The 60,948-nt window shown below is 43.4% G+C and overlaps 2 protein-coding genes and 1 long non-coding RNA gene across 3 annotated transcripts; 1 reads left to right on the top strand and 2 right to left on the bottom strand.

Annotated features, from left to right (window-relative positions):
• The first annotated feature begins 651 nt into the window (after positions 1 to 651).
• Positions 652 to 33,475, top strand: LOC106611046 (choline/ethanolamine transporter flvcr2a). The gene is made up of 11 exons (XM_014210875.3): positions 652 to 1,636; positions 16,658 to 16,799; positions 21,152 to 21,292; positions 22,975 to 23,042; positions 23,386 to 23,489; positions 26,908 to 27,018; positions 27,527 to 27,632; positions 28,758 to 28,869; positions 29,295 to 29,359; positions 30,469 to 30,581; positions 32,039 to 33,475. The coding sequence occupies exons 1-10, from the start codon at positions 1,040 to 1,042 to the stop codon at positions 30,541 to 30,543; spliced, it is 1,521 nt and encodes a 506-aa protein (XP_014066350.1). The 5' UTR covers positions 652 to 1,039; the 3' UTR covers positions 30,544 to 30,581; positions 32,039 to 33,475.
• On the bottom strand, positions 11,193 to 15,523 carry LOC145857967 (uncharacterized). Its single transcript, XR_014378678.1, has 2 exons — positions 15,092 to 15,523; positions 11,193 to 12,056 (listed from the first exon to the last, which is right to left on the bottom strand). It is a non-coding gene; the product is annotated as an uncharacterized LOC145857967 (long non-coding RNA).
• Positions 33,476 to 34,025: 550 nt separating the features above from the next.
• LOC106611097 (ergosterol biosynthetic protein 28 homolog) lies at positions 34,026 to 35,737 on the bottom strand. The gene is made up of 4 exons (XM_014210965.3): positions 35,601 to 35,737; positions 34,552 to 34,641; positions 34,329 to 34,447; positions 34,026 to 34,114 (listed from the first exon to the last, which is right to left on the bottom strand). Exons 1-4 carry the CDS (start codon positions 35,735 to 35,737, stop codon positions 34,026 to 34,028), a joined length of 435 nt encoding a protein of 144 aa, XP_014066440.3.
• Positions 35,738 to 60,948: the final 25,211 nt, after the last annotated feature.

Below are 60,948 nucleotides of genomic sequence, written 5' to 3'. Positions count from 1 at the left end.
CTTGCCCATTCACTAAATATACTGTTCATTAACTCTGACTGGCAGCCAATAGCTTAAGGATGCTGAGTACTAACGCTAGCTTATTATCATTAGCCAACCCTTATACTGAGGGAGACCAGCTAGTTAGCTACCACCAACCCTGCACAAACCTGTGGCTAACTCTGCTGCCTCTGCTGCACTTTGAATTTCTGCTGGTTTTGCCCTCTCCACCTCATTCACTGTTGCCTCAACCTGCTCGTCTTTTTGCCACTCCTTCGGAATACAATTTGAATATCCATAATTGCTCTGTGCTATGGTGCAGACTGATTGAGTGACAAACATTTTGCTGAGTGATGACATTGACATCTAACTGGTGCTGTAGGGGTGGGGGATCAAAAAACATGGCTTGATCAAAAACATCTGGGCTGAAGCCCTTCAAGCCCAGGCCTAATGACGCCACTGTAATCGTGTACAATGTTTGTTTGTTAATTCATTGTCATATTTAGCAAGAAACATGTTTGTAAGAAGCAATATGGGTCATTAAATGCTAATTATAATTTGTTCTCTCAGTCACGTCGCGTGCGGAAGTTTTCCTTGTCATTGGTTCAACTTCCATCAGGGTGGAGATAGCGTTTGGACATCACGTGGTGTTATAATAAGCCGATTGGAATTTCTCTCAGAGCAAAAGCACTATCACGGACCTATTCGGGACATTTTTATGTTATGAGAAACATAGGCTGTATGTATGATTCCCCATTTCAAGTTTTGGAACTTTGTATCATTATATAATAAGAGATGATATTTAACATTAGTCAACATTATACCCTGGTTTACTATTTGGCTTGCAGTTTTCTGCTTTTTAATAGCTAGTTAGAACATATTGCTCACCGAGCATTTTGACGTTGGTTGCACATTTAAAACGTTTAGATGTGTTGCGCGTTAGCCTACACTGCATGCTCATTTTGAATAATACATAGCCCTATGTGTTTAAGTTGCAGTTTCTGTAGACTAAACTTACAGTGCGCGCAGGTACCCAAGGGTACCCAAAAACTTTGTCATTATGGGCGACAACCCTGACTTTGATAACAAAGAAATGAAAGAGGAGAAAAATGGTCTGGATCTGAGGAAAACGAACCCTTCCAAATCCGTGGACTTGGAGGAACAAATTGAATGTACGAGCATCTCGAATGAGAACCAGGACAATAGGCCTTCAACTACCACGCGTTTATACAAAAGGAGATGGGTGATGATGTTCCTTTTCAGCTGTTACTCCCTGTGCAACGCATTTCAATGGATCCAATACGGAATAATCAACAATATCTTCATGAAATTCTACAATGTGGACTCTTTTACCATTGACTGGATGTCAATGGTCTATATGCTGACCTATATTCCCTTTATATGGCCTGTCTCCTGGCTTTTGGACAAAAAGGGACTGCGGCTCATAGCACTGATGGCCACCGCCATTAATTGTCTTGGGACATGGATCAAGGTGGCCAGCGTCAGGTCAAACTTATTTTGGGTGACGATGCTCGGACAGTTTGCAAGTTCCCTATCCCAGGTCTTCATCCTTGGGATGCCCTCCCGCCTGGCATCGGTTTGGTTTGGGTCCGAAGAGGTGTCGACCGCCTGTTCCATCGGCGTTTTTGGGAATCAGGTGAGTTTATCCCACCTCACGCAAAGGTACCCTATTAAGTTAAAAAGAGTTGCGATTGATTTTGTTTCTAATAGGCCTAAGATATTGATTGACTGATCAAAATAAAGAGTGCACATAAATGTGGTGTTTTGAAAAAGGTCGGTCTTAGAGCAGGAATAAGTTATTATTTGACATCTTAGATGATGAATGAATAATGAATAAGAACATTTCAATGTCTTAAACTGGACAGTTCATTGGCTCAGATGACATATAGGCCTACAGTATGGCATGTATGACCAATGGCCATCAAGAGAGTGTCCTTACTTTTTGTGGTATTTTAGATGGTAAAGTTGTTTAGAAGAATGATCATACATTGAAAGTGGTTAACATGTTATGATTTAGCCCAGAGCAATCCATATGCATTCACACATGGATCTAGGCTACTGTAATTCTGCAATGGACGCTTTGTTGAGCGTCGAGAGCATTTTGAGCATGCATCCTCTTTTAATATTAAAGTTCTGACACGGTGAACACAATCTGAAACGATCTACAACTTCTCTTACAGCGAGATTTGTCTTATTTCCTCCCTCAAAACACCCAATTAATCAAATTATAGATTGGGTAGTTGACCTCGAAATGCAGTAGGTAATATGTATAATTACACTTCTGCAATATGCCTGTTTTCAGTATCCAACTATGTTGAAGCCAAACCTTGAGCTGGAGGCCATTTGGGACTTACAATGCTGAGGCAAATGATGAAAGTCAAATCAATTTATTGGGGATTATGAAAGAATGTTCATAATACCTTTTGAGCTGCATATTATTCTCCTTTAGAGGTTAATATTGCTGGTCCTGTGGACTCACTAATCCAGGCTTATAGTGAGTTACATGCATAGTGACAAGCATGTCCTAAAAACTGATCTGAGATGATTTTCATAGGCAGCTTCACATCCACTGCTCCAATAAAGTAGCCTTCCAACCACCCACAGGCATTTTGTTCTTAGTGAGCCTCTTTGCTGGATTATCGCTTTTCAGAGCACACTTTTGTATGGATTTAAAAACAATGTCTGATTTAGCCTACTTTTATGACTAAATTAGCCCTGTGTTTAAGTGTTTGAGTTGATGGCAATGAAATACTAAACATGCTGTTTGAGCTTAGTTACCAGTATAGTTTTGTGCTGAAATAATAATATTAAATATGTATTTTTTTAGGTGTGTGTGTGTGTGTGTGTGTGTGTGTGTGTGTGTGTGTGTGTGTGTGTGTGTGTGTGTGTGTGTGTGTGTGTGTGTGTGTGTGTGTGTGTGTGTGTGTGTGTAATGTGCTGAGTAGGGTGGGGAGTTTTTCTCCTGCAAGTTCAACTCTACATCTTTCCAACCCCCTAGCTTCCTACCTATCCAATCAGTCTCCTTGGGATGTAGCCCTTTCTGTATGGATGATCGCTTTGAATATGTATACTTTATAAAAACAATTCAGCTCTCAGGTTTAAAATGTTTCAGACAGACACTGACATTACCGGTTATACCCTAATGCTAACCTGAAAATCGCAACATACAAATCTTGAAACTCCATGAGAAGACATCATGTCAAACCATTTCAACATTTTTCTGTGTAACCTTTTCTCAAATTGCAGCACATTTCAATATGTCATCACCATAACTGTCAAATACACAACATTGAGCATCTCTATAGCTGAATGATGGACAATCATTTTCAGAAGTATTTCTGTTATGTTTTCTAATACAACTCAATGGATCTTCCACGATTGGCTAGGTTTCTTGAGAATTCTGTAACTACAGCAATTTATGGAATTCAAAGAAAAAATGTAAAGGGAAATGACATGGTACAATTCCACCATCTTCTGCCAGTACAGTGTATGCAACTGTACAGTAGGCTACACTTAATCACACACTTAATGCATTAATGCAGCTACTTTTCTCCAGGTATGTTAAATCTTCGCTCTTTTAAAAATCCTTTATGTATGTCACGTCCTGACCATAGTAAGATGTTATTTTCTATGGTAGAGTAGGTCAGGGCGTGACAGGGGGTGTTTTGTGTTTTTCTATGTTTTGTAGTTCTATGTTTAGATTCTAGTTTTCTATTTCTATGTTGTTGTTTTTTGGGATGATCTCCAATTAGAGGCAGGTGGTCCTCGTTGTCTCTAATTGGAGATCATACTTAAGTAGGGTTTTTTTCCACCTGTGTTTGTGGGTAGTTGTCTTCTGTTTAGTTTTCTGTACCTGACAGAACTGTGCGCTTTCACTTTGTTATTTTTTCTTTAGTGTTCTGAGTTAAAATAAATATTCATCATGAGCAATCAACACGCTGCGCTTTGGTCCCCTCTCTACGACAGCCGTTACAGAACTACCCACCACGACTGGATCAAGCAGCGTGCCCGGGAGGAGATGGATTCCTGGTCTCTGGAGGAGTTGCGAGAGAGGATAGACTGGACTTGGGGGCAAGTATTGGAAAGATACAGAAGCCTGCCGGGGAAGCACGAGAGGCAGCCCCAATTTTTTTTTTGGCGGAGTCAGGGTTGAGACCTGAGCCAACTCCCCGTGCTTATCGTGGTGAGCATGTGCCTGCTCCTCGCACTCTCTCTCCAGTGTGCCTCCACAGCCAAGTACGTCCTGTGCCTGTTCCTCGCACTCTCCCTCCAGTGCGCCTCCACGGCCCAGTATACCCTGTGCCAGCTCTGCGCACCCGGTCTCCAGTGCGTCTCCCTAGTCCGGTGAGACCTATTCCAGCTCCATGGCACGAAGCCTCCAGTGATGATCCATGGCACGAAGCCTCCAGTGACGATCCATGGCACGAAGCCTCCAGTGACGATCCATGGCACGAAGCCTCCAGTGACGATCCATGGCACGAAGCCTCCAGTGACGATCCATGGCACGAAGCCTCCAGTGACGATCCATGGCACGAAGCCTCCAGTGACGATCCATGGCACGAAGCCTCCAGTGACGATCCATGGCACGAAGCCTCCAGTGACGATCCATGGCACGAAGCCTCCAGTGACGATCCATGGCACGAAGCCTCCAGTGATGATCCATGGCCCGGAGCCTGTAGGGATAATCCATGGTACAAAGCCTCCAGTGATGATCCATGGCGCGGGACCTGTAGTGATGATCCATGACACGGAGCCTCCAGCGACGCTCCCCGGCGGCACGGAGCCTCCAGCGACGCCTCCCAGTCTGGAGCCTCCTGAGATGGCTGTCTGCAGCCCGGAACCTCCGGCGGCGGTCTGCAGCACAGAGCCTCTGGCGATGATCTACAGTCCGGTTCCTCCTCCGACGGTCCGGGGGTACTGAAGCAGAGGGATCAGCGGGGGTTACGCCCCAAACTGGAGCCGCCGCCTCTGCTGGAGGATCCGCTGGAGGATAAGTTTATGTGGACTGCACTAGAGCCGCCATAGACAGGAGTTACCCACCCTACCCTCCCTTTTGTTTGTTTTTTGGGGGGGGTTGTTGTGTTTAGGTGCAGTCAGAGTCCGCACCTTTGGGGACTCTGACTTTGGGGACTCTGACTTACCATAGTAAGATGTTATTTTCTATGGTAGAGTAGGTCAGGGCGTGACGGGGGTGTTTTGTGTTTTTCTATGTCTTGTAGTTCTGTTTAGGTTCTAGTTTTCTATGTTTTTTTTGGGGGGGGGGGGGATCTCCAATTAGAGGCAGCTGGTCCTCGTTGTCTCTAATTGGAGATCATACTTAAGTAGGGTTTTTGTCCACCTGTGTTTGTGGGTAGTTGTCTTTTTAGTTTATGTACCTGACAGAACTGTGTGCTTTCGTTTTCTCTTTGTTATTTTTTCTTTAGTGTTCTGAGTTAAAATAAATATTAATCATGAGCAATCAACATGCTGCGCTTTGGTCCCCTCTCTACGACAGCCGTTACAATGTAATGTATCCACCGTGTATTTACAAGGAAATCTATCAAATATTTTATGAAACTAATAGGCTAGCCTATTATTGCTAAAAACAAAAATTAGACACTTCATACACTCCAGCGGGTGGTGAAGACATTCCAGGACATCACTGGTACCGTGCTCCCTCCCATCTAGCTACTCGAAACAGTGCCCGAGGAAGGCCCGCATCATCAAGGACCCCACTCACTCCAGCCATGAGCTGTTCTCTCCCTTACTGTCGGGCAGACGACATCGGAGCTTGAGGTCTGATACCAACAAGCTCAGAGACAGTTTCTATCTACAAGCCATCAGACTGCTGAACACTTGAACTGGATTGACCACCTGCACAGACTCTCCGCAACTTAGCACACATGCACTCACTCACGTGCACACCCACAGATATGCACTCATCCATGCACGCACACATACACGCACTCATACATTCATGCTAAACACACATCACAACTTGTAACGATTGTCGTGTGTGGAGGACCAAGACGCAACAGGGAAGTGTATACTCATCTTCTCTTTTTAATATTTAAGGAGAAACAAAATAAACACATACAATTAACAGAAACGACACTAACAGTTCTGTCAGGTGACAGGCACAAAACAGAATACAACTACCCACAATACAAACACACCCCTAATTATAGGACCTTCAATCAGAGGCAACGATAGACAGCTGCCTCCAACTGAAGGCCCCAACACCAATTAACTAAACATAGAAATACAAATGACTAGACAGAACATAGAAATAAACTAACATAGAACAATAACCAAAACCCTGGACTAATAAATCAAATACCCCTCTCTACATGGACACATACACACAACCACCCTGAACCACATAAAACAAATACCCCCTGCCACGTCCTGACCAAACTAAACACTAACAAATAACACCTTTACAGGTCAGAATGTGACACAACTGCTGCTACCAGACTCTTATTATGATTGCTAAACACTGTACAATTGTAATACTTGCCCCCAACCCCCCTCCAAAAATACGTGTAAATATTGGACTATAAATTGTGCCTTCCTGTATTATACTTCTGCAAAAAAATATATACACTACCATTCAAAAGTTTGAGGACACTTAAATGTCCTTGTTTTTGAAAGAAAAGCATTTTTTTTTGTCCATTACAATAACATCAAATTGATCAGAAATACAATGTAGACATTGTTAATGTTGTAAATGACTATTGTAGCTGGAAACGGCTGATTTTTAATGGAATATCTACATAGGCGTACAGAGGCCCATTATCAGCAACCATCACTCTTGTGTTCCAATGGCACGTTGTGTTAACTAATCCAAGTTTATAATTTTAAAAGGCTAATTGATCATTAGAAAACTCTTTTGCAATAATGTTAGTACAGCTGAAAACTGTTGTTCTGATTAAAGAAGAAATAAATCTGGCCTTCATTAGACTAGTTGAGTATCTGGAGCATCAGCATTTGTGGGTCCGATTACAGGTTAAAAATTGCCAGAAACAAAGAACTTTCTTCTGAAACTCGTCAGTCTATTCTTGTTCTGAGAAATGAAGGCTATTCCATGCGAGAAATTACCAAGAAACTTAAGATCTCGTACAACGCTGTGTACAATTCCCTTCACCGAACAGCGCAAACTGGCTCTAACCAGAATAGAAAGAGGAGTGGGAGGCCCCAGTGCACAACTGAGCAAGAGGACAAGTATATTAGAGTGTCTAGTTTGAGAAACAGACGCCTCACAAGTCCTCAACTAGCAGCTTCATTAAATAGTACCCGCAAAACACCAGTCTCAATATCAACAGTGAAGAGGCAACTCCGGGATGCTGGCCTTTCTAGGCAGAGTTGCAAAGAAAAAGCCATATCTCAGACTGGCCAATAAAAATAAAAGATTAAGATGGGCAAAAGAACACAGATACTGGATAGAGGAACTCTGCCTAGAAGGCCAGCATTCCGGAGTCGCCTCTTCACTGTTGACGTTGAGACCGAAATCTATCCTAATATTCAGCTATATTTCAAATGGCAGAAATGAAAAATGTTCTTTCTTTCCTTTATTGCATATGTGGATAAGCTTAATAGCAGGCTTACTTTTTAACGAACAATCTTTGCATGGCCTATTTGGAATGCATTTGTAGTTTTAGTCTCAGTTTACATAAAAAGGATGGTGTTGGTCGGGCTTCAAGCTTGCTGTGAAGTTGTTCCTTCTCCTTGTCCGTTAAAAGTTTATGATCAGCAGTTGTATAGGACATAGCAGAGACTGAAGGGGCAGTATACCATTGCAATTTTCCACTGTGCTCAATCCCATTAGAGCAATAGACAGATTTTCTTTTGACCTGAAAGAAATATGGACTGGGTCTGCGCCATACAGTCCTATAGACATAATCATAAGATGTGTCTTGTGTTTAGTTGAAAAATGTACACAAATAGACATATAACCCACAATAAGTAGAACACAACTTGTCGTTTTGTGATAGGCTACATTATATAGCAGTGGTGCCTGGAGATGTGGGCATACTCTAATTTTGCCCAACATTTCTCAAACAGCCCGCCCGGTGAAGGAAAGGTGCCCTGTGTCAAAAATTCTATGACAAACTCTGACATCCATTCTGAATGACCTAAAATGATCAAGCCCATATTGGTCTTTCACAGTCAGGCCAATCCAAGCTGTACTGTGCAAGTAGGCAAATAGTAGAACTACTATTGAAATAGATAAATGAGACTGTCAACTAAGTCTGAAATACACAGGTTTCTGATTTTTTTCTTTTTTTTCTTCAGGTTTTCACTTTCAAAGTCGCACTTTTCTAATAAAAAAAACAACCATTTTGGATGTTCTAAGTCCACAACAAAGCTTAAACCACATCTGGAGACCACTTTCAAAGTCTGGGAAAAAACTACATTTAGATTTTTGAGTGTAGTTACCCTGTAATTCAACTGTGCATTCACCTAGCACTGTTGTTTGGTTAGCAGGGTGTCTGTAGCGCACATGATATGGAGTTTGCAAAATGGCCACTGGGTTGATGCCAGTAGTGGAAAAAGTACCCAATTGTCATACTTAAAAGTAAAGATACCTTAATAGAAAATTAAAGTCACCCAGTAAAATACTACTGGAGTAAAAGTCTAAAAGTATTTGGTTTTAAATATACTTCAGTATCAAAGGTAAATGTAATTGCTAAAATATACTTAAGGATCAAAAGTAAATAATTTCAAATTGCTTATATTAAGCAACGCAGATTTTCTTGGAGGCTTGAACAAGGAGAGCAACACCACACCCCATGTAGTAGTACATCCTCGCCATGTCGAGCACTCTGTAAATAGATTTTAGACTTGTGTAACCAACACACAGGGTGCTAACACTCCTGTGCTCCAGAAAAGCATTGGGCTGCTAAGCTGAAGCCTAGGCATTGACTCAGGGAGCCAAAACAACTCTTTAGGTCTCAGGCAAGGTTAGGCCTACTCATCAATAATGTGTGGTAACTGAACCACCTCAGTTACAATTCCCCATCCTTGGACCTCCTTTTCCTCACAGAAACCCATTTGAGCCACGGCACAAATATGAATGACAGGGTTTGAACAAGTGTCACATCAGAAAAGCACATTAGTTCGCAAAAACAAAGCCTATAGCCAATGTAACTCTTCAGGTATCAGACAAGGTTACTCAACATGAAAACAACTAACCAGGAAGAAGTGGTTTGGTGAACACGCACGTGATGAGTAACTTTGCCTAGTGTTGAGTAACTTTGCCTGAGACCAGAAAAATGTAATTAGCTTCTCAAGATAAATTGCCTATAGGCTTCGGCTTAGCAGGCTAAGATGTATTTCTGGTGTACAGAACACCAGGTTCGAATCCCTAGGCTACCTGGCTAAAATGCTTCCTCGCTAGCCTAACTCATGGGCAACGATGCGCCAGGCCAGCTAGTTAACATTAGCATACTACATCTAGCTACATGTTGAACTTCCATCCTCTCAGGCCAGGGGCACAATGTATGGATTTATGGTTGGATCAGAATCACTGTTATAATCATTGGCTAGAACAGAGAATTACGGAAAACCATATGTTCAAATCACAGCTGAGCTCATTCAGTTTAACTCAATGCTGATTGGCTATTCTAAAAAAATATATCAAGGGAGGCCAAATACTCGCTGGTTTCCTTGTATTCAATGCTACGGGCAGCAATAATGTCATACTCTTTTTGACTAGACTGCATCATAGATACGCTACACATACTGAGACAGAGGGGTGCTGTTTTGTTTGCTCGGATGCTTTCTCTGGTGAGATACATTCAGCCTCTTGTGAATTGAACGACCTTTATGAAACACAGAGAGACGAAAGATTTTTAAAAATATATATATTTTTTTTAATCATTTTTTATTGGTAAATTATTTGGGAAGACTTGGCATCCATGCCATTTTCTGTTTACCCTTTACCCTTTACCATTTACCCATTACCCTTTACCCTTTACCCTTTACCATTTACCCTTTCTATTTACCCTTTACCATTTACCCTTTACCATTTATCCATTACCCTTTACCCTTTACCATTTACCCTTTACCATTTACCCTTTACCATTTACCCTTTACCCTTTACCCTTTACCATTTACCCATTACCCTTTACCCTTTACCATTTACCCTTTACCCTTTACCCTTTACCATTTACCCATTACCCTTTACCCTTTACCCTTTACCCTTTACCATTTACCCATTACCCTTTACCCTTTACCCTTTACCATTTACCCTTTACCATTTACCCTTTACCATTTACCCTTTACCCTTTACCATTTACCCTTTACCATTTACCCTTTACCATTTACCCTTTACCATTTACCCTTTACCCATTACCCTTTACCCTTTACCATTTACCATTTACCCTTTACCCTTTACCATTTACCCTTTACCATTTACCCTTTACCCTTTACCATTTACCCTTTACCATTTACCCTTTACCATTTACCCTTTACCCTTTAACATTTACCATTTACCCTTTACCATTTACCATTTTCATTTTGAATGTCTGTTTACAGTTTCCAATTCTCAGTTAATCAGTTTTTTATTTTATTTACATTTTCATTGTGGTATGATTCATTTACACGGATGTTTGTCCTGTATATTGTGCTCTTGGTGCTGTGTTATGTTGAGGATTATGTTGCCACATTGCCGCACAGGGGTTGTATGATGTCTTAGTTCAGGCATCTCTGGCAGTCTGTTTGATATCTATAAAACCCAGCAGTTAAGATGTTTTTAACTGGTGCTATGACTCAGTTCAGAGGGGATCCTCATTTCTGGTCTGTGAAAGACATTAGGATCCCATCCCGTGAACCGTATATTAATGACATTAACTTCTCAGAAATCAAATTGTATATGGAGGCTATTTGTTTACCTGAGGTCAAAACATTGCATTATTTTGAAACATGAGAGGAAACCTTTGTCATGATGCGTGGAGGTCTCTGAGTTTCTCTTTCTGCACTAGCAGGTGCTGTGACAGAAGTTCACAACCATTTTACTCATGCTGCCGAACTGGACATATGGAAGTCTCTTCAGGCCCATATCTCTGGCCATTCCTGAAAATAAACTACATTTAGTGACATTTTCACAAGTGACCTGACCGCATAACTTCTAGCATCATGTTTTCACTGGATCATGAAGTGACACTCACACTGCAGCATCCAATCCAATACAAAACAGGGTTTGGAACTGCTTTTGTTGTCAAGGTTTCATGGTCAACTTTATTATACATATTATTAGCCAATTTTGTCAGAACATGCTCTACCATTTGAGGTCAGGGTACCACGGAGTCATTGGCTGATAATAACAAAGATTGAAAATAAACTGGCTGAGGTTTGAGTTTATGCTCTGTTGAGGTAATGCTCAAGACAGATGTTGCAATGTGATCTGGCATTAGAAGACCCTATTTATGCCACGAACACTGAGGCTATGCCCAATAACTGATATCAAATAATTGTTTATTTGTCACATGCCCCGAATACAACAGGTGTAGACTTTGAGTTTATTTTATTTTTACAGGGACAGTGCACATTAATCAACGTTTCAGTAAAAGTGCTGGTTTTAGCCAGCCGGCTAACTTTCAGTCCCTGGGCAGGTTATTAAAAACAATTACAATAACAATACAGATAAATAATGAGCAGTGAGTGCCTCCCGAGTGGCGCAGCGGTCTAAGGCCCTGCATCGCAGTGCTAGAGGCTTCACTACAGGTCCGGATTTGATCCTGGGCTGTGTCGCATCAGGCCAAGACCGGGAGACCCATGAGCGGCGCACAATTGGCCCAGCGTCGTCCAGGTTAGGGGAGGGTTAGACCGGCCGGGATGTCCTTGTCCCATCGCGCCCTAGCGACTCCTGTGGTGGACCGGGCCGGGTGCTGACACGGTCGCCAGTTGGACTCTGTTTCCTCCGGCACATTGGTGTGGCTGGCTTCCAGGTTAAGCGAGCAGTGTGTCAAGAAGCAGTGCGGCTTGGCAGGGTCGTGTTTCAGAGGACGGATGGCTCTCGACCTTTGCCTCTCCCGAGTCAGTACGGGAGTTGTAGCGATTAGATAAGACTGTAACTACCAATTGGATATCATGAAAATGGGGAGAAAAAGGGGTAAAAATAAATAAATTAATAAATGGTACTATGATCAGTAAGCACATGCAGAGCAACATAGGACAAGCAACAAGTAGCACTCAGCAATCGCAACATAAGAAAATTCATAAAAGTATTTCCACACTTCAGAAGCTACAGACAACTTTATCGTGAAATGCTTACTTACAAGCCCTTTCCCAACAATGCAGAGTTAAAAAAATGTAAAAACAAATAGTATCACTATAAAATAACAATAACGAGGCACATTGACTCGGTACCGGTACAAGGAGTACCGGTACCGAGTCAATGTGCAGGGTACTCTGACCTAACTGCTGGATATCACAAGAAGGTCATATGAGGAGCAGGTGCATCTTTTCTTAAGGTCTATTGTAGAATATTTGGATCGTGTATGTTCATTCAACACTGGTGAGCTGGCTGGGCAGATCATGTAGTACAGTGGTTCCAAAACTGTGGGGCGCGCCCCCTAGGGGGAGCATGAGGGGTTGGCAGGGGGGGAGTGGGGTCCCCCCCCAAAATAAAAAAACGAACAAATTATTATTTATTTTTTCAAGGAACTTTAAACTTAAACTTACTCTTGAAAGTTGTAATAGTAGAATGCACAAGGTGACATTTAAAAATTGGGTAGTGCATCATCAGTTCCTCTTGTCATGTTAGTCATTGCATACCTTAGAGAGCTATTTATAACTTGTCAGAAATGTCCAGATCAACTAGCCCATGTCAGCTAATGTGTTTTTATTTAGTTTTTTTTGCCAATGGATATTGTTGTATTTTTTTCATTCAAATATCACATGGCAAAATGTTTAGAATTGCAAGAAAATGTGCTTTAAAATGGCAAAATCCTCTTTGCACCATATGACAAAAGGTGTAGAATTGCAGTAAATAAGCTTTAAACTTTCTAAATTCTCTCCACCAACAAGAGAGGTGTGAACAGTTTGTGTCATGAACAGTGCTTGTGCCTTTAGAAATAGACGTGTGCGTGGGGGGGGGGGGGGGGTCTAGTCTAAGCGTAGGGCACTGAGTCTCACATGGTCAAGAACGTAAATATAAGTTTGCATCATCTTCACTGTTGTTTAAGTCCAAGTCCCTGACATAAGAGCTTGAGTGTGACTTCAGCATGTGGCAGGGGGGTTATTAGTGATTTGTCTTTGACATTTGTATCATATAGTTATTGAGAAATAATTGATTGAAGTTGGAATATTTGTGACATTATAGCCTTACCCAAGCCTCCTTTAAGACTTCATGTTTCATCTGTAGGTACAAAGCAAAAGTTGGAGTCATATGAAGCTTTACCGCTCGCTCTGTAATATGAGTAGTATTTTGATTTCAATAACATGCATTAATTTATGAATATAGACAAATATAAACATACATATTGAAAATATTAATGTTTTGATGTGGCACATTTTTCTATATCTTGTTAAACATAATATACTCTATGGGCATATCAAAGTTCCTGAGTGGGATTTTTGCCAGTTTAACAGTTATACAGAGAAATTGGCATAATAGGCAATGCACCCGAACACAGCCCTCTTTTTACTTGTATCATTGCACATCCTGCAGATTACCAGCAGAGGGCAACCATTTTGAATCAATTTTCACGTCAACTTTGTTGGAAATGCTTACAAATTGGATCATATCTTTAATAGTAGAAGAGATCCCACACTGGAACTTTGATATCTTTGATATATATTGAGTACATTTGCCAAATCTACAATTTTCTATATTAATGTTTATATTTTTCAATATTCATAAATGTATGATTATAATACTACTCATATTACAGAGCGAGCGGTAAAGCTTCATATGACTCCAACTTTTGCTTGGTACCTACAGATGAAACATTTTGGACTCTTAAAGGAGGCCTAAAGGAGGCGCTTTTCATTACAAGTAGAATCTCAAAGTAGCTTTAAAAATCAAATAAACCAAATACAATTTAACAAAACAAATGTAGGGATCTGGCAGTTTTTGGGCGATGGTCTTCCATAGCTTTAGGTGATAGGCATTTCGGAAGGGTAGTATCTTAAGAGGAGGGAGCATAGATGGTACAGTCAGTCAGGGAGGTAGAGACACCTAATAGATAGGCCCTGGAGCTCTTCACCGTGCACCTCGTCATCTTTTCAAAAGTCACAGCTGCTCCTCCATAGGTAGGCTGGATTGTCCACTACTGAAATGTAGCACCCACCAGGGTGATCCTTCGGCGACTGTCAAAGCGCCAGTAAGACCACCACAAATCAGCAGAGGTCTGCATCCCCTCACAACGCAGAACACTTCCCATGTGCAGGGGGCCAAAAAGCTGATGTTGTTGGTCTGGTGTTGCTCCATTATTCAAATAATATTACCTAGCTGGTTAGCTAGCTAGCCAAGCCAAATATAAACTGACTTGCCATAATCAAGGCCAAAATATCACAAATATTCCAGCTTCTATTAATTATTTCTCAATTATGCTTTAAAATACAAATGTCAAATATATGTCAACAATCCTTCCTCCAAAGCATGCTTCTATGGATTACATTTAGTGAGAAAAAAAAAGCATGGTCTTTTTTGGTTCTTGTTCTGTGTTTACAATAGCCCATGCATTTACTGACACTCTAACAACTGTCAATCAGTATGCCAATGTTGTTACTGGTTCATTAACATATACCGTTGAAATCAGAAGTTTATATACACTTAGGTTGGAGTCATTACAACTCTCTTTTCAACCACTCTACAAATTTCATGTTAACAAACTATAGTTTTGGCAAGTCGTTTAGGACATCTACTTTGTGCATGACACGAGTAATTTTTCCAACAATTGTTTACAGACAGATTATTTCACTTATAATTCACTGTATCACAATTCCAGTGGGTCAGAAGTGTACATACACTAAGTTGACTGTGCCTTTAAACAGCTTGGAAAATTCCAGAAAATGATGTCATGGCTTTAGAAGCTTCTGATAGGCTAATTGACATCATTTGAGTCAATTGGATGTGTACCTGTGGATGTATTTCAAGGCCTACCTTCAAACTCAGTGCCTCTTTGCTTGACATCATGGGAAAATCAAAAGAAATTAGCAAAGACCTCAGAAAGAAATTGTAGACCTCCACAAGTCTAGTTCATCCTTGGGAGCAATTTCCAAATGCCTGAAGGTACCACGTTCATCTGTACAAACAATAGTATGCAAGTATAAACACCATGGGACCAGGCAGCCATCATACCGCTCAGGAAGGAGACGTGTTCTGTCTCCTAGAGATGAACGTACTTTGGTGCGAAAAGTGCAAATCAATCCCAGAACAACAGCTTTGCTGAAGGAGGGACTAGTGCACTTCACAACTGCACATGGGGACAAAGATCGTACTTTTTGGAGGAATGTGCTCTGGTCTGATGAAACAAAAATAGAACTGTTTGGCCATAATGTCTATTGTTATGTTTGGAGGAAAAAGGGGTCGCTTGCAAGCTGAAGAACACCATCCCAACCGTGAAGCATGGGGGTGGCAACATCATGTTGTGGGGGTGCTTTGCTGCAGGAGGGACTAGTGCACTTCACAAAATAGATGGCATCATGAGGGAGTAAAATGATATGGATATATACAATTTACATTTTAGTCATTTAGCAGACGCTCTTATCCAGAGCGACTTACAGTAATGAGTGCATACATTTCGTACAATTTTTTTTTTCTCCCCGTACTGGTCCCCCGTGGGAATTGAACCCACAACCCTGCCGTTGCAAACACCATGCTCTGCCAACTGAGCCACACAGGAAGCAACATCCCAGGTCATCAGTCAGGAAGTTAAAGCTTGGTCACAAATGGGTCTTCCAAATGGACAATGACCCCAAGCATCCTTCCAAAGTTGTGGCAAAATGGCTTAAGGACAACAAAGTCAAGGTATTGGAGTGGCCATCACAAAGCCCTGACCGCAATCCTATAGAAGAACTGAAAAAACTGGGCAGAACTGAAAAGACGTGTGCGAGCAAGCAGGCCTACAAACCTGACTCAGTTACACTAGCTTTGTTAGGAGGAATGGGCCAAAATTCACCCAACTTATTGTGGGAAGCTTGTGGAAGGCTACCTGAAGCGTTTGACCCAAGTTAAACAATTTAAAGGCAATGCTACCAAATACTAATTGAGTGTATGTAAACTTCTGACCCACTGGGAATGTGATGAAAGAAATAAAAGCTGAAATAAATCATTCTCTCTACTATTATTCTGACATTTAACATTCATAAAATAAAGTGGTGATCCTAACTGACCTAAGACGGAATTTTTACTAGGATTAAATGTCAGAAATTGTGAAAAACTGAGTTTAAATGTATTTGGCTAAGGTGTATGTAAACTTCCGACTTCAACTGTATGACTGTTTAAACGCCTTACTTAACATTTTAGTGTGTATATTTGTTTTCGATATGCAAAGCAGGGAAGCACTGGAAGTTATTTTAAATTTGTCATGTGTTTTCTTTTATGCCTCAAATAAAAAATGTTGTGCCTTGGTTATGATCCCTTTTTCCAAGCTTTGTTTTATATGTCTGTAGGTGTGAGGGGAGGAGTCATTGAATGATCATGTATTTTTGTCTCCCTCACTCACAGTTGGGCATTGCCATTGGCTTCCTTGTGCCACCCATCCTCGTGCCAAATGTTGACAATATAGACGAGCTGGCGTACCACATCAGCATCATGTTCTACATCACTGCTGGAGTGGCCACCGTGATCTTCATCCTCGTGGTCTTCAGTAAGTCCTCAGGGGAAATGGCCAGTCTTATGCACAGTACATCCTGTGGCTAACACATAGAGTTGGCCACTAGAGTCACTCCTTCCTAAACTCATCCCAATTATAAAATATAACTCTTTCAGTCATTATGAGCCTTGAGGTGTTGAAATCATTATAATGCCAATATGAGGGGCCAGTATTACTTCTCCCCTACATTGTCGATGTCACAACAACTCATAGTTAACTCTTGGTAGAGAACAAATGGAGCCTCAGTTCATAACCTTGTGCCGAAGAGATTTGGTTTCCGACTTGCTTCATTGTACGATTATTTAAATGGGGACACATAGCTCTGCTATGGCAGTTTGAATACAACTACATTGCAGCATTGCATCTCTGGGGCTTACCATTGGGTCTGCAGTTCTGTAGTCTTCTGTCCTGGATATCTATTTGTCCCTGTCATGTTCTCCTGGCAGTGTTGGTGGATAGGTCAGCAGTCTCAGGGATTAGTGTGTGTGTTGAGATGTGCTCTGAACAGACCACTTAACCTCTCTAGGGTATGTGGGACGAAATCGTCCCACCTACTCAACAGCCAGTGGAATCCCGTGGCGCGTTATTCAAATACCTTAGAAATGCTATTACTTCAATTTCTCCAACATATGACTATTTTACACCATTTTAAAGACAAGACTCTCGTTAATCTAACCACACTGTCCGATTTCAAAAAGGCTTTACAACGAAAGCAAAACATTAGATTATGTCAGCAGAGTACCCAGCCAGAAATAGACACCCATTTTTCAAGCTAGCATATAATGTCATATAAACCCAAACCACAGCTAAATGCAGCACTAACCTTTGATGATCTTCATCAGATGACAATCCTAGGACATTATGTTATACAATACATGCATGTTTTGTTCAATCAAGTTCATATTTATATCAAAAACCAGCTTTTTACATTAGCATGTGACGTTCAGAACTAGCATACCCACCGCAAACTTCCTGTGAATTTACTAAATTACTCACGATAAACGTTCACAAAAAACATAACAATTATTTTAAGAATTATAGATACAGAACTCCTTTATGCAATCGCTATGTCTGATTTTAAAATAGCTTTACGGCAAAAGCACATTTTGCAATATTCTGAGTAGATAGCCCAGCCATCACGGGCAAGCTAATTTGACACCCACCAAGTTTGGCCCTCACCAAACTAAGATTTACTATAAGAAAAATTGGATTACCTTTGCTGTTCTTCGTCAGAATGCACTCCCAGGACTTCTACTTCAATAACAAATGTTGGTTTGGTTCAAAATAATCCATAGTTATGTTCAAATATCCTCTGTTTTGTTCGTGCGTTCAAGACACTATCCGAAGGGTGATGAAGGGTGACGCGCCCGACGCGTTTCGTGACAAAACATTTCTAAATATTCCATTACCGTACTTCGAAGCATGTCAACCGCTGTTTAAAATCATTTTTTATGCGATTTTTCTCGTAAAAAAGCAATAATATTCCGACCGGGAAACCCTGTTTACGTTCTGATCGACCATTATCCAAATGCGCTACTGTTTTTCAGCCAGGGCCTGCAAAGACATCATTCAGCGTTTTTCCGCCTTCTGAGAGCCTATGGGAGCCGTAGGAAGTGTCACGTTACAACAGAGATCCTCAGTTTTCAATAAAGAGAGTGTAGAAGCCCAAGAAATGGTCAGAGAGGGCGCTTCCTGTAAGGAATCCTCTCAGGTTTTTGCCTGCCATATGAGTTCTGTTATACTCACAGACACCATTCAAACAGTTTTAGAAACTTTAGGGTGTTTTCTATCCAAAGCCAATAATTATATGCATATTCTAGTTTCTGGGCAGTAGTAATCTCCAGTTTAAATCGGGTACGTTTTTTATCCGGCCGTGCAAATACTGCCCCCTACCCTAGAGAGGTTAACGTCTCTTCACTCACTCGCTGTGGCAGGGCTGCAATCGCTGTAATTGGCCCGAGATCCCTTTAGATGTAATATTAAAACGGAGTAGGGACGTTGAGAGGTATTATATAGAATCATTCCTTTGCCCCCCTAGGCTCTGTTTAATGACTGTGACACTTTCTCAGAGTGATGACATGGTAGGATGGATAGAGAAGTATTCACATGAGTCACACAAACCAGGTCATCCCACTTCTGTTTTGGGGCCTCCCATGTTTTGTTGAAAGAGGCACATTGGGCAAGCTTAGACATGGAACCTGGCATTAGAAGAAGAACAGGGATTCACTGCCTGACCTTCCATCTTTTATCTTTTCTTGACTATTGGGAAATCAAACTCTCCTCCGGTGTCAGCAGACAGTATTGAGTAGCGACTTAACGAATTGATCAAACTGAACACTGGATAAGACAAGTCCCTTTCTATCTCCCCAGACTGCTCTGTGGGAAAACATAATCATGTTTACAGCCTGTAGGACTCACTGTTAGCTGGATGCTGTAAGATATCTGATACCTATTGAAGCCCTCTGTTAGCTGAGTGCTGTAAGATATCTGATACCTATTGAAGCCCTCTGTTAGCTGAGTGCTGTAAGATATCTGATACCTATTGAAGCCCCCTGTTAGCTGGGTGCTGTAAGATATCTGGTCCCTATTGAAGCCCCCTGTTAGCTGGGTGCGGTAAGATATCTGATACCTATTGAAGCCCTCTGTTAGCTGAGTGCTGTAAGATATGTGAAGCCTATTGAAGCACTCTGTTAGCCTGGTGCTGTAAGATATTTGAAGCCTATTGAAGCCCTCTGTTAGCCTGTTGCTGTAAGATATTTGAAGCCCTCTGTTAGCCTGGTGCTGTAAGATATTTGAAGCCCTCTATTAGGTGGGTGCTGTAAGATATTTGAAGCCTATTGAAGCCCTCTGTTAGCCTGTTGCTGTAAGATATTTGAAGCCTATTGAAGCCCTCTGTTAGCCTGGTGCTGTAAGATATTTGAAGCCTATTGAAGCCCTCTGTTAGCCTGGTGCTGTAAGATATTTGAAGCCTATTGGAGCCCTCTGTTAGCCTGGTGCTGTAAGATATTTGAAGCCCTCTGTTAGCTGGGTGCTGTAAGATATTTGAAGCCTATTGAAGCCCTCTGTTAGCCTGTTGCTGTAAGATATTTGAAGCCTATTGAAGCCCTCTGTTAGCCTGATGCTGTAAGATATTTGAAGCCTATTGAAGCCCTCTGTTAGCCTGGTGCTGTAAGATATTTGAAGCCCTCTGTTAGCTGGGTGCTGTAAGATATTTGAAGCCCTCTGTTAGCCTGGTGCTGTAAGATATTTGAAGCCCTCTGTTAGCTGGGTGCTGTAAGATATTTGAAGCCCTCTGTTAGCCTGGTGCTGTAAGATATTTGAAGCCCTCTGTTAGCTGGGTGCTGTAAGATATTTGAAGCCCTCTGTTAGCCTGGTGCTGTAAGATATTGGAAGCCTATTGAAGCCCTCTGTTAGCTGGATGCTGTAAGATATCTGATACCTATTGAAGCCCTCTGTTATCTGAGTGCTGTAAGATATTTGAAGCCTATTGAAGCCCTCTGTTAGCTGTACAGATAGGTGGAGTAGAGGCTAGTTGGTGTGTGGGTCCACTCTATGAACTCCTGCCCCAGTGAGCTGATCTCTCCTCCACTTCTCAGACTGAACGTTGGAGCTGGACTCTCCAGCGTGACTATTGTTGAATCACTGACTGACTGACTCACTGACGCACCAGGGGCATGGAGGAAGAGAGGGGGCCCTGATAGGGCCAACAGTTACTGGTGCATTTCATCTCTCCGGTCTTCAGGTGAATTCTCAGACACACATCTTTCTCTCTCTTTCTCTCTTGCTCTTTTAGAGATAGGCCTGGTTTGTTGCCTTGGCTGTGCTGTACTGAACTAGCTGGATGTAACTTTGGCCCCTCCTGTCCTATAGTCCCCCAAAGCTATTTGACTGCCCGTGACTGCCCTGACTCCTAGTGAGCTCAGGTGTCTGTGTTGATTGATAGAAGCACAGATGGAGGGATGTTAGAGGTCATGGGATGGCCATTGGCCTTTCACTCATTTGTTGCTATCACCAGCTTATTTGAGTGACTGCTGCTAGTTTTTCTTGGGAGGACAAACGAGGGGGAGGCTTGGCTTGTGGTTGGATCCAATTTTAACATTGTCTTTTAAAGGGCTCTGACAGTTGTGCAACTTCAGAATCTACATCCAACCCTTTTGTAATATATTTTGGGTGTGCCTAGATAATGTATGTTGAGAACACACATTTAGGTGTGTCTATGATTGGTGTTGTGAAATATTTGTATAGGAATGAATGGTGCAGTGTTACGGGAATTGCATACAAACTTCTACAGTATATCAGCATTATCACCTTATTATTATTACTGGTTCTGTATCTGTGTTCAACAGTGTTCCAAGAGAAGCCGGAAATCCCTCCCACCCTGGCTCAGGTCCAGGCCAGGAGCATCCCTCCAGAAGAGTACTCCTACATGGCTTCTATCCTGAGACTGCTGCGTAACCTACCCTTCATGCTCCTCGTCATCAGCTATGGTGGGTCGTATTCACTCTCAAACCACACCCGTGTCTACCGGCATGTTTGTACTCCTATTATTTGAGAAAACAAAAGTTACATAAGGCTGGCCAGATCAAAGCTTTTTTTCTTTTTAATTTGAATTTTTTACCGCTTTTTTCTCCCCAATTTCATGGTATCCAATTGGTAGTAGTTACAGTCTTGTCTCATCGCTGCAACTCCCGTACGGACTCGGGAGAGGCGAAGGTAGAGAGCCATGCGTCCTCCGAAACACAACCCAACCTAGCCGCACCAATGTGTCGGAGGAAACACATGAAAAAACGTAAATTAAACAGGAGTTGTTCAATTTGATAAACTCTTTGGTTAGTGTCGGTTGATCTCAAAAAGTATTTGTATAGTTAGACAACCTTACATTTAAAAATATGAAATGATACCTCTTCTATCTGGCGACCTGGTCAGCATGCACTGCGCCCGGCCTGCTACAGGAGTTGCTAGTGCGCGATGAGGCAAGGATATCCCTGCCGGCCAAACCCTCCCTAACCCGGACGACGCTGGGCCAATTGTGCGTCACCCCATGGACCTCCCGGTCGTGGCCGGCTGCGACAGAGCCTGGGCTCGAACCCAGAATCTCTGGTGGCACAGCTAGCACTGCGATGCAGTGCTTTAGACTACTGCACCACCCGGGAGGCCAGATCAAAGCTTGTTGTATTGGTGATGCCCCAGACCTCATCTCATAAACACACACACATGGCCTCACAGCAGAATTCCCCCTATTCGAAGTAAACTGTGCATTATCCTGCTGTCTCTACTGTGTGTCCCCTGAATGAGTTCAAGTAAGGTGAACTCACAAATGTAAATATGAACAACGTGGATGCTGTTGCATCATCACAGTGACAGGCGAATGAAAACATGTACACAACATCAGAATATAACCATCTGAAGATAACATCTGTTAGGGTCTTAAAGCCAGATCAATAGGTCATTATCAGTTTGTGCTTAGAGATGTGAATATCTCTCACTATGTTTTTGTATCCAGCACACTGTACATTGTACATCAAACTGTCTTTTTGAGGATTTTAGGTTTGTCAGATTCTTAGGGTTGAAAGGTCACAGTCCTTGTAGTTAATGGTTAACTTATTGAAGATTTGCAATGGTAGCGTTACTAGTCCATAAAAGTATTGCCTCGGGTCAGCTTAGCCTGATTAAATGTTCCCTGAATTATTGGCTGCCTTGGCTGTGCCATCTCAATATAAACAATGACATAAATGCTAGAGTTGAACTATTACATTTGTCATGCCCTTTAGCTGTTTGGAAATATAACGTTTTACTTTTTTAAATGTTATTTGATACTAACATTGTTTACCCTTTGATGTGGCAAATAAGGATTTTCAGGAACAAGACAACAAACCGTAATGGCAAAGCTGTCCAAACCAATTAAATATTGAGTGACACACCACCATTTATGTCAAAGTCAAATATTCTCTCCTTTGTAGTAGTAGACTGGCTAAGGGCCAGGTATGGGCTCCATTAGGACAGGGCCAGTGAAACCCAAATACAGCTTCCCATCTGGATCCCCCTGCTTTCCCTGCAGGCCTCAGACTAAATAAAGACCTGCTCCTCTGAAGACTACAGCTCCTGTAAAATACAGCTCTGTCTCAGAGTGCAGAAACAAAACTAACAGGTTTCCGTATGTTTTCTGCAGGGCTGAATGTCGGTTGTTTCTATGCTGTTTCCACTCTGCTGAACCGGATGATTATCGAGCATTATCCAGTAAGTCTCACCTGAATCTTATCACATCAAAACCAACCTGCATAAGTCCCTCTGTGGTCATGACCTTCAGTTATATCCTCACTTACTGTATTCAAGGAAGATCTTGAGATGTTACCTCCCCAATAATAAAACATTTAAATGTGCAGTCTATAATTAAGGGTATTTTCTAGACTAAAGACACAATTCTATAGCCCTGAAAATGATGACTGGAGTTTAAGAGAACTAGTATCAAGTTCTAGTAGCAAGTAGGCTCACACCAGATAAGATAACTGAAAGGTGTGAGAGGGTCAGGATGTCCAATTTGACTGCAGAAAGACCAATTCAGTAATTTTAACCTCCACAGGGTGAAGAGGTGAATGCTGGGAGAATTGGCCTCACCATTGTCATTGCGGGGATGGTGGGGTCCCTCATATGTGGGATCTGGTTGGACAAGACCAAAACCTACAAGTAAGATACTCTTAGGAACACTTGAGAGTACATAATACTTTACTAAAAATACACATTATTGCATGCAGCATTATGCTCCTAGATACAATAGCTTTTTTGTGTGACTTTGATCACTGAGTGGCAAGTCTAGCCTAGCCTTTTGGGCCCTATGCAAGATTTTGTTGGGGGGCCCCACCTCGCTGGGAAAACATTTCTGTGCCCCCCCCAACAAAATCAATGTGGGCCGCCTGGAGGTCAGGGCCCCTGGCCACGTGCCCTGGTATAAGGCCATGATTAATAGATAGCTGGCAAGACAAACTTACCAATCAAATGATTTTCTCTGCTATGGCTATTGAGTGACTGACATAACAAGATAAAAACTGCTGATGCACAACCACATTTCGAAATTGCACTTTGTGTATTCTAGTAACAGTAAGTTGAGACCCTGACTGAGTTCCTAAACAAACGAAAACGATTTGGTTAGGGACCCTCTAGTGGCCGTGTGGCCCTAAGCGACCACTTATGCCCAGGGCTCAGTGGCCCTTCCTTAGTATTAAGTAACTAAATAAGGTTACATACGCAGTCCCCAACTTAGACACATACACATTGTAATAGTGCGGCTGTAGCTGGTTGCTGACAAGGCTACTGGCTAATCTTTTGTCTGATGACACCAGAAAATTCCCAGTAATTGGCTTTATAATCCTCTCAAGCTTTTTCGTCACGCTCTCTGATCAAGTCAGTCAAGCTCCGTGTTGGAAGAGGTCCAGTAACTGCTGATGAGTGAGTTAATAAGATAAGAGCTGTTAAGGTCTCACTGCTCATCTCTTTGAGAACCTTTGCCCTTTTTAATTAGTGATTAAAATGTGATTTGCCTTGCGTACAGATAACTATTGTGTACAGATAAAGACTAGTGCATACAGTAGCCAGATTCACTGTATCTACTTAATCTTACTCTAATCTAATATCTCAATCATATCCTTCAGTTAAAAAACGATCCATAGCATAGGTTGACAAGGTAACAATCAGTAATCTTGTTACACTCTTGAGCTCTGGGCTATGAAAACAGTAAACCAAATATGACCTTGGCTGGGCTCTTGCTTCTCTCATTAGCCACTCTAAAGGAGGCACTTTCTGCATTAATGTCTTTTAAAGCTCTCATTCAAAGGCAGGCGTCTAGGCAGATTAGTTTTTTTTGTTGGAAGTGGAAACCATTGAGGTTCTGGAGGAACTAAGCGTTGTATCTGATGCCTCTCCCTGCATATCCAAACTGACAAGTTTTATCTATGAATCCTCTCAGCTGAAGTACTGGCCTGTTGGAATTGAGGCTCCATAGAGAATGGTGCCTGAGAGTTAGTCTCTATCCTTTTAAAATCATCTATATACAGATGTATGCTCTTAAGGGAAAGGGGGATACGTAGTCAGTTGTACAACTGAATGCATTCAACTGAAATGTGTCTTCCGCATTTAACTGAATCAGAAAGGTGGGGGGGGGGGGGGGGGGGGGGGGCTGTCTTAATCGACATCCACGTCATCGGCACCCAGGGAACAGTGGCTGACATTTTAAAGTGGAAATTACAAACTTAGAAGCCTTTTTAAACCTTGAATACACTACAAGTTTACAATTCCTGCTGTGTAGGAAAATTCTCAGTAACAAAAGAGTGATCAAATTAAGATGCTACATCTGTAGAGGTTATTAATGCAGTCATTCAGACATCTGCACAGACAATGTCCAATTCCATTTAATCTCCTTTCTATTTGTTTTGGTCAAATAACACAGGCCATTGTTTCTCGCCACAGAGCAGCCATTCATCAAACACCTGAGCTGATCATGAACAAACAATGAATCAACTATGTAGTTCAATTGTAGGTGTTACACAACTCTACACATCAGGGAATGCTATAACAACAGCAGTGGCAGTACCAAGTGTTTACCTGCCAACCTAGCCCCCAAACTCCTGCTTCATCCCCAGCAGACAGTTATCTAATCGTAGGACTAATCGTGGCAAAACATGCTCAACATTTCATGTCGAACAAGATATTGTAGCCTGTAGCTTTTGAGACTCCAGGAGAAGAGGAATAGTGGAGAGGCTTGCGTAATTGTGCATCTGGAAAAGAGAGGCTATATGTAGCTGAAGAAGCTCATTCATATGAACTCATTTGTTGGCTAAATATTAGGCCTAATACTGCAGTACATGAATAATCACCAGCCAATGTGATCACACCATTGCACACTTTCTCTCCTTTCAAAATCCCCGCCAGTTATTTTGGCTGAAGACAGAAACTACAAATCGCTAGTAGGCTAAGTTAGAAACGTATGCAAATTAACCCATAATTTAGGAGCTAGATATAAGGGCTTTACAAATGTAGCTCTCAAAGTCAAGAAAAAAAGATGCAATGGCAGATACAATGTGTTTCCCCATGAATTTCTGTGACAATAGACAAGAACAGCTCAAGGACAGAACTACATACATTTACATGGAGAGAATACATGCATTAAAAGCATTTCTGTGAAGCTTTGATAAGCTTGATGTCTGACAACAATAGAATGTTCATTATTTAATGAGTTCAAAAGCTGCTAAGATAAAAGGCAACGTTTTATACTGGTGTTGGCGAGACTTAAGCATAATACCGCATTCATGACTACCTTGGTTGGTGGAAATAAAAGTACAGGCTTTGTTACTGCAATACCTTTCAAATATAAAGAAAAGGTGATAAAAGTTGACGGCATGGTAAAGTTGGCAACTTTTCATCTTAGTATGAAAGGGATTTATAACACATGTTATGAGGGTGAAAATTGTTTCCCCAAATTCTTCTCATGCCATTCGAATAAATCGAGCCAAAGCAGTCAACTCAGATTTCTGTTATTGATGCTCCCTTCCTCATACCTCCATGTGTGAGAGACAAAGGACTAAGTTGTATTAACAACAATAGCTGAGTGGAGCAATGTTTCATGCGTGGTTGTACAGGAAGAGCTTCACCATAGTGAGCCTGTTGGTGTAGGCCAGAATGTGCCAGTTTTAATAAGGGGGTCTTAGATGGTCAGGAATCTTGTTTTTCCCCTTGTAGAGGATGGGATTGGAGGTGTTGACAGTGAAGCCACAGCCAGCCTTACTGAAAAGTTCTGCATGCTCGTCCAGAACCAGGACTGGTTACTGGTGCTGTATGTAGGCCTACCACAGATTGTTGAGGACTGGAATTTATCTGATGTGCTTTGTGAAACTTATGTAAAAGCAATATCCAGATAAGATGAATACATTGCAGACTCATTCAAATCCCATATGGGATATGCAGCAATGTTGACGTGTCTGTGAGCAATGCACCAAATCAAACTGCTTATGAAAATATAGTTAGTACATTTCTGTTTACACAAGCATACAGTACATTTCATACAGGCAAAATCCAGGAAAAACAAACATATATTATTTTCCTCTCTCCCCAGACAGACTACCCTGGCTGTATATCTTCTGTCCTTCGTGGGAATGGTGGTCTATGCCTTCACCCTCAGCTTAGGCCACCTATGGGTGGTGTTTGTAACATCGGGAGCTCTAGGGTAAGAGTGAACAAACACTGTGACCATACACAATGATGTTTGTGAATGATTTGCATTTGCTAGCTATTCCACCTTTAGCATGTCAGTTGTAATGTGGGGTGGACTAGGTTTCCTGCCCTGGTCACCCCGCAGGAACACTGCATGCTATTTACATTGTAAACTGCCTCCTTGCTCTTTAAACAGCCACTCTGTGGGAAGAGGCAGACAATATCTTAAAATGCTCAGCAGTTAAGACTGTTTAAGGTCAAGTGTAGTGGGAGACAAGCCCATGATTCTATGCAACATTAATTATTTTCTGCTGGAGTTGAATAAGTATTTTATTATTTGTTAACTGATGTATAAAGGAGATGAACAAGAGCTGAAGGTTTTAAAGGGTCTGCTAGAGTAATGCCCTCAGAGGAGATTTGGCTGTGGAGTAGATTTTTTTATTTCTCTCAGCAGGCATGAAATGTTAAGTGCTGCTCTTTAGTTTGAGTAAAAACAACACTGATAAACCTCATGTCTTCAGGTTCTTCATGACTGGGTACCTGCCGCTTGGCTTTGAGTTTGCTGTGGAGCTGACCTTCCCAGAGTGTGAGGGCACCTCCTCAGGCCTGCTCAACTGTTCAGCTCAGGTAACAGGGATCATACTTTGGGATCATATTCACCATTGAAATAGTACATCTAGGTTTGTTGTATGCATGAAGTCTATGTATGAACTTAATGCATTTTATGCACGCTTTGACAATAACATAGTCCCGGGTGTGAAGGCTGCCACCAACCCAGAAGATTGGGTGGTCTCGCTCTCCAAGGCCGACGTAAGTCCAGTCTGTAACCCACCTCAATGGGGCTGCAGTGGAGCAGATCGAGAACTTAAAGTGTCCAAATCACTAAACTTAAAATGGTCCACACACAGTTGTGAAGAAGGCGCGGCATGGGCCCTCAAATCCTCAAAGTTCTACCGCTGTACCATTGAGAGCATCTTGACTGGCTGTATCATAGCTTGGTATGGCAATAGCACTGCCCTTGATCGCATGGACAACCCAGTACATTACTGGGGCCGAGCTCCCTGCCATCTAGGACCTCTATATCAGGCTGTGTGAAAGGAAGGCCCGGAAAAAGGTTTGACTCCAACCACCCAAGCCATAGAATGTTCTTACTGCTTCTGCACAGCAAGCGGTACCGGTACATCAAGTCTAACACCAATAGGCTCCTGAACAGCTTCTATCCCCAAGTCATAAGACTGCTAAATAGATAACTAAATGGCTAACAAAATGGTTACACATAATATCTGAGTTGGCCTTCATATTTTATTCTTATTTTTGCACTCTCTATGCACACTCACAGGGTCCTACACACTATGCACACTGATACTCCAACACACACATACATATGCTCTCTCTCCATAATATGCACATACCTTTACATTTCATACCAACTCTACACACACACACTCATCATATATGCTGCTACTACTCAGTTTATCATATATCCTGATGCCTAGTCCCCTCACCTTAACCCTATACATATCTACCTCTATCCATCCAGTATCCCTGCACATTGTAAGTATGGTACTGGAACTGACTCTGTATATAGTATGCTTACTTGTGTTATTTTTATGTTCTACCTTGTTATTTTTAGTATTACATTGTTGGGGTTAGAGATTGCACGAAAGGCATTTCACTGTACTTGTGCATGTGACAAACTTGATTGTGTTTAGAGATGATCAACTCTCATGTTCACTCCCCTCATTCTTCCAGATATTTGGGATCATGTTCACCATCGGTCAAGGGAAGATCATAGAGCACTTTGGAACGTTCGCTGGGAACATCTTTCTCTGTGTCTTCCTCCTCATAGGCACTATTATGACAGGTAGTTTGCTTACCCCCTACACACATTATAGCTCTATTTTGCATTAACAGAACAGCTTTACGGTAGATTGAACATTGGACTCATCTGCCTGCAGTTGTTATAGTGCAGCACGGTGTCCTGTTATGTGATCCACATTATATGGGGCTGTAGGAACGCATGACTCCTCAAATCATTGCAGTCAGTTGCACAGATGTTGCGTAACAGCCTTATCTAGGATTCATCATGGAGTAATGATGCCCTCTAGTGGGTCATAGTGACCATGATTTCTCTTCACAGGGAAAAGTTAACAGATTTTCTACATACAGTAGCACATTTCCCACATTGTTTCAGAGGCTATACATTCCTGAATATTAATACTATATATGACCCATGCATTCCTGAATTTGTTTCTGAGTAGTGCCTTACCTCTCATCTATACGTCACAGCATTCATCAAGTCTGACCTCCGACGGCAAAAGGCCAACCATCTGGCTGAGACACAGGCGGCAAGTGTAAGTATATCTGTTTCTGCTATTTGGTGTCAGCGGTAGGATCTCTGCATTCCAGTTAAAAGAGATGTGATCTGTTGGATACTGCCACCATTTATTTAACTAGGCAAGTCAGTTAAGAACAAATTCGTATTTTACAATGACGGCCTACCCCGGCCAAACCCTCCCCTAACCCAGATGACGCTGGGCCAATTATGCATCGCCCTATGGGACTGCCGATCACGGCCGGTTGTGATACAGCCCGGGATTGGACCAGGGTCTGTAGTGACACCTCTAGCACTGAGATGCAGTGCCTTAGACCGCTGCGCCACTCGGGAGTATATTCATCATAAGTGTACAATAGGCTATAGTAAAAAATACATCACATTTACTTTTTCAATTACTCTCACTTGGCAGCAAAATAAATCATATACCAATGGCTTGCTCACGCAAGATAATGTAATTCTGTATTTTTTTTACTTTAATCATATAATAGATTCATAATAAACTTCAGGTTCAACTCACCATTGGCCAGTGATGTTCAGCTGTTGAAGATCAACTTTAAATCATTAACAAGACTATCATGCCTAACAAATCCTCTCTGCTCAGCGACTATTCTTTCTATTATGAGAATATCGCTATCACTTATTTTATCTCAATGCAGGATGGGAGCTTTACTCACTTCATCTATGGAATACTCCAATAATCCCATCAATACTTCTTAATATTTGAAACGAGTGCAGTAACAGTGCCAAGAGAATTCAATAATTTTCTCCATTTGTTATATTGGATGTTGAAAATGGAATGCTTGTTAGTCACAATAGGTAGCAGTGTATTAGTCAAATATAGTTTAGAACGTTTTTATAGCGTCTGAAGAGTCAAAAGACCATATTGCACAGTTGTACTGTTTAATCCATAATCCTTTACAATTCCATTCCAGCTTTATGTCATATCCTTTCCATCCCCAGAAGAGTCCTCATTAAGAAAAGGCTCTCTCTAGAGGCAGGTGGACTGCTGGAGTTAAAAGAAAGTGTTATGGGAGGGTCTGGAAAGGGCAGAGGGATTATGGTGATAGGGATGGTGGAGGAGTCCTCTTGCCCCTCTTGTGCGTGATTCCCTAACTGTTGTTCCAGGCTGCAGACTCTCCGTCTCGGGTACAGGACTACGGGGCCACAACACCCAGCAGACCACAGGAGCAGCAATCCTGACATTAACCTCACTAAAACCCAAACACACACCTGCCAAGGTAGGGGTATCAAGTCTTTGAGTCTTACATCACACATGCACAGTGCTGTACTGTACAACATGCAATCATAAAGAGCACTCCTATAGCGGATGTGTTGAGAATTCCAATGGAAAGATAGACATCAAACACTAAATTCACTCAATCTTTACACAACAAACATTTTCTAAACGCTGTAGCCTGTAACCCACTTCAGCAAGGTGAAAGGTATTAAATAAAGACATGGAACCTGCTCTTTCTGTGAAAAGAGCATTAACTTGGATTAAGAATGCCGTGTGCGACTTGCCAAAGCAGATGACAGGGATTGGTAAAGCATAAGGAGTCTCCAAGCAGATTTGGGAGTTAATATCTGGATAGGGTACTGTGCGTCAATTACAATAATCAGTAAGACACATTTTCTGTCAGCTAAGCAGTGACTGAGGAACTGAAGTTCTGTAAAATATTGTTGGAAATTAAGTCATCATGCCGACGCTTTGTTAAAGTATGCTACTTGCAGCTTGAGTGTAATATTAGTGTGCTTTTAACTATTTGTCCTTCTGTTGATCATCCTTCTCAAAGCAAAGCCCTACTATATGAGCTGGTTGAAAAACAAAAGGGTGATGATTTTATCTGTGGCACAGAGCTTTTAACTTCCTGTTTAAGTGTTAGCTAATAAACCCCTGAGGAAATGTTTTCGTACCTTACAAAAAGGGTCAGGGGAATCAGTTTTTTTCTGTCTTCCAGAGAAAGATAATCATAAGTGTATACATTACCTGTAAAATTTGGATTGATGTGTTTCTTGCATGAAACACATATTGCTTTGATAACATAAATACATTCTAGTGAAACCAAGTTACTTAAGTGCCTGTTTTTCTAATTTACACCATCAGCATACCACCCTGCATCCCACTGCTGGCTTGTCTCTGAAGCTAAGCAGGGTTGGTCCTGGTTGGTCTCTGGATGGTAGGCCAGATGTGACTGGAAGTGGTGTTGGAAGGCCAGTAGGAGGCACTTTTTCCTCTGGTCTAAAACAAATATATCCCAATCCCCCAGTGCAGTGATTGGGGACATTGCCCTGTATACGGTGACGCTTTTGGATGGGACATTAAACAGGTGTCCTGACTCTGTGGTCACTGTGGCACTTATCGTAATAGTAGGGGTGTTAATCCCGGTGTCCTGGATAAATTCCCAGTCTGGCCCTCATACCATCCCCAGCTTCCAATTGGCTTATTCCTCTCCCAAGTAACTGTTCCCCTGGTCGTTGCTGTAAATGAGAATGTGTTCTCAGTCAACTTACCTGGTAAAATAAGGGTTAAATAAAATATGCTTAGTTTATAAATATTGAGACCCAATAAGATGTTCCGTTGTTAGTAAGCTCCACCTCAATAGAAATAACACAATGTATAGTTTTAACGTAGTACGTGTAGTAATATATAATATTGGAAAATCTAATTTCTAATAGTAATGTTTTGATTTGACAGAAACAGGCAGGCATCTCACCGCCAGCTACAGTGAAGGAGGTCAAGGTATAACGAGGAGTTCCAGTTGGACAGGTGTGAGAAGACAGCCCAGCACACACTGAAATGTTTGAAAACTACCAAAGGATGTACACACACAAACAGGAACAGATACAGTACATACACTAAAAAGCATGCTGCTTTCCCTTTACAAATGTGTAGGTGAGCACATGCACAAGTGATGAATTTGGATGAACATGTAATTAATGTACTTAATTGAAACTATGACATGGAGGACGCCTCTGAGGAAGTCAGAGCCCAGGAATGTGCAGCTGAATGTACTGTAGGCTGGGGTATGGACACCCTGCTCTGGCTTTAGTTTCAGTGACTGCTATTTCTACTGCCCAGCACAACTGGCTCCCCAGATCTACTCAAACCATGCAGAGGAACTCACTTGGAACCTCACATGTTCTCCCTCTCTAGCAAATTACTCGACAGATAACGAGTTTGATTGTCAAGCACAACCAGAAGTATTTCAAGTTTAATGACCTGTTAATTCATATTTAAGTGTCACTTTTTGAGAGTACACTATGAATGGTTCATCTTTTCATTTTGTTTCTTTACCTTTGGAGACAGTCTAAATCATGCTGTCTGTGCATTCCGATATGAGCAGTATTGTGCTTTTTGTTTCCTGACATTTGACCAATACTATACCGTAACCAAACTTAACATTGCTAAATGTATTAATGTAACTGTTCTATTTTTGGAATGTGTTAGTTAAAAGTAGACTAGACTCAGTGGTTTCAGTTGAATGGCAGTCTGTTTAGAGGTCCAGTCAAGCCAACTCACCTAGTGGTTTAACAGGATTTTGAGATTGCTATCTACCAAATAGGATTACACAGAGATACTTGTGAGTACTACTGATAATGGTGAATAGGGTTGATACTGTGCCTGTGTATGTCTCAGAAGGAATCAACCTGCTTTAACCATATTCTTAGAATAAGTCAGAAACTTTGGGACTATTGTATTTTAATGCTCTGCATTGACTTGTTTTAGAGCCTTAAACGCTATGATAACAATGTGAGCACAAAATCATTAGCGTGGCGAGACAGACTATCCAATGGACTGGTCATTTTGCACAAGGTAGGCTAGTGTTGTATTTTGTGTGATTCTTTTGGCCTGTATTTTTTACTGAGAACTCTTTCATGCCATACTTAATGTTAGTGAGATTTAAGAAGAAATTCCTTAGTGCAGTGTTTCATCAGCTTTTCTTTTTTTTAAGGATCATTTTATATACATCAAATGGTGATGTAATTTGTACTATTTATCATACTCAGTAATGAACAACATAATTATAGTTTTGTAAAAATGTTTGTAGATGTTGTTTGGACAAATTGTCAGTGTGAACAATTGTACATGGTAATCTGGTGAACTAAATGTAAAAAAAACGTTTTTTTTAAATGCTCTGTTATTTTTATCAATGGATGTGTTATACCACACACAAAATCCAGTAACATACAGAAAGCGCACCATCACTGAGCAGTTTAGAAATCAAGACAAAGGCCCAATGTTGAGAGAATCCATTCAAGTACTGTACATGGCACTCACCCAAACTGTTCATTTGCATAAAATAATTCCAAATCCAGTCAACCCTACCACACATTAATCAAACCATTATTCATATACATAAAATCATCACTGTACATTTATGTATCATTACTGTACATGAAACATTGATCAACAATCCCTGTTCAATTGTCCATGCAAGAGTGAAACAGCTGTAGCCAAACTATAGTATATTCTAGGACAGGTACAAATGACCTGCAAAATGAATTCCAGTTATTGTATACCCCCTCTTAAAAGTTTAAAGCTATTGGACTTGTCTTTGTGTACATACAGTATAGTAAATAGGCCACTCATTATTCAAGAGAAGAAGCAGACTATCCCACAGCTCTCTCTATTGCTGGGCTAAATGGCACAATGTATAACAACAGTTTTCTGCAGCTTGGAATCAGTTCCGCTTCTTATGCCGTGCAGCCACCTCCTCCTGAGGCTCTGGAACACACTGGAACCCAATCAGCATTCCCACGATAGAGAAACCTAGAGAGGTGAGAGGATGGAATGGGGTTTCCTCTGCAATAACAGACACCAGCAGCACAAGCTCTGAGAAAATGATATCAGATGAAAGATGTTGTTGAGCGATGCACATTCTGTACCTGGTAGTTTGATGATTTACTAACACTGTGTTGTTACTGGTTATAACAAAACAAGCTCACTATTTGATCAGATGGGATTATAGAGCTGCAGTACTTACTCGCCACAATGAGAGGTGCCATAATGCCAATGGTCAGAGGTGCCGTTTTGTAGATGAAGGCTTCAGACAGGAAGTGTACCAGAGCCAGCACAAATATCCACAGGGTGATGTGATAGAGCCTGTAGAAGAGGAGAAAGATAACTCCCATAGAACATGAATGATTGTTCATGCAGTAGTGAGTGCATAAACTGACACAACAGTGCAGGTATGGAGGAAATCTTACGTTTTGTTCTGAATGTCAATGGCGCATGTGCAGCGGATAACTGACGACAACAATGTCCAGATACCAAATGTTCTTGCTTGGAGGCAAAACCTAAATTAAGTTCCCCCAAATTCCTTGCACCATGGAGCAGCGTGGAGCATACTGCTATTGTGAAGCTCCTGTAATGTAGACAAATCAATGTGTAACCTAGTCTTATATACAGGCATAATGACATAAACCTACAGGATATTTGTGGGATTGTATGGATAGACTCTACAGTACCCCATTCATAGACACTAACTGCTTTTGCGCCTATTGATGATAGCATCTTCGGGTAGGGGGAGTTGTGTGTGTTATGGGAGGGTCTGACGCTCTGAAAGTTTAAAATGCATCGGTTTTGGAAACATAAGAAACCTATCTTTCACATCAGCTAGAAATCATTTTCAAAACAAACACACCTTAATAGAGTTAGTGTTCCCACACAGCCATATCTTGATGTTACAGCGCTTGTTTACGGAAGAGAAGACAGAGACAGCCACCTGTGCTAATTAGCAATCTAATGCGCGCCAAATACCTGTGTAAATTAACTGTGGAGGAAGTGTAGTTCGTCAACTGGAGGCACCAACCGTATGGACAGGTGCTAAAGTAAGTGTATATTTTTTATTTGAAAGATTATTTCTCGCTGCTATAAAAGATAAGGGCCAAATGTTTCGAAAACTGTTTAGAAAGCAATGATTATTGACATTTCTAAACGATAAAACACCGCGCCGAAATTGAAGTACACGCGCTGCCAACCGCTGAAAACCCTATAACGTTTTTTGAGCGCTAGACTAAAGCAGCAGATAGAAACCTTACCCTGTGAGGGCCGGTATGGGTGCAGGCTTTTGCCCTACCCAAGCAGCAACCGATTTGATTCGATTAATCAATTCCTTCACTGAATTATGATTTGATGTATCAGGTGTTTCTGCTTGGCTGGAGCAAAAGCCTGCACCCACACCGGCCCTTGCAGGGTAAGATCTGGCATGGCTTGCTTCAGAGAGAGCATTCCAATCATGAAGTGTAGAAACTACACAGCAAACTCTGGTGTCCCCGTGTAGAGTTTCTCAGACAGGAAGCTGTGATCGCTGAAACTCTGGACGGTGTTTCCCATGGCAATGACAGACACCATTACCAACCAACTCCGCAGAACATTTAGAAAACGACTCATCCTTGCCTTCTGTGGGACGCACCTGCCAGACAAGTTGGCTGAGAATGAGGGACCGACAGCATAGCAGTGTGCAAAAGCTATCAAGAAAATAACAGCTTCATTCTGATTGCTATAGCCGGGATCAATGAACGCTACCTGACAGGTTGCAAGAACTAACCATGATCAAAGGATAGCTACTGTAGCTAGCTACTGTTTGTTGGCAACGACAACTATTGCTAGCTTCTAAGTGTATTTTATAGCTGGGGCATATCCAGATACGACAGTGATGGACGAGTCGAAATCAATTGGCATACAATGTTAACATGTGTGAAAACAATGATCATGTTTTTGATATTGAGAATACTGTGGGTGGGAAGCTAGCTAGCTACTGTCGTTCAATAACTACCTGATATGGACATTCAATTTGGCCAATTAGAGAGCTCAAAAGATGGCTTGGTCAAATTGTCCCATTAATCCTTATTTCGCTCATGCTCCTTCTTCTTCTTCTTCTGCAAACAAACTAAAGTGCATGCCGCCACCTACTGTGCTGGAATTCATGAACTCCCCAATTCTGAACTACCATGTAAATTAAAAACCAAATAAATCCTTAACTTCTACCACACCCTCCCTCCCCCCCAAAATCCTCCCAATGCCATTTAAACTTTATCATGCTGAAACACTCAGCATATCAACAACCATTTCAACAGTAACATATGTTACCCCCAATATCACTTTTGCCGTCTCCATAATAACCTTCAACCTGGCATTTCTGCTTTCCACAACCCAAGTCATATTGTTAACCTTACCAATAAAAGCTATAAAGTCAACTTTATTAATTATCAAAGTGTCCATCGACACCACACATTCATGAGCACAAGATTTCTGAACAGGTCTCGAAACCATGCCAGGACCATCCGAAGTACCAGCCTCGACAGTAGGTCCACTTACTACAGGTACCTCCATGTAAGCTTCATCAGCACTAAACCTTCACATTGCTTCTACATTCACCGTAATTATGTGCCCCTCAACAATTGGCATATCGTTTCTTTCCTTTACACTGAGCAGCTACATGTCCCATTCTTTGGCATTAAAACACTGCAGTGCATATGGGACAAATTCTTTAGCATTGAAGCTAAGGAATCCAAGCTGTACTTTTCCTGGCAAGACTTTCTCAAAGCTCAGCGTCACTGATAAGCTTCCACTTCTTTGACCCTCTTTCCTACTGATCAACCTTACATTTTCTTTAGTATTATCCGTGGACATAGATATTGGGACCACAGTGTCACGGATCCCCCGGTATTGCTGCTCATTCCGTTCACCAGCTCCGGAGGTCTACGTCACCGGCCTTCTAGGTGTCACTGAACTGGATTCATTACCACCAACCCCGGACTGTCTTGTCTCATTACGCACACCTGGTTCCCGTTCCCCCTGATTTGTATGTATGTTTGTGTGTGCCCTCTGTTCCCCATTGTCCTTGTCGGTTATTGTTACCATGTCCGTTGGTCTTGTGAGTACCTGTGCTGGTGTATTGGCTTCCATGCTACGTGTTATTGTGCATTTGTTTTACGGGTCTCATCCCGTGTATTGTTTAGACCTCGCTCTTTTGTTTGGGTGGAGAAATAAAAATCCAATTAGTATTCCTGCGCTTGTCTCCTATCATTATCCAGCGTGACAGAATAACCAACCTCCTAATGGAGACAGCAGGAAAGACCGAGCTGTAGAGACAGTCCAGCATCACGATGACTGTTTCTCCAGACTCGGCAGCACCATGGACAGCGTGCTGGCAACCATCCTGCGTATGGCGGGGAATGTGCAGTCCCTCCAGTCTCCAGCACCCTTTCTGGCACCAGCTCCCACACCACTACCTGCCTCCGTCCCATCTGAGCCGGTCCGCGGAATACCCCTGTCCCTCCCGGAGCGCTTTGACGGCGCTCCAGCGAGATGCAAGGGATTCCTTCTGCAATGCGACCTGTACCTCGCTCACTATGCCGAGGCTGTCTCCGGGAGAGACAGGGTTGCCACCGTCATCTCGGCACTGACCGGACGGGCCCTGGATTGGAGTGCCGCGTCCTGGGAAACGGGCGGACCCGAGGTTGAGTCCTACGAGCGCTTCACCCTCTTCTGCTCGGTGTTTGATCATCCTGTGGAGGGCCGAGAGGGGGGTGAGCGCCTACTCCAACTACGCCAGGAATCTAGGACTGCCTCGGAGTTCCGGATCATCGCGGCCTCCACCAGATGGAATGATTCGGCTCCGGTCACCGTGTTCCGCAGTGGACTGCGGGAGGAGGTACAGATGGACTTAGCCTTCCGTGATGACAACCTGTCACTCGACCAGCTCATCAGCATGGCGATTCGTTTGGACAACCTCCTGCGGTCCCGATGAAGACCTGCACGGAATCCGGAGCACGTTTGCCCGAGGCAGAGCTTAGAATGAATCAGGCCTCTGCTCCAATTGTGGAGAAAGGGGTCATTTTTCCCCGACCTGCCCTCTCTCCACTAATAGGTGAGGTGACAAGCTAGGGTATTCCCCTGCTCCAACCCAGGTCGGATGCAAGATCTCCCCTCCTTTTCTGCCAACTCAACCAGTGTGTTTTCCCATTAAATTCCCTGAATACCCTAGCCCCTCACTCCAGTTAGCTCTGATTGATTCTGGAGCTGCCTGGGAATCTTTTAGTTAGCGCACAGGCCACTGCATTACACATTCCTTTGGTTCCCCTACAGTCACCCATTCCGGTTCGAGCCCTGGATAATCGTCCAATAGGGACAGGGCTCATACATCACATCACTGTTCCCGTTTCTCTGCTAACCCATGACATTCATTTAGAACAGATCACTTTTTTGATTATAGACGCACCCCATTGTTTTAGGTCTCCCCTGGTTGAGTTGGCATAACCCTCTTATTTCCTGGTCTGAGAGGAGACTGCTGGGTTAGTCGCAGGTATGTCAGGGGAGGTGTCTCGTGGTGTCTGTCAACACCATTATGGTGGAAATCCGGACCACGCCCCTCAAGTGGAGTTACCGGAGGAATACCAGGATCTGCATCGGCTACACGCCTGCTTCATCATCGCCACTGGGATTGTGCCATTGACCTGCTGTCTGACACAGCCCTCCCGAGAGGACACGTCTATCCCCTCTCCTATGTGGAGACCTACGTACAGGAGAGCCTCCAGCAGGGTTTTATCCGCACCGCTACGTCACCAGCCTCCTCAAGCTTCCTTTTTGTTAAAAAGAAAAATGGGGGACTGCGCCCCTGCATTGATTATCAAACTCTGAATAAAGCCACCGTTAAGTTCAGCTATCCTTTACCCCTCATCCCAACCATCATCGAATAAATGCACGGGGCACAGTACTTCATGAAACTGGACTTGAGGAGCGCCTACAATCTGGTGCGCTTTCGTGCAGGCGACAAATGGAAAATGGGATTTTCCACGGCAGTGGGCCATGCCTTTTGGCCTGTCTAATGCTCCTTCAGTCTTCCAGGCCTTTATTAACAAACTATTTCGGGACATGCTGGGATGGGGCGTAGTGGTTTATTCTGCTGACTGCACCCAGCATGTCTCGTTAGTCAGGACTGTGCTGGGAAGATTGTTGGAGCATGATCTATGTTTTAAACAAGAGAAGTGTTTGTTTTTCCAGCTGTCCGTGTCCTTTTTGGCCTACCTCATATCCACAGAGTGAGTGGAGATGAAGGAGCAACGCGTCAGTGCAGTCAGGTCATGGCCCATCCCCCAACTCCGTGAACGCAGTCCAGCGACTCCTGGGGTTTTCCAACTATTTATGGAGGTTCATCCGGGGCTTCAGCACGGTAGTTGCGCCACTTACCTCCCTGCTGAGAGGAGGTCCCCAGCAGCTTCATTGGACGGCGGAGAGGGCATTCGAGACACTGAAGGCACGCTTCACCACTGCTCCCGTGCTGGCACATCCCGACCCCTCACTTCCCTTCATCGTCGAGGTGGATGCCTCCGAAGTCAGAGACGGGACAGTGCTGTCCCAGTGCACTGGAACCCCTCCAAAGCTGCAGCCCTGCGCCTTCTACTCCAAACTGCCCAGAGCAACTACGACGTAGGGGACTTGGAACTCTTGGCAGTCAAGAAGGCTCTGAAGGCTTGGAGGCACTGGCTGAGGGGTCCAAACACCCTTTCCAGCTGTGGACAGACCACCGCAACCTGGAGTACATCAGGGCAAGCAAAGAGGCTGAACCCGAGACAGACCAGGTGGGCTCTATTCTTCGCCAGGTTCCAATTCAAGCTTTCTTATAGGACATGCTCGAAGAACGTGAAGGCGGACGCCCGGTCTCGCCTCTATGACACAAAGGAGAGGAGACCCCCATCATCATCCCTCCGTCCCGTATCATTGTGACAGTGGTGTGGGACATGAACGCCGACATATGGCAGGCCCTGCACACGGAACCTGCACAGTGCCCGGAAAACCAAGCCTATGTGCCCACAGGTGTGCGGGACCGCCTCCTCACCTGGGTGCACACGGCGCCTGTGTCGGGTCATCCTGGGATAAGCCGTACCATCGCCTGCCTGACTGAGAAGTACTGGTGTCCAACCTTGGCTAGGGACACCTGGGTTTACGTCTCTTCCTGCTCCATCTGTGTCCAGTCAGACACCCAGACACCTCCCTTATGGAAAGCTCCTTCCCCTGCTGGTTACACAACGACCCTGGTGACTTTTTCACTGACTGTGTGTGTGCCCTCTGTTCCCCATTGTCCTTGTCGGTTATTGTTACCATGTCCGTTGGTCTTGTGAGTACCTGTGCTGTTGTATCGGCTTCTATGCTACGTGTTATTGTGCACTTGTTTTACGGGTCCTGTCCTGTGTATTGTTTAGAGGTTTACACCTCGCTCTTTTGTTTGGGTGGAGAAATAAATAACCCAATTACGTATGCGCTTGTCTCCTATCATTATCCAGCGTGACACAGATTGATGACCCTCCCTCAACCAAGCAAAAACACCAGGTGCATGACTTTTCATCTTCTTCCCATTTACGCTTTTCCATTTCCAGAATCTTCCCTTACTGAGCCTGGCTACCACAAAATATTAGAAATCTACCATTTCCAGTTAACCGGGCTAATTTAACCTATCTCTCTCGCTCTACAGCATTAGTTAGTCAGGTACGGTGTAAATGAGGCCCTATGGTCTCATCAATCACAACTTTCCACTCCGACACATTATTGCTCTTGCTTCCTACCTTTACCCTATTTTTGCTTTCTACACTAGACGCTCACCTGCTTTCAGTATCATGATCTCTCTTCTTATGTCTTTCCTCTACAGACCATTCAGATCCTTGCCCCTCATCCTCCCACTCCATATCATCAGAACGGTCACCCATAATGATCGTACTCCAGCACAGCTATTGCTTCTCTAACATTTTCACAATTTCTTCTGTTTCTTTCGCTCATTCCACCAATCATTACAACCCAAACCACAATTGCGACTGGGCGTGTTCGATTTAGCTCTCCTGGTGCACCGGGCCCGACTAGATGGAGACTTCGCTTCATTTAGTCCAGTGACTGGCTGGTGATTAAGACGTGTGTGTATGTATGTGTGTGTGTGTATATATATATATATATATATATATATATATATATATATATATATATATATATATATATATATATATATATATATACACTGCTCAAAAAAATAAAGGGAACACTTAAACAACACAATGTAACTCCAAGTCAATCACACTTCTGTGAAATCAAACTGTCCACTTAGGAAGCAACACTGATTGACAATACATTTCACATGCTGTTGTGCAAATGGAATAGACAACAGGTGGAAATTATAGGCAATTAGCAAGACACCCCCAATAAAGGAGTGGTTCTGCAGGTGGGGACCACAGACAACTTCTCAGTTCCTATGCTTCCTGGCTGATGTTTTGGTCACTTTTGAATGCTGGCGGTGCTTTCACTCTAGTGGTAGCATGAGACGGAGTCTACAACCCACACAAGTGGCTCAGGTAGTGCAGCTCATCCAGGATGGCACATCAATGCGAGCTGTGGCAAGAAGGTTTGCTGTGTCTGTCAGCGTAGTGTCCAGAGCATGGAGGCGCTACCAGGAGACAGGCCAGTACATCAGGAGACGTGGAGGAGGCCGTAGGAGGGCAACAATCCAGCAGCAGGACCGCTACCTCCGCCTTTGTGCAAGGAGGAGCAGGAGAAGCACTGCCAGAGCCCTGCAAAATGACCTCCAGCAGGCCACAAATGTGCATGTGTCTGTTCAAACGGTCAGAAACAGACTCCATGAGGGTGGTATGAGGGCCCGACGTCCACAGCCCCACACCGTGCAGGACGTTTGGCATTTGCAGAGAACACCAAGATTGGCAAATTCACCACTGGCGCCCTGTGCTCTTCACAGATGAAAGCAGGTTCACACTGAGCACATGTGGCAGACGTGACAGTCTGGAGACACCGTGGAGAACGTTCTGCTGCTTGCAACATCCTCCAGCATGACCGGTTTGGCGGTGGGTCAGTCATGGTGTGGGGTGGCATTTCTTTGGTGGGCCGCACAGCCCTCCATGTGCTCACCAGAGGTAGCCTGACTGCCATTAGGTACCGAAATGAGATCCTCAGACCCCTTGTGAGACCATATGCTGGTGCGGTTGGCCCTGGGTTCCTCCTAATGCAAGACAATGCTAGACCTCATGTGGCTGGAGTGTGTCAGCAGTTCCTGCAAGAGGAAGGCATTGATGCTATGGACTGGCCCGCCCGTTCCCCAGACCTGAGTCCAATTGAGCACATCTGGGACATCATGTCTCGCTCCATCCACCAACATCACGTTGCACCACAGACTGTCCAGGTGTTGGCGGATGCTTTAGTCCAGGTCTGGGAGGAGATCCCTCAGGAGACCATCCGCCACCTCATCAGGAGCATGCCCAGGCGTTGTAGGGAGGTCATACAGGCACGTGGAGGCCACACACACTACTGAGTCTCATTTTGACTTGTTTTAAGGACATTACATCAAAGTTGGATCAGCCTGTAGTGTGGTTTTCCACTTTAATTTTGAGTGTGACTCCAAATCCAGACCTCCATGGGTTGATAAATTGGATTTCCATTGATTATTATTGTGTGATTTTGTTGTCAGCACATTCAACTATGTAAAGAAAAAAGTATTTAATAAGATTACTTATTTCATTCAGATCTAGGATGTGTTGTTTAAGTGTTCCCTTTATTTTTTTGAGCAGTATATATATACATATATACTATAAAAACACCATACATATATGGATACTTTATCAATTGTTTTAATACTATGATAGACAATGTAATTAGGCCTATCTATGAATATTTCATAGAATGAATTCTACGTGTGAAATTCTCTGACCATATGTACCAATTCAGTACAGTAACTTGAAAACGTTGGAATGCACATGCAGGTCTGTTTTTGGATTTATAGAAATCCATCACGAATGGGGGCTGAATCCCGAATCCCCCCCTTCCCCTTGGCTCTCCATTTGCACGTTTACAAGCACCTCCGCCATTTGCACAAGTGTCCCAAAGCTGAGGGAGTGAACATTATCGAGGGTGTGGGGGTTAATTAGACCCTCAGATAACCAATTATACTGAGCTAGCAAGGCTTCAGAGTGAAGTGCTATACCGAGTGTCAGCAATATGTTTTGGCAATTTCATACAAAAGAGGCGTGCCTAATTATATGTCACTTGCATTTGTTTGTCTGATTTCGAGACTTGACACATAACAGATGAAATACCTCCAAAATTAAATGTTTATCTGTTACTGAGGTTTATATACTGTAAAACTACAGGGGGAATTTGTTCACTTGAATTTCATGTTCGTTTTGTTCTTAAAAAGTGGAACATGAATTGCGTCATTCAAGTCAGGAGTGTGTCCAGAAATTGATGGGTTTATTAATCCCTTTACCATTCTCTGGAGGTCAGTCCCCCTAGGAGTTTCATCAGCAACGTGACAACAGAGGGCCCTCTGAGCCAGTTGGTAGCCGTTCTTATTATACCAGTGGTTGGTTGGTAGGTGCGAGGGTGTGGTTTGGGATCAGTGTGTGGGATTCACAGTGTAAATTGTGGTGTCAAAAACGTCACGTGCTTGAGGACAGTGTGGATGCTCCCTCCATTGGTTGCCAGTCAGTTGTTGTAGTTACAAATAGGCTACAGGACGACTTTTAATGAAGGCTGGCTAGCTAGCTAGCTACTGTAACTAAATGTGATTCTTTGATTACATAAGTTTATCCTATGCTGGGAAGAGTTGGGTATGTTTATATGGTAGTTTTACGGCTGTCATGATTTATAACCTGAATGATAGTTTGCTCTCCCAATGAAAAACGTCCTTTTAGTAGTGGTTTCTTTACAGCAATTTGACCATGAAGGCCTGATTCACACAGTCTCCTCTGAACATTTGATGTTGAGATCTGTTGATGTCTGTTACTTGAACTCTGTGAAGCATTTATTTGGGCTGCAATTTCTGAGGCTGGTAACTCTAATGAACTTATCCTCTGCAACAGAGGTAACTCTGGGTCTTCCATTCCTGTGGCGGTCCTCATGAGGACATCATAGCGCTTGTTTCATGTTTCATCATAGCGCTTGATGGTTTTTGCGACTGCACTGAAATGTTCCGTATTGACTGACCTTCATGTCTTAAAGTAATGATGGACTGTCATTTCTCAATGCAGATAGCCCGGTTAGCCAATGTGCGGGAGCACTGGTTGGTCGGCCCAATTGAGGTAGTATGTACATGAATGTATAGTTAAAGTGACTATGCATATATGATAAACAGAGAGTAGCAGCAGCGTAAAAAGAGGGGTTTGGGGGGGGCACCCAATGCAAATAGTCCGGGTAGCCATTTGATTACCTGTTCAGGAGTCTTATGGCTTGAGGGTAAAAACTGTTGAAGCCTTTTTGTCCTAGACTTGGCACTCTGGCACCGCTTGCCATGCGGTAGTAGAGAGAACAGTTTGTTGCTGGGCAGTGCTGATATGGACAAACTCATAATTTATGCATGAACATTATTTATATAATATGGCTCCTCTCAATTGCAGACAATGTATTATTCAGTATTAGTAATATGCTATGTTTTAACTAGACTGATATTTCAACAGTAGACGGTGAGAACTGGAGATGACCACAGTCATAACCCCAGATACCTGACTCAAAGCAGATTTAATCAGGAGGTACTTCCCTCTTCACTGTAGTGGAAATGCCAGCAGTGATCTGGGATAAAGAGGATTCAGAGTCCTCCTCAAGAGGACGAGCAAGAGTAAGTGGCTGTTCTGATTGGGTTGCTATTGGGTTGGTTACATGTCCTTCTACTTGTAGAAAGCAACATTACTGGGATAAGTAATACATATATGTCAATGTTTAAACTCGATCGTAATGGAAACCGCAGAGATCCTATTCAATTCTAAGAGTTCTAATTTGTAATTCTATGCAACGGTCATAAACACTGTAACACTGCCTTATTATGCTTAATGAAGAACAGTTTTAGCTACGTGTCGATCTCTGTATGATCTAAATATACTGTGTAAAGCATCAATATGTGGGTAAACTTAGTTCACTGGAGCTTACAGTGCAATCTAAATTAAGCCTGGTTTATTTGGTGTATTTAAATGTGATGAATTTGGCACTTAAATAGCCTGGCACTTCCAGTAGTCTTTAAATAGACCATGTACTTCCACAGTAGATTAGGCCAAGAAGTGCACGGTCTAGTCTTAATCTATTCCTGAATTCAAATTTCATTAGAGGACTAAACTCTTCGGCAACAAATTAGAATGCACTTTCAGTGTACCTTAGATCATTTGCATGTAGCTGTAATGGAATCTGTGAAGAAACCAGTCTGAAGACCTGGTGATCAGACTAAAATGTATTATTGATTTCAAGCATCTTTAGTGCCAGACAAATCTCCCCAAGACATTCAATAGGCCTACATTATTAAGCACTGCATGCTTAATATTGGAATGAGTTTGACCTCTGTGTGAGTCTTGAGCCTATGTTAGGTAGATACTGGGTTATTACTGGTGATGATGCTACCACGGCACTAGCCTAACTTACAACTATGACACGTGCTTCTACATCTGCATTGCTTGCTGTTTGGGGTTTTAGGCTGGGTTTCATTGGCTGATGTAAAAAGGGCTTTCTAAATAAACTAGATTTATTAAAGCTCACTTCTCTGTAGTGACACATGAGGTCTAGCAGCACAGCTACTGTAAATGTATCATGGCAGTCCAGGGCTCAACATACAGTTCATTCGGAAAGTACTCAGATCCCGTCACTTTTTCCACGTTTTGTTACGTTATAGCCTTATTCTTAAATGGATTAAATAAAAATGTTTCCTCATCAATCTACACACAATACCCCTTAATAACAAAGCAAAAACAGGTTTTTAGACATTTTTGCAAATTTGATAAAAATAAAAAACAGAAATACCATATTTGCATAAGTATTCAGACCCTTTGCCATGAGACTCGAAATTGAGCTCAGGTGCATCCTGTTTCCATTGATCATCCTTGAGTTGTTTCTACAACTTGATTGGAGTCTACCTGTGGTAAATTAATTTGGACATGATATGGAAAGGCACACACCTGTCTATATAAGGTCCCAAAGTTGACAGTGCATGTCAGAAACCAAGCTATGAGATCGAAGGAATTGTCCGTAGAGCTCAGAGATTGTGTTGAGGCACAATCTGGGGAAGGGTACCAAAAAATGTCTGCAGTATTGAAGGTCCGCAAGAATACAGTGGCCTCCATCATTCTTAAATGGAAGAAGTTTGGAACCACCAAGACTCTTCCTAGAGCTGGCCCCCGGCCAAACTGAGCAATTGGAGGAGAAGGGCCTTGGTCAGGAAGGTGACCAAGAACCCGATGGTCACTCTGACAGAGCTCCAGAGTTACTCTGTGGAGTTGGGAGAACCTTCAAGAAGGACAACCATCTCTGCAGCACTCTAAGGCCACTCTACCATGGCCTTTATGGTAGAGTGGCCAGACAGAAGCCACTCCTCAGTAAAAACACATGACAACCTGCTTGGAACTTTCCAAAAGGCACCTAAAGGACTCTTAGACCATGAGAAACAAGATTCTGATGTAACCAATATTGAACTCTTTGGCCTGAATGCCAAGCATCACATCTGGAGGAAACCTGGCACCATCCCTACTGTGAAGCATGGTGGTGGCAGCATCATGCTGTGGGGAAGTTTTTCAGAAGGCAGGGACTGGGAGACTAGTCAGGATCGAGGGGAAAGATGAACGGAGCAAAGTACAAAGAGATCCTTGATGAAAATCTGCTCCAGAGCACTCAGGACCTCGGACTGGGGTGAAGGTTCACCTTCCAACAGGACAACAACCCTAAGCACACAGCCAAGACAACGCAGGAGTGGCTTTGGGACATCAAACATCTCTGGAGAGACCTGAAAATAGCTGTGCAGCAATGCTCCCCATCCAACCTGACAGAGCTTGAGAGGATCTGTAGAGAAGAATGGGATAAACTCCCCAAATACAGGTGTGCCAAGCTTGTAGTGTCAAACCTAAGACTCAAGGCTGGAATCGCTACCAAAGTTTCTTCAACAAAGTACTGAGTAAAGGGTCTGAGTGCTTATGTAAATGTGATATTTCAGTTTTTATTTTTTATAAATTTGCAAACATTTCTAAAAACCTGTTTTTGCTTTGTCATTATGGAGTATTGTGTGTAGATTGATGAGGGGAAAATCTATTTAATCCATTTTAGAATAAGGCTAAAGTACAGGGCTGCCCGGGGAGGCCTGCTTCGGCCAGTGAAGAAAAATATTGTAATAATGCTATTTTCAATGGAGGCTATATTATTGATGAAAAAAACTACAGATTTCCAAAGCTGTTAGTTCGTTATGTGGAAAACTAAATTTGGCAAAAAACGAAATGGTTTTGATTGGGCCCTACAACTGTAGCCTTCTGACTGTTCAGAATCACTAATAATAACACACTTTTTGAGATTGCATTACTCCTGTTAGAGACTAACACTCCAAAGAATCAGTGTAAATATTTATGCTCGCTTCGAGGCAAGCGACAGTGAAGCATGCATGAGAGCACTAGCCGTTCTGGACGACTTTGTGATTACGCTCTCCATAGCCGTTGTGAGCAAGACCTTTAAACAAATCAACAGTCACAAAGCCGCGGGCCAGACGGATTACCAGGACGTGTACTCAAAGCATGTGCGGGCCAACTGGCAAGTGTCTACACTGACATTTTCAACCTTTCCCTGAACGTGTCTGTAATACCTACTTGTTTCAAGCAGACCACCATTGTCCCTGTGCCCAAGAAAGCGAAGGTAACCTACCTAAATGATTACCGCCCCATAGTGCTCACGTCAGTAGCCATGAAGTGCTTTGAAAGACTGGTCATGGCTCACGTCAGCACCATCATCCCGGAAACCCTAGACCCACTCCAATTCGCATACCACCCCAACAGATCCACAGATGACGCAAACTCAATCGCACTCCACACTGCCCTTTCCCACCTGGATAAAAGGAACGCCTATGTGAGAATGCTGTTCAATGACTACAGCTCAGCGTTCAACACCATAGTGTCCACGAAGCTCATCACTAAGCTAAGGTCCCTGGGACTAGACTTCCTGATGGGCCGCCCCTAGGTGGTAAGGGTAGGCAACAACACATCTGCCACGCTGATCCTCAACACTGGGACCCCTCAGGGATGCGTGCTCAGTCCCCTCCTGTGTGGCCAAACATGATTCCAACACCATTAAGTTTGCTGACGACACAACAGTGATAGGCCTGATCACCGACAACGATGAGACGGCCTATAGGAAGGAGGTCAGAGACCTGGCAGTGTGGTGCCAGGACAACAAACTCTCCCTCAATGTGAGCAAGACAAAGGAGCTGATCGTGGACTACAGGAAAAGGCGGGCCAAAGAGGCCCCATTAACATCGACAGGGCTGTAGTGGAGCGGGTCGAGAGCTTCAAGTTCCTTAGTGTCCACATCATTTATGAGCTATCAACGTCCAAACACACTGAGACAGTCATGAAGAGGGGACGACAACACCTTTTTCCCCTCAGGAGACTGAAAAGATTTGGCATGTGTCCCCAGATCCGTCATTTGACCGTAAGACGCTACTGAGGGTACTGCGTACGGCCCAGTACATCACTGGGGCCAAGCTTCCTGCCATCCAGGACCTATATACTAGGCGGTGTCAGAGGAAGGCCCCAAAAATGGTCAAACACTCTAGTCACCCAAGTCATAGACTGTTCTCTCCACTACCTTATGGCAAGTGATACCGGAGCTCCAAGTCCAGGACCAAAAGGCTCCTTAACAGTTTCTACCCCCAAGACAAGACTGTTGAACAATTAATCATATGGCCACCCGGACTATTTACACTGCTGCTACTCGCTGTTTATTATCTATGCATAATCACTTTACCCCTGCCTACATGTAAAATTACCATGACTAACCTGGTACAGGTTACATTGACTCGGGACCTGTACCCCCTGTATATAGCCTCATTATTGTTATTTTTTATTTGATTAAACTTTATTTAGTAAATATTTTCTTAACTCTATTTCTTGAACTGCATTGTTGGTTAAGGGCTAAGGGCTTGTAACTAAGCATTTCACGGTAAGGTCTACACCTGTTCTATTCAGCGCATGTGAGAAATAACATTAAATTTGATTTTAAATATGATATTGTCAAGTTAAAGTTAGGCTACTTGCTCAGCCCGCAAATGAAAGATAAAATCACCTGCTATTGAAATTATGTCGTGGAGCTTTGATTTGGCATTGGCCTAGTGTGCCACTGACAAATTTACATGAATATCAAGCTCTGTAATCCATATGTTTATTACCGATACATTACCATAGCTTGCAAGATCTTTAACAAGCCTTTTCCAAGAGCCCAGTATTACTAGACTAGAGCTTGTGTTGAGTGACTTGAAAATACTCTGGAACTTTAGATATCATATTAGATGGGAGCTTTGTTTTGGCTGACATTTTTGGATAACTGAGCCAGGAGCAGGTATTATTTACATACCACACCCATCCTTGGTCACGTCTGATAGAGTTCTTCTCCATCAGCATGCCATCTTATCTCCACCATAGCCACAGACATGCTGGCTGTGTCTGGTACTATCATATATTTTCAGTGCAATGTTACCAGGGTGTTTGTTAGTTGACAGGTATGTTATTTTGCGGTACCTATGAGACTGTTTGAGGCCCCGACCTTTCTCTGGTGTGGTAGAGTAAACACCTTGTCAGATTGCATTCCAACACCCTGAGGTAAGCTAAGGGTAGCATCATTTTAGATTTTAAACTCAACATTTTCAGACAGGTTTTACAGCTTTAGGTTAAGGGTACAGATGTAGGATCTTAATTTGAGCCAATTTTCTGCAGCAGGAAAATAATCCTGCAGCAACAGGAAATGTGAATTATTATGTGGATTTTAATGAATATATATTTTTTGTAGGGGTTGATACATGTTTCGTTGGGCAAATCAAGTCGGATATTTGAAAGTGGAAATTACAAACTTTAGAACCTTTTTAAACCTTGAATACATGACAAGTTTGTGTTCCTGCTGTGCAGGAAAATTCTCAGCAACAAAAGAGTGATCAAATTAAGATCCTACATCTGTATGCCCTGTCTGAGAGGCTTTTCTCTTATTTTCATGGTGGTTTTATGCCTGTTTTCTCACCCATTTATCTTATTTTGGGCCTTTGGCTCTATGAGATTGAGTGAAAATAGAATAAACTACTAATGTGTTGCTTGACCCTACATGAGCCTCTCAATGTAAGAATAAGAAAAATACTTTATTGATACGTTTCTGTCTCATCCTTGCATTGCCTGGAGTGACCTCAGCAGGAAGGTCCCAGTCCTGGTGTTCTTTGCTGAAGCCATCGTCTGTAAGGATGAAAACATCTGTTCTGTTGGAGGTACTGGGGTCCATAAGAAACATTCTAAAGATATATGAGAGTATAGAATTCTGTTGTTATTCTGTCCTATTCCTTAATTCCTGTTGAATGATAATGTTATGTTCCTATTTTGTCTTTACAACGGTACAACCTTGCCTTCAAGATTGTGCACACGGAGAGCCGGCTGGTGCGTGGCATGCTATATGCTATATGAAATGTTCAAAGAATGTCTCATTCTGATTCACTAGCACATATTGTGCTGTAAGGGGATGAGAGGGCTGATGTTTGACTGACACTGCCTATCTCAAAGCACGGGAATGCACCCACGGACAAAAAGTTGGCCCACCATAGCATTAATCCTGTTTCACAAGGGAGCCCACTCCCCATTATCGCTCCATCCAAGCACTTACTATTAAGTCAATTTTTATTTCACTTCAATGCCTCTTGACTCCCACTAAACCCATCATCAAAGGCAGGCTAGTGTCTGCCACATCATCCCTAGAGCCAAAGTTTAATAACCCTCTATTGCAAACATCTGGCTTTCTCATAGAAGTGCAGGCCCATGCCAAACCTGACTCTTCACAAAGGAGCACAGAAGGGTAGGAATAAAACAAAACAGATATAAAGTAATATGATGGTGATGAATATAGCTGGTGAGCTGGCCTCCCTTTGAGAGGATTTGAAGTTAGAGGCCTATATTTCAGCAGATTAGCGGCTGAGTATCAGATCTGAGCCTCAGATCCATCCTTATCAAGCTGTCAGATGTGATGTGGTGGTTATCCACTGTGTAAACCTCATGTTTGCACCAAGGCTATATTTTTCCTGTTATGATGTCCTTGAACTGGTGTCCATTTTTTAAACATTTTTTTACGATTTCCCCTGCCATTGCATATAGTGTGGTCTTACAGTGAGTAGTGCCTTTCAGTAGTCTGACGTACATACCATTAGATCTGAGCTTGACTGGAAGGTCCTATTTTGAGATCCAATTAAACAGTAATGACTTCAACCTCATGTGGACGTGGTATCACCTCAAGCCTTACCTCCTACGTCGCCTTCAAGACTTCCAGAAGGTCAACCACTTCCCTAGGTACCACAGTGTCTCCAACTGTACATAGAACTATGTCCAATTGGCTTGCTACACTTCCTGATGTAAAGGTTCACACTGCTTAGCATTTTAAGCCCCTTCAAATCGGGCTTGTGTTTATTGGCTTCCACAGTAAAGTACATTTTGTTTGGACCAGTGCCTTTCTAAAACATGAAATGAATCAAACTGTCATGCAGGAGTCTTGTTGCCATTGTGTTTGTACAAGGTCTTATTTCTCTCAGCGTCCAAGCTGTGGAGAACTCAAGCATTTCGAGCTGAAAGGTCAATGGCCCTGTTCATTTCCAGGTCATATGAACTGACGCGCAAAGACCGGCTGTATAAAAACATCCAGCGGATGCAGCAGGCTCACGGCTTTAAAAACTTCCACATCGTCCCTTAGACCTTTTGTGCTTCCCTCAGAGTACTAGGAGTTCTGCAGTCTTGCTTGTCTGTTAACTTACTTACTGTAAATGTAAACACAATAAGCCACCATGATTCTCCTCAAGTCTTTCTCACAGCACGCCACACATCCCTGTCCTCTCTCTGCCTCACCCTCAGGTTCTTTCATCAAGGACAAGGGCCCTTGGATCATTAAGCCAGTAGCATCTTCTTGAGGACGAGGTATCTACCTGGTCAGCAATGTAAGGGATATGCCATAGGAAGAATACTGTACTGTTGAAGTGTTACTGTGTTATAGATACTCACCTTAAGTCTCGGATAAAGACCTGAGTGAACTTGTTGTAAATGAAACAATATGGCCAGTTGTGTGTGTGTGTGGGGGGGGTGGGGGGGTCTGCTGAAAAAAAGTATAAAACAGTATGTGTCATAGACATTAAGCATTGTTGAGTAAATCACACACTTCAAGGCATTGGCTTTGGAAAAGCTCCACAAGGTTCTCTGACTTGGACAAGCAATAAACACTTTTTCTTTTGAGGTATTTTTATGAAACAGTGGAAAGAATGTCAGGGTGATATTTGGAAAGAAGAATGTTCATTTGTTTTTTTCCCTCTGAACTGTAGCCAGCCCTGAGGTTCGCAGCTCTCCACCTCCCCCACCCCCCATCCCTCCTCAGCTTCAACACCTGCAACACATTTTAGCCTCATAAATGACCCCACTCCTACCCACTGATAGGGTTCTGATAGACTGCTCTACAGGAAGGGTTTTCTCTTTGATTGGCCGATGTCATGTGTCTGATTTGATCATACTGTACCTGGTGCATTGTGTTTTATAACACATATAATGCACCAGGTACATATATCTGATCCTCACCCTACAAAGCCTAACCAGATTCCAATGGAGGAGAACATCTTAGTGTCTCGCTACATCAATAATTCCTCACTGATTGATGGTGGGTTTTTGCCCATCAAGTGTTGTCAAATCAGTTACTCATGTAGATGAAGACAGTAGTCAGAAAAGCAGAAATGTTGATCTATGTTTTAATAAATTGTTTCCAGACTTGAAGTTTGATGTGCGGTTGTATGTGCTGGTGACATCGTATGATCCACTCACTATCTATCTCCATGAGGAGAGCCTGGCCAGGCGAGCTGTGTACCAGATCTTTCCTTTTACAAATAATGGCCAGTGGTTCTATATGGGCTATCAAGTCTGTATTTGCCAGGTCATAGAATTGTATAGTGGGTCAAGAGGTCTGTCTTGGATAATGGCTTTGCAATTACTTTCTGTCCTCATGAAAGTTGTGAAGAAAGGTACTGTAGCAACTGTAGTCAGGAACTTACAAGGCAATGACCAGTAGAGGGCAGTCTCAACGTTTCTGTCTGCCACTGATGAGTGGTAAGACTTGGTGGCGCTTTCAAACAAAGCTCTCCATTGTCTCAATGGTCAAACGGTCACCAGGAGATGACAGGTTTATTACACATTGTAATGATATTTTGCTGTAATAATCTTATGAGTCTCAGATTTATAAATCTGCAGTGAGTGTGTCACAGCGACAATGCTATTTGCAAGATGTTTAGTTATTTTCTTCTCATATTAGATCGATGGAGGCATTTCACAATATATCATTTAACTGTATCTTTGCCTGGAGCCAGCTGTATTACTATATTCTTAAGGATGACTCATTAAGATAGTCAGGATTCCGGTGGTGGTTGGGTGCAGAGATGGGTGGATGATGGATTAAATGGCTCATCTCTGCTTGGCTTGACAGATATACGTGCTGCACAGAGTGACACACACACACACACACACACACACACACACACACACACACACACACACACACACACACACACACACACACACACACACACATCGCACAACGTGCTTGATTATTAACTGAGGGTAATAAATCCAGGCTGAGTTGCAAATACCACTTTTTTCTTTGACTTTCCAATATGTTTGATGGTATTCAGGTACTCACTGTATGCCAAGGAATCCTCATTATTCCACATGTGGTGTCCAGTCCTCTTTAATACAGTACAATAGGGGAAACATATCTATGTTCTACTAATTGACCCTCTAAGGCTGTCAAAGATCAATCATATGAATTACTGTATTTATTGTAAATAAGTAATTTGTTTTTGGAAATTGAATATTACAGCAAAACACTGCCTACAGGTTTTCCACAGTGAAGTACGACCGTGGCACAAAGAACATCAAGAACCAGTTCATGCATCTCACTAACTACAGCGTAAACTGGGATCTGCAGTCAACAGCCACTTCTCCATTCTCCTTAAGGAATCTCTAAATTAATATGTAGCTAATTGAGGGAGCATGGAATTGGGAAAACAGAGCAAATCATACAACTTTGTGTCTTGGGCATTTGAATGGTATGTATTTGATTGTAATGGGAATTTTATTGTTTGTGCTTTTCTTATAACTCATTTCTGTGTTCTATTCATGTGCTGTTCTATAAACCAATTTCTGTGTTCATGTAAGTGGCTGACTGAACAAATCCTCACTCTCAGTAGCTGCAATTTGGCAGTGCGCCCAGACCTTGTTTTGAGAACGAATGAAAGATATCTCAGTTTCAAGGTCTCAGCTTAGAGAGGAGAAGCCTCGTGGGGTATTGGTCTGTCACTTGTTATGAACCAGTATTGGTCTGTCACATGAATGAAACAAAACAGTAATGATGAATGAATTATGCTAAATCATGGAAATATAACTTCTCTGTGTATAGCTGTATGTAAGACTGCTGGGGCTGCCCTGATTGACATGTGTACTATGGTGAATTGAGTTGGCTGGAACCTCTCCAGCGTGCTGACAATAAACAATGAATCATTTAAGATTTGACTTTGAGTGTCCCTGTGTAGTATTTTCCACAACAAGATAATAGACAACCACTCCAGTTTCCCAATGACCATATTTTCAACACTGTTGCGTGGACTTCATTCACAAGGCTGTTTTGGAAAAAGCCAGACATTGTTTGTCTTGTTTTTTTTCAGTTGCAATGACCCTGAAGTGGAGGATTATAGGAACAAATGGAGCAGGAGTGCAATGCTCTGGTATTTACAGCAGGAGGGAAAGGACACCACATGTGAGTAGCCTAAACTCTTCACTCTCTCTTGAACCTTCCCCCACCCTCTCCTGGCTCAGAACGTCCATGCTATTGTCCATGCACAGTCAAAGAAAGGAGTCTGTATTGTCAAGATGTTGCTGTAGTTCATCCGGATTCAATCTTACACCCAGATCCTCACCCTTCTCTTCTCTGTCGAAATACTCAGCAGAGCTGAATATATATGGCAACCTGTAACCACAGATTGTATCCCAGATGTTGTGATACTCTAGGCACTTTGTGTCTTGTGTAAAGTGGACATAGTAACCCATGCCATGTCTCAGACTGAATGTCACCTTGCTGTCTATGTTCCTGTGTGTTCCAGTGTTGATAAGTCAGGTGAAGGACCTTGTGATTAAGGCTGTTCTGAGTGCTGAGCTGCAGATGGCCACTGCCTGCAAGATGTTTGTGCCCCATAGGAACAACTGCTTCGTTAAGACTGTCTGCTACATTCTATCAGTCTGTTTCCCTGGTTGCACCTTTCTTGTCCTCTCTACGTCTTTGAATTCCATACTGTACATTTTTAGTTATTTCCTCCTTCGTTTCTTCAGTACAGACTACAGACAGTCATTCCCAAACACGTCCAGTTCCTGTGTCAGACGGTTTTGGAGTTCCTTTTGACTGAAGCAGGAATTTGCTTCAGTTTTTTCTGTTGCCATTCAGGTCTCTGATTTAGGCTGACTGTTTTCTTGGCTGCTCCTGTGTAGCACCAGGCTCGTGTGAACTCCATTTTGGAGCCATTACTGGTGTTAGTGTTGGAACTAAGTGTCTTCCCTGTCTCTGGCGTTCTCTCAGAGAGTTGGGGTTTGACTGCCGGCACGTCTGCTGAGCCTCCTCGAGTTTCTCGGCCCTCTCTGTCTCCTTTTCTTTCGTTCTTTCTTTCTCACTCTCTTTTTTTCCTCTGTCTCCCCCTCTACTATTCTCTTTTCCTGTTCTTGTCTGTAACTTTCTCGTCTCGCTCTCTGCTCTGTGCTCTCACTGGTTAGAAAAGTAGAGATCCCTGGCTGCACTTTTCACTGTAGGCATAATGGGCCCCTGACCTGTGATTGTTTGGGCTGTAGGGCCAGTGTACCAGGGCAAAATCATGTAATCTGAGAGTCGCCCACATAGAGATATTATCTCTGCCCCGAGCGGCAGGCATCACCTCAGGGCTTAACAGCCAGATGGGCCCAGGGTGGGAAATGTACAGATGGTGTTTGTGGGATGAGGTGGGGCCGTGGGCGGTGTGCCCTAATCCAGCCCTCATGCATGTCTGATGGAAATTAATCAACTCAGGGAAAGATGACAGCAGAGATCCTCCATTCTTAGGAGTGAGAGTGAGAGAATGGGGCAGTAATTGATGTTGACACACAGATGAACTCACACACACCCACATGTACACATGCACTGCAATTAGGCCCATCTATCTTATTCTATACACAAATCCTGTTGACTATAATGAACATGCCCATTACCCTTTATGATATTAGTTTACCGTCTATTGTGGTGTAATTTTGTTGTCTTCAGATCGCCCCGAGCTAGTTAATTATAGCATTCACAGTGTGTCTGCTGGAGACAGTTTCCAAAGGAAGACAGTGACAGCTCTTTCCTGACAGTTCCAGAGGACCACCCTCGTCCTGCTGCCACTGTTCTTATCCTCCTCTCAAGGTGGGCCTGCTGCTGTTTAAATATGTGACATGAGTGCTGTTAGGCCAGGCCTGCCTCTGCATCAGGGAGTCCAGTATTACTGTGTACTTTATCTTCTCTCTTCAACCCAAACCACAGAGGGGCCGTGTTCTCCCAGATCCTGTTGGCCTCCTCCTCCTCTCTCTGTCTTCTTCTCCTCCTCCCCCAACCTCCCAAACTTGAACAAAATGTTAGTTCATGCTCTGAAATGGTCTCGAGCAGTGTTGCCATGCATCAATAAAAGGGAAAACATAAAAAGCTGTGCTATATCCTGATAAATAATTGTGGGTATGGAGGGAGGTGTATGCGTCCCTAAAACAGGGCCTATTGTTCGCAATTAAAATGCAATCTCTGCCACTTCTGGACCACAGGCAATAAGGCCACAAGGCACTAAAGAGAGTTGTAATCTTAATTTGCAGCAAATTATTCCAAGCCATTTTAGTGTTTTACATACAATGTTAGTTGTTTTCAAATCGGATTTGCTCTTTTTGCACAAATTGCTCTGCCTATCTAAAGGACCCTAGTGTAACAAAATCCTTTATTGCTCCCTCTCTCTGATGTGGGAAACTTTTTTTATTTTTTATTTTCTTTGGTAAGTTGTGTGTGTGTGCGTGAGAGAGGGTAGAATGCCACCCATGCTGCTCTCTTTACCACTATGCCTTAAGATTAATGGACAGGCTTTTTACTGAGAGATGCTGATTAGGACATGTTTTGACTGAGATCTAATTAGTCAAGCAAAAGGCCTATTTTATTACACACCAAACATTCCACCAACTGTTAATGTATTCCACTGAACATCTCTCTTATAGCCTACTACATATTGTGGAATCAGCAATAGCTTTTATACAAATGTAGGACTAATAAAAGTTGTTTAAGTTAAACACTTTCCTGTCCCAAAAATAGGGGGTATTACGATGAGGATGATATGGTTGCTATGAAATTCTTTGCAGACGATCACAGGATGTAGCCTATGTTTGGAGCCTACTCGTTTTTATCATCCAGTTTTTCCTCCTTTGTGTTATCCATGGAGATACAGCAGTCAATATTTTCCATGTTTTTTATTCCCTGCCTTTAGGGTGACTTTGCACATTTGGCATCAAACTTGTTGCTCTTCTCTGTAAATCCAGAGAAACAACCTCCACATTAGTGATTTATTTGAAAATGATGCAATAATCCAATTTGTGATAACTAACAACAAAACCCACTTCAGGAAGATGCTTTATGTTGTTGTTGTTATTGTGGGGCCCATGAACTACATGGCCAGGGTGGGGAGAACATTGTTTTGGCGCTGTCTCTTGTGATGGAGTATCCAACTGAGCCCACCCAATAGTAAAAAAACCCCACTCCTCTTGATCATCCCCTCTTCGTATCACTTCTTTATTTATTTTCCTCCAACATTTAATGGGTGTTGGGGATGTTCTCTCGTTCTTTTCTCTCGCTGTGTGATTGCTGTTGTGGCTTCTTTGTGGGTGCGTTAACAGCGCTCCCCGGGCAGCGGTCGAGCCACAGAACAGACACGTCTCAGAGCTCCCGGCTCTGCTGGCTCATGGGGCAGCAGAGGCGTCTGCTCCTAATTGGGGGGGAAATGCTCAGCGCACAGAGTCTGCTTGTCGGGGGCTGGAGAGGCTTTTTTTCCTCCTCTTTATCCCGTACGACTGATGAGGAACTCCAGGCTCAAAGCAATTTATTCCAGTGCTCTGTTCCCTTATATATTATGTTTTATGGCTCTCTCTCTCTGTGTGTGTGTGTGTGTGTGTGTGTGTGTGTGTGTGTGTGTGTGTGTGTGTGTGTGTGTGTGTGTGTGTGTGTGTGTGTGTGTGTGTGTGTGTGTGTGTGTGTGTGTGATTTAAAAAGAGCGAAAGGGGGATAAACCAGTGAACGGAAAATAAAATCTCTGCGTTCTGCTTAGCAACTACTGTTTGGTTTTCAGTGTCCAATCCCGAAGACAGATTGGTAGTGCTACTAATGTTACAGGCTAAGGACTCCATCAACACATTTGGCTCAATTCCACTTTAACATGGTTTTAGTTATCAAGCCTGTTGACCCTAGCAATGACATAATGAGTGACTTTGCTCAGTGGATGAGTTGGAATTCAGATCTTCCATAATCATCACCATATTTACAAGAGAAGATGAAACTCTTGAAGAAGTTTGAATTTCAGTGTTTTTTCTGGATAAAAAAGGGGCTTAGGTGGTGGGCGTGGCAGAGGGCGTGGCAATGAGCGAGTTCGGCCCTTTGGCCCGGATACATTTCAGAGAAAAATTTTGAGATCTTTAATTCCAAAGAAAAAAGGAGTAAAGCATCCACTGGAAAAACAATACACACAACAGGAACAGTCTTACAGGCATACAAAAACGCAGTGCAAGAACAACTACCCACAACCCCAAAGAAAAACACACACACCTATATAAGACTCCCAATCAAAGGCAACTCAACACACCTGCCTTCAATTGGAAGTCCCAATCACCAACACAGACATTCACACACACAAAACTGCCACGTCCTGACCCCAAAACTAATACAATAGCTCCATCTGCTGGTCAGGACGTGACAGTACCCCCCCTCAAGGTGCAGACCCCGGAATGCACCTACCAACAGAAAACACCAACAACAAAAAATCCCCAACAAAAACCCATTAAACAATAACCCCTAAACAATAAGGGAGGGAAGGGAGGGTGGCTGCCGTCAACGACGGCACTGTGCTACACCCTCCCTCCCCAACCCACCTATCCTGGAGTTGGCTCAGGTGCAGGACGTGGACCTCGCTCCACCTTTGGCGTCGCCCACTTCGGTGGCGCCGCTAGCTGCGCCGGGCAGACGGGCCACTCGGGCTGGGCCGGAGGACAGGAGGGCCACTCGGGCTGACCCTGGCAGACAGACCACTCGGGCTGGGCCGGAGGACAGGAGGGCCACTCGGGCTGGGCCGGAGGACAGGCGGGCCACTCGGGCTGGGCCGGAGGACAGGCGGGCCACTCGGGCTGGGCCGGAGGACAGGCGGGCCACTCGGGCTGGGCCGGAGGACAGGCGGGCCACTCTGGCTGGGCCGGAGGACAGGCGGGCCACTCGGGCTGGGCCGGAGGACAGGCGGGCCACTCGGGCTGGGCCGGAGGACAGGAGGGCCACTCGGGCTTCTCCGGGCAGTCGGGCCACTCTGGCAGCTCCGGGCAGTCGGGCCACTCTGGCAGCTCCGGGCAGTCGGGCCGCTCTGGCAGCTCCGGGCAGTCGGGCCGCTCTGGCAGCTCCTGACTAGCGGGCGGCTCTGGCGGCTCCTGACTGGCGGGCGGCTCTGGCGACTCTCGACTGGCGGGCGGCTCAGGCGACTCTCGACTGGCGGGCAGCTCAGGCGACTCTCGACTGGCGGGCAGCTCAGGCGACTCTCGACTGGCGGGCAGCTCAGGCGACTCTCGGCTGGCGGGCAGCTCAGGCGACTCTCGACTGGCGGGCAGCTCAGGTGACTCTTGACTGGCAAGGCTGGGCTGACGCACTAGACGCCTGATGCGTGGGGCTGGTACTGGACGTGCCAGCCTGGAGACACGCACCTCCATGCTAGTGCGTATGGCGGGAAACACCGGACCGTAGAGGAGCACTGGCGGTCTTGAGCGCAGGGTTGGCATCACCCCTTCCGGCTCGATGCCTACTTCGCCCTGGCACATGCGGGGCGCTGGTACTGTGCCTACCGGCCTGAAAATCCCAGGCCTCACCACAGCCCCAACCCCAAAGCACGGGACCTGTCCAGTCTGCCCTACAAGGGTACGGGGAGCTGGCCTGGGGCTCCAATCTCGCCCCGCCAAATAGCCCTTGTGCCCCCCCCAAAAAAATTATTGGGGCTGCCTCTCGGGTTCTACCTGCCTCCCAGGCAGGTTGTCACAGTGGGCCCGCAACTGCTCCCATGTCCAGTCAATCCTCTCCTCCAATACTTCCAGCGACCAGGAATCCATCTCCTCCCGAGCGCGCTGCTTCCAATAGTCCTCCTGTGGCTTCCTCCTCTTCCGTTGCTTGGTCCTTTGGTGGTGGGTAGTTCTGTCACAAAAAGAGCCGTGTTGAATAGACCAAACTGCAGCGGGAATATGGATGCTCATATTTTAATTCCAAAGAAAAAAGGAGTAAAGCATCCA

This window comes from Salmo salar, chromosome 09, assembly GCF_965601325.2.
Source record: "Salmo salar chromosome 09, fSalSal1, whole genome shotgun sequence".
NCBI classification, from domain to species: Eukaryota; Metazoa; Chordata; class Actinopteri; order Salmoniformes; family Salmonidae; genus Salmo; species Salmo salar.
Note: the sequence above shows the minus strand (reverse complement) of the source record. Positions and strands in the feature narration are given on the sequence as shown.

Excerpts from the sequence above, each read along its gene's own strand:
- LOC106611046 (XM_014210875.3), top strand. The coding sequence starts at position 1,040 with ATGGGCGACAACCCTGACTTTGATAACAAAGAAATGAAAGAGGAGAAA. Across the intron at positions 23,490-26,907 it reads GACAAGACCAAAACCTACAA|ACAGACTACCCTGGCTGTAT; the intron begins GTAAGATACTCT and ends CTCTCTCCCCAG. Across the intron at positions 27,633-28,757 it reads TGCTCAACTGTTCAGCTCAG|ATATTTGGGATCATGTTCAC; the intron begins GTAACAGGGATC and ends TCATTCTTCCAG.
- LOC106611097 (XM_014210965.3), bottom strand. The coding sequence starts at position 35,737 with ATGAGTCGTTTTCTAAATGTTCTGCGGAGTTGGTTGGTAATGGTGTCT. Across the intron at positions 34,642-35,600 it reads GGGACACCAGAGTTTGCTGT|GTTTTGCCTCCAAGCAAGAA; the intron begins GTAGTTTCTACA and ends AACTTAATTTAG. Across the intron at positions 34,448-34,551 it reads ATTGACATTCAGAACAAAAC|GCTCTATCACATCACCCTGT; the intron begins GTAAGATTTCCT and ends CCTCTTCTACAG.